Below are 72,089 nucleotides of genomic sequence, written 5' to 3'. Positions count from 1 at the left end.
GACAGAGATAATGTTTTTTAAACAAACTCTGTTTCCAAAGTTTCCTCAAATTCCCCTTCAGATGGTGTTCATTGAGCTGCTGGTGATATTTGGGTTGAACTGTCTTTGGGGAAAGAGGAGTTGGGCTGATTATATGATCATGATTCAATAGAAGTCTTCAGAGCATTGGTCCATCTACATTGGCAGATTTATGGAAAGAGCTGGATGAAAAGGCATGGAGAGAGATGTCACGATCTGCATCAAAAGTGGGAGAAGGGTCCACCCTAGTAAATGTGTTCTTCTGAACACATGTGCTGTCACCTTCACTTGAGTTGCAAATGCAGTAACTAGGAGGAAATTTGACTCATTTTGAACCCACACAAGAAACTCTCTCCTAAGTTTCTAGTTGCATCTGTTATTTGTCCCCAAAATAGCATACCTTGGGTTGGTCACTCCCTTTTGTCACCAGACTTGACTCTGAGGGACTTCTTGGAGGAGCTTCAATAATGAAATCTACAATCATTGGATGAGAATTTACCACTATTAAAAGAAGAATGTCCAAAAAATGTGAAGTTAATTGACTTGCCAAGAGTCATAATGGTAACAAACAGAATGCAGGGCTGGGGAGTTTTCAGAAAGTGTTCCTTCCCCATCACTGCAGCATAGAGACCATGTCTAAGGCTCTTCCCAGGGCTAAATGCTCTAATCCTATTAATGACTTTTCTGATCTCAGTGAGCTCTGAAGTAGGCAAAACAAATTTCTTTCTTTCTTCCCACCATCTAGTCTTCCTGGTATTCTCCCATCTCACCCCCCCACTCCTCACTTGTGTAGCTCTAGTTGGGCTGTTTCAAAAAATAAAAAGTTAGTAAGCCCTTCAGCTCCTCTAGGAGGAGGATCTCCACTCTAAATGTGACTCCTTTACAGGACAGCGACCAGGGGGAGACAATGGTGGAGAGAGACAAAGCTGTAAGGGGGAGCCCTCCCTGGCTGATATCTGGTTTTTCAAAATTTTTTATTCATTTTGAACTTGAATGCAAAAAGAAAAAAACCATTTCCATGTACATAGTACAATATAAAAAGACTCAATATAAAACCATGAATTTCAATTTCATACTGTTTACTTTTTAAAAAGTATATAATAAACACTACACATGTTTTCAAAGTTACCCTGCTTTTCTCTGCTTCCAAGCTTTCTTTTATTCTTTTCATTTTTTTCTCCCTCCCTGCCCACCCCGCACTAGAGAGAGCTACTATTAGACACAAATATGTACATATATGTAAAATCATACTGAACATCTATTTTTGCCTCTGGATGTGGATAGCACCTTCCTTCATTGGTCCTCTGTAGTTGATTTGAGTATTTATAATATTCAAAATGACTTAGTTGTTTAAAGTTATTCTTAGAACAACATTGCTGTTACTGTGTATAACCTTCTCTTGGTTCTGCTCATCTCACCCTGTGGTTGGGGGTTTTTGCGTCACATTTGTTCTTTCATTCTAGGTGAAACAGATTAATCAGGAAGGTTTGACCTTGTGAGTTTTTAAAGCACAAAGATTGACCTTCCTTAGTGATCTTTGGGACCCAGCCCATTGATAGGCTGGGACAAGGACTCATCAGACAGTGATACCAACTTGGCTTGTGAACTTGACAGATCAATGCTAAATGCTATGTAGAAACTATGTCAAGTCTGAGGCCATTCTCCTCAAAGATCAAAGGGCAAATGTGTTCCTGAGATGTTGGGAAAAATGTTGGTACTGTTACTTTTTTTTTTTTTACCATGAAAGTAGATATTCCTTTGTAAAGGCTAAAAAAACTTTTTTTGACGTTATTGAGTATATAGTATATAGACTAGGCAAGTGTATCAATCAGGACTTGAACTTGTCTATATGACTTCAAGTATAGCATTCAGTACAGTGAGCCACCTAGCTGCTTCTCCTAATTACTTATTTTCTTAGTGTCCTATTGGCTAAGTGTTCTGTGACATTAGCCTTACTAAACACATTAAGGTGTCAATGGATGAAAATGGCTCAATTATGGATGCCAGATTTAGAGCTGGAGAGGATCTGTCAGGTTTTCTAGTCCAACTTTCTCATATTTATATTAGAAACAAGGGCACAGATTTCGCAAAGTCCACTGGGCAGATGTTTTGGAGTTCAGTGCAGATTTGATTGAACAACAGAAAATGGCATTTCTGGAATGTCTGGCCTTTGTCCTCCCTCTGGGTACTGTTTGGAATGGGGACAGGGCATTTGGATGAGTGAGTGAGTTCCAGTGGGCTTGTTTAGAAACCTCAGTCCCTACTGCCCCACCTTCTCTAGTACCTCCTCAGTCCCCCTTGCAATGATTCCCTTTCCAATTAGAAAGAAGGGATTTTCCTCAACCTGATCTGCCCATGGAAGCTGGAAACTGACATAAAGGGCACGTTGAAGTGAGCACACAATGGATGCCTTGACGGATCTCTTCTAGCTTCCCCTGCAGTTTTCCAGCCTGACTTCCAACACAGCTTCACTTCATTAAAGGCCTCCACCTCCCTTATTCCCAACTTTTAAAAACACATTTAGAACAAATAATACCCAGCTTTCCAACAGACACAAAGCACTTTTTCCATAGCATAAAATACCTTGTAAATAGCATTATGACTCTCATGATATATGATGGACCTCAAATCGATCTATCTCTCCGTCATCTACCTATATCCTCTCTCTCTCTCTCTCTCTCTCTCTCTCTCTCTCTCTCTCTCTCTCTCTCTTCCTCTCTCTCTCATCTCTTTCTCTCTTTCTATGTTTATCTATCCATGTTCATCTGTCTAACCATCTGTCTGCCTTTTTGTCTATCTATCTATCTGTCTCTCTATATTATCTGTCCACACACACATATACGGATGTATACGTGCATATATGGATATAAACACACACACACACACACACACACACACACACACATATATATATATACATATGAAATATTATTTATTCTTACTTCTTGACCCCTTGGTCACCACGTCATTTCTCTGGATCCTGATTTCCTTTTTTACACAATGTGGGGAGGGTGGCAGCACAGGGTAGTAGAATGCCTGCCCAATTTAGAATCAGAGGCCCTGGGGTTGAATCCAGGCTCTGCCATTTACCATGGAGGGCAGTATGGTGAAGAGAATAATGCCCTGATTGCATCAGAGGATCTAGGCTAAAATCTCAGCTCTGCCACTCATTCTATGGGTGAATTTGGGCAACTCATATAACCTCATGAGTCTCAGTTGCCTCATCTGTAAAATAAAGGGGTAGGATGGTTTGAAATACATGCATCTGAAGTCCTTTCTACTCTGCAGCTGTGACCTTTGTATATCCTTGGGCAGATCACTTAACCTCTTCAGGCCTCAACTATCCCTATTTGTAAAATGCATGTGTTGCCAAAGGAAGTCAACAACAGAGGGGAAGGAGCTTTGTATATTGTTAAAAAATTATAGCTCTTTTTGAGATAGCAAAGAACTAGAAACAAAGCAGGGGCCCATGGACTGTGAAATGCATGAGATAAATCGTGGTGTTTTGGATCATCGCATTTGTACATGTACATAGAAAACTGACATTTTATACTTTACCATGCAGGTTTCAAATTTGGACACTTTGGCTAAGGACTTTCTGTTCAGTCATTTTTTAGTCAAGTCTGACCCTTTGTGACCCCATTTGGGATTTTCTCAGCAAAGATACTGGAGTGGTTTGTCATTTCCTCCTCCAGCTTATTTTATAGATGAGAAAACTGAGGCAAACAGGATTAAGTGACTTGCCCAGGGTGACACAGCTAGTAAGTGTCTAAGGCTGGATTTGAACTGAATCTTCTTGACTCCAGGCCTAGCACTCTGTGCATTATGACATTTCCTAGCTGTTCCCAAGGACTTACATTACAATAATTCTAGGGAATTCACTGAGCATCTACTAAGTGCAGAGTATGATGTGGAACACAGAAGAGTAACAGCATTAAAGAAAGTTAAAAGCAATCTGTTTTACTTGTACCAAATAAACAAAACTATGCCATCACTACTGAATGGTGACTGGTTGAGTCACAGGAATTTGAACAAAGGCGAAAGTGGTGGGGGCTAAATATGAAATGTCCAAGGCTGCTTATTTGGGGTTTCTGTTCCCTCAGGTCAGCCCCTCTCTGTGCATCCCTGATTTTATCCCCTTTTGTCTCTTCCATCAGACTGCCCCTACAGTTTCTCCCTATCTGCTGCCTAGATGGTGGATAGAGCACCAGACCTGGAATTAGAAAGACCTGAGTTCAAATCTGACCTCAGACACTAGCCCTGTGACCCTGAGCAAGTCACTTTAACTCAGTTTCATCATCTGTAAAAGGAAGACAATACTAGCTCCTACATCTCAGAGTCATGCAGATCAAATGAGATAAAGATTGTAAAGGGCTTAATCCAACGCCTGGCACATAGTAAGGGCTTTATAAATGCAACCACCTCAGTTCTCCTCCATCGTTGACCCTACTGTCCTCTCAGGTTATTTTCCTACATCTCTGCTCCTTCCATAACCAAACTCCTAGAAAAAGTACAAGCGTGCACTAGTTGCTTCTGCTCTTCTCCCTTATTTCTCAGCCTCTTAAAATCTGGCTTCCAACCTCATCAGCTAACCAAAATAGGTCTCTTCAAAATTACCAATGGTCTCTTAAGAGCCAGGTCTGATGACCTTTTTTAATCTTCATCCTTCTGGACCTCTGACCTCTCTGCAGCAAGTGATGCTGTTGACTGCCCTCTCCTCCTGGATCCTCTTTTTTCTCTGGGGTTTCCTTACAGTTGCTCTCTCTGTGTTTGTTCTCCCCCTACCTGTGTGGCCATTCCTCTTCAGCCTTTACTGTATCATTATCCATATCCCAACTCCTAATTCTGGGTGTACCCTAAGGCTCTGCCCCCATTTCTCTTTTATGACGGGGGATCTAAATATTCCTGTATGTCAGTTTACTCTCTAATTTTTTTAATGTTGTGGACAGATTACATAAGCAACCATGAAGACAGAACAAACATGGCCAAGTGGTAATTTAAAGTCCAAATAGCAGAGCTACTCTAAGTATCTAATGATATGCATAATCACCTCATCTAATCAGCTCCCATAGGTTTAATTATCATTTTGATGCAGATGATTCCCAGATCTCTCAGCCTCTGGCAGAGACCCAGCTTCTCCCCTGACCTCTAGCCCTGTGTCACCAACTGCCTAATAGACATCGTAGACTCAATATCCTAGAGGCATCTTGAATTCAACATGTCCATCCAAACCTCCTCGTCCTCTGAACTTCCCATTTTCAGTTGAGGGTATCACCATTCTTCAGTCATCCCCAGGCTCATAACCTTGGAGTTATTTTCAATTCCTCTTAATAATAATAATAGCTAGCATCTATACATCATTTTAAGGTTCGTAAAGTACTTTACAAACATCTTATTTAATCCTCAAAACAACCCTAGGAGGTAGGTGTCATTATTATAATATTCATTTTACAGATGAGGGAACTGAGGCAGAGGAGCTTGCTCAAGTCACATAGCTAAGAAGTGTCTGAGACAGGATTTGAACTCATGTCTTCCCAATTTCACATTAAATACTCTATCTGCTGTGTCGCCTAGCTGCCTCCTATCAAACTCTCACCTCTCTGTATCTAATCAGTTGCCAAGTCTAGTCAGTTCTACCTCCATATCTCTCCCTTCTGTCCCCTTCTCACCACTCAAGTGGCCACCACTCTAACTCAGGTTCTTATAAATTCTTGCTGGGATTGTTGCAATAGCTTCCTAATTGGTTTTCTCAACTCAAGTCTCTCCTCTCTCCAATCTCTCTCCTCCTCACAATGAGCAAAGGGATATTCCTAAAGCAAAGCTCTGATCATGTGACTTCTTTGCTCAATAAACTTCAGGGGCTCACTATTATACACATAGGTTCTTAGCTTCTTAGCATATTGATTTATTAAGCAATGCGTATTTATTAAGCAATTGCATAGGAAATCAGGACCAGGTCTTCTCGGCTTGGCATTGGACCCTGAATATAGGGGAGACAGTTTTTTATTCATTAAAACCAAACAATTAACAGAATATAAACCAGGATACAAAATTAGGTAATCTGATTGTGAAGGAGAAATTAGGGGTTTTCTGAGTTGGGATGGGGAGAGTGAACAGGTACAATTCCCTGAAATCAGAAGAAGGGGGTCCCACTCCTTCCCATTGTCTGCATTCAGTCAAAGGAACAAGGAGACAGTAACTGATTAACTAGTATGGGACCAGTTTTCACTTAAGACATATGGGTTGCTTCAGATGTAGAATTCTGAGAAACTCCTTGCATCAGTCTTAGGATTTGACTGGGTTTCTAGTCAGTATAACCTTGGTCCTTAGTTAAGTCTCTAAGCAGCAGGTAAAGGTGGTCCAGCTTCCTAGCCATGCAGGGCTAGGTTCAAAGAATGCAAAAAAAGTTTTCTCAGAATTCCCATAATTGAATAAAGTTTTCTTACAAGACAGAAATTGAACCATAATTGAATAGAAAGGGAACTCAGCTAGATCTAGAATTGAATCACAAAATGGAGTCAGTGTGGTTCATTCAATTCCCACAGGCATCAATGAAGCCTATTGGAAAAAAAAAATGTAAGTGAGATGTGATACATGCTTTTTGAATGTCCTCACTTTTCCGGTATGTTGGCATACCCTATAACTTTAATAGTTGTACATAGATGACAATGTTACATGAGCATCTATGAAGACAGAGCAAACACAGCCAGGTTCTCATTTAAAGCATGAATAGCAGTGGTACTCTAAGTATGTAATAATCTGCATAATCATTGTGTTAATTAGCCATGAATGGAAAGTCATCCAGTTAAGGTATACTCATAAGTAGGACATTTAAAAACATAACAAAACTAAGTATTTTAAGGCTACTAGAGTGTATGGAGAGAAGGGAAGGATGATCCCAGGAAGTTAACAAGAAGAGTGTTTGGCTCCCAGCCCTCTTCCCTTTTCTCCAGAAGAGTCGATCATTGCTCTTCCTGTAATCCAATGTGGGAGGGCAAATCTTGATCTAGCCTTCAATTAGTACTAGAGTTATGGGGAATTTCATGGGAAAAGGTACTGCCTTTCTAACAGCCCCAAAGGAGATCACCAACTAGATTAGTATTATAAGTCTGGAAGACTATAGAGATCCCTAGAAAAGATGAGGCTTACAAAAGGAGTTCCTTGGCTATCTAGCAACCTTGGAGGCCTGCTGGGGAGAGGAGGAAAGCTGTCTTGACTGTCATGGACTTGGGTGTGAGTGTGCTTTTCATTTTGTGTCAGCTGGGGGGAAAAGTTTCTCCTTTATATGGTGTATTGTTAGCTTGAATTCTAGACATGCCACTGCATTTCTTTTCTGGAGAGACCTACAGTCATTTAATATGAGTTGAATTCAGTGGTTCCAGAGGGAGAGTCTAGGTGAGAGCATAAGCAGAAAATAATTTGATCATAGATGTGACCCTAGGCAAGTCACAGTTCTTTATCTGTAAAATGAGCTAGAGAAGGAAATGGCAAACTGTTCCAGGATCTTTGCCAAGAAAACCCCAAAGGGGGTCGGGTCATGAGGATTTGGATGCAAATGAAGAGCAACAAAATTTCTTCATGATTAAACCTGAGTTTTCAGTGCAGGCCCATTCGAGAAACACAAATGCCCAGGGGAAGCTGGAATTCTAGAATTTTTGAATTCTTTGGGAGGCTAAAGTGACAAGTAAATGTTTCCTTCCTCTGATAAAACAAATGGCAAGAGAAAAGCTGGATTTTTCACACTCAGAAGTTGCTGTAATGGCAGCTGGACAGGAACCAAAAAGCAGGGTGGCCAAGAACAGGAGTTTAAGCAGTGGAGTAGAAATGTAGTCTTTTTGAGTTCAGTGAAATAATGTGGTTTGTCAGCTTGCTTACCTAATAATACTCAACCTACAAGCAAGGGGAATTGGTGGTGGGGGAGAGGGAGTGGGGAAAAATGTGGGGCAGAGAAGTAATTTTGGAACATAGGGCACTAACTCAGGGATGTTTGCCAAGCACAGGGCAGCAGTCTACCACCATTCAGATGGCTTCCCCCACTCTCCCCTCTCTCACTCCAAGAAGTGGCCCTTCTCCTCCTCACCAAGGCAAACCCCTCTCTCTACATATACCCTTGATCCCATTCTATCCTCTCTTCTGCAGAAGATCACCCCCTCTATTATCCTCACTCCTTAATCTTCAGCATAAACCTCCTGGATCCCTTCCCCCACCAGCAAACACACCCATCATTTCTCAATTCCTAAAAAACCAAAAACCAACCCTCTCACTTGGTCTGCCCATATTGTCCTATAGCTCTCCTCCCTCTTATAGCTAAATGCCTTGAGAAAACCACCCAGGCATGGTGCCTTCATCTTTTTTCCTATAACACTCTTCTTGATCTCTGCAGTCTGGCTTCCTAATCATTCAAATGAAATTGCTCCCTGCAAAATTACCAATGATGTCTCAATCACCAAATCGAATGGACTCTTCTTGACTTGCTTCCTTCTTTACTCCTCTCTAACTGTGAGTGTTCTTCAAAGACTCTGTCCTGGACCTTCTTCTCTTCTCCCTCTCTACGCTCTTACTTGGTGATCTCATCAACTGCCATGCGTTCAATGATCATCTCTAAACAGACAATTCTCAGATCATCTCACATCAGCCCTAACCTCTCTCTTAACCCCCAGTCCTGCATCAGTAACTGCCTATTGGACATCTTGAACTGGATTTCCCACAGACATCTTAAAGGCCACATGACCAAAATAGAACTGATTAGCTGCTTATCTTCTCTCCCCACCCCCACCCTAACTTCCCTATTACTATCAAAGGCACCACCATTCTCAGTCCCGGTCACTGAGGCTTTATAACCTCTCATCCTTCATGCCTCATTTTCACTCACCCCATACATCTAATCTGTTGCTAAATCTAGTTTCTCTCTCCATGTCTCTTGTATGTGTCTCTTTCTTTCTATGCAAGTGGCCAACTCCTCATGCCCAGACTACTGCAATAGCCTTCTATGGGGCCTCCCTAACTCAAATCTCTTCCCACTCTAGTCCCTCCTCTACTCATCTGCCAAATGAATCTTCCCAAAGCACAGGTCTGACTAATGTCATTCTCCTCTTTGATAGATTCTAGTTTCTTACCTCCAGGATCATATGTAAAATCCTCTGTTTGGCTTTTAAAGTCGTTCCCAGCCTGGCCCCTTCCTTCCTTTCCAGTCTTCCAGCATCTTACTCTCCTCCATATATTCTTTAATCTAGGGACATGGGTCTCCTTGCTGGGATGTTGGACTCTCACAAGACACTCTGTCTCCTGATTCTCAGTACTTTCACTGACTGTCCCTCATTCTTGGAAGGCTCTCCCTCCTTATCTCTTCCTCCTGCCTTCACTAAACTCCTTCAGGTCTAAAATCCCACCTTCTACAGAAAATCTCTTCTGATCCCCCTTCAGGCTAATCTAAGATTACCTTGATTTTTTCCCTCTCTATAACTTGTTTCTACATGGTTGTTTACATGTTGGATCCCCCACTGAACTAAGAGCTCCTTGGGCACAGGGACTGGTTTTTGATTTTTGTGTATCCAGGGTGCTCAGTATAATGCTGGGTATACACAGAATGGGTGCTTAATAAATGCTTGTTGACTTGGACACCGTACTGCCATCTCAAAAAGTGACAATTTCTTGCTTTCTTTTTTCAACATTCTAAGGAACATTGACTTAGCCCTTGGAAGGGATGAGCCTCTTCCAACCTAGCTGAGTTGGTCAGGGACATCCTAAGAATCCTGAATTCCATACTTTTCAGTTTGGTGACACCTGCCAGAGCTTACACTGATATAGCCTTCAGGAATTCAGACTCACCCCCACACCACCATGAAGCATCACAAGAGGACTTCAGTATTTGTACAAAGAGACAGAAGTATGGTCATTGAATACACTGTCTTCAAAGATGTCACCATGGTTGACCAGGATACCTATAATGAACTCCTAGTTTTAATTTTTAGTGACTTATGCTTTTCAATGTGATTCACAGACATGATCTCATGTCATCCTTCCAACCACTCCATGACGAAGACAGGGTTTAGAGGGTCGACCCTATTTTGCAGATGAGGAAACAGAAGCATAGAGAGAGCGAGGTGATTTGCCCAAGAGTCTTATAGATAGTAAAAAGTAGAGTGAACATTAGAACCCAGGTGTTCTGATCCTAAATTCTGGCATTTTATGTATATGTATGAACACAAACACTCCCACACTCACACACACACACTCACACACACACACACACACACATACATACACCTTGTTATGCTTGGAAGACCCAGTGCTGAATTAACTGTAAATACTATATTTGGTAATAGCATCTTTTGAAAAGGTTGCAGGTTGCATGCACATTGTGGTTGCAAGATGACTGGGTAAATTTCCATTATCGTGAGGTATTACCGTCTACATAGGGATGGGGCGTGGCAGTGCAGTATGGAGGAAAAGCACTGGAACGGTTCCTACACCTGTCCTAATTCATATCACCATACCCAAAGCTGCTGCTTTTGCACCAGTTCATATTTTGAGGAAGTGAAAATCTCAGGGGTCAGGGAGGGAAGCAAGGGGAAATAGGGTGCTAGGAGAAAAGGGAAGGAAGGAATGAAAAAAAAAAAACTGCCTAGAGGTCAACTGAGACACCTCTCTCTTCTTCCCACCCTCCCCCACCCCCTTCTCTATGATGAAGACAGTTCTAGCCATTTTCCAGCAGCAAATTGTTGACTACTCCTGGAAATGAATTTATTTGTATCCATGTCCATTTTATGCCTCTGGTCACACCTCAGTGTGGCATAGATGGGGTTTGCTTGCTGCTAATATGTTTAATTGCCCTTGTGACTAACTGCTGGGCAGTTGGCAGTCTGCACAGAGCTTTGGGCTGAAAAAAATATGTGTTGGAAAGGGCTTTGGGATCAAAGTAATACTGCCAGAGATTAATATGACACTTTTCTATGGAATCTCAAGGTTCACTATAGTATTTATCTGATTTGTCTTCCAAACATTACCAACTGATCAGTCCAGAAAGGTGTTATTGGCTTTCCTAGACAAAGATGGCCCCTGAGAAGGTGATTCATCCAACTTAAAGCTCAGCTGCCACCAGCCAGCTGAGGACTTTGGGAAAATCACCTTGTGTCACTGGGCTCTGCGGTTTCCTCATAATAATAGTTGACACTTCAATACTAAAAGTGTTCGTAAAGCACAGTATACACCCTATCTCATTGAACCCACACAACAACCCCCCCATCATGCACCCCAACTACAGCTCTTATTATCTTTATATTTTAGAGTTGAGGAAGCTGAAACAAAGTGGTTTGCCCAGAGCCATGAAGCTAATAAGTGTCAGGCAGGATTTCAACTGGTCATTTCTGGCTCTGTCTGGTGCATTTTTCAATACATTCAGTTTCTGTCTCATCTGTACAAAGAAGATGCAATTCAATTGACCAAGCATTTCCTAACTATATACTATGTGCCTAGCTTATATTCTGAGGGGTAAGGTGAGGAGGAACATGTGTTTATAAATTTAAAAATATATTTACAAATTACATCATGGGCAGGCATATGCACACATGTATAAGCTGTAATTTCTGAAAGGAGGACACTACAAGTTTAACATGAAGCTGGTGTATTAAGAATAGAAGAGGTCCCAGAGGATATAATGGAAGGGTAGGAGAGACCAGGAGAGAGATACTCTGGGAATGGAGCTGATGTAGATGGGAATGAAGGAGTAGGGAGGAGGAGTCAGGCAAGGAAACATCTCCCTGGGCAGACTACAAATTAGAGGCACTGGGATTCTGAGTGAGTCATGCTGGGGAAGGTTGTCAGTGGGTTTAGAGCTGCAAAAGTAATGTTGATTTCATTATCAACCCCTGAGCAACTCAGTCAATAAATATTTATTAAGCACCTACTATGTGCCAAGCATTGTGCTAAGTTCTTGGGCTACAAGGAAAGCTAAAAGTCAGTCCCTGCTCTCAAAGAGCTCAGTCTAATGAGGGAGACAATATAGGCAAATGGAGTACAAATAAGCTATACGTAGGATATAGTGGAAATAATGCAAGTGAGAGGCAGTGTGGGGGTGAGTGGACAGAGAGCTGGCCTTGAAGTAGGTTCAAGTCTTGCTGTCTCTGTCCTGTACTGGCTGTGTCACCCTGTGCACAAACCCTCAACTTCTCAGTGCCTCAGGCAGATCTCTGAGCCTAGAAGGTACGTTGACAGAGGGAACTCCCTTATGTGGGAGATCCCCAGACCAGTGAAATCACAGGCCTAGTCTCTAGTCCTGTTAATGAGCAAGGTGTGGATGGAGGGGTGGAGGTGAAGGTGTGTTGCTCATATAGGGGTCAGACAGGCTGGGCCTCTCTGATGGTCAAGGCAGGTGTGGGTGGAGTTAGAGTGAGCTGTTCCTTCCCCTTCAAATTGTCTGTGGTTCTATAAGGACTTGGAAAATGGGGCAAAAAGGAGGGGTCTTGGCTTTCCTCCCCTGATACACGTTCTTTGTCAAGTCTTCATTACATAAAAGATGGGAACTGGAACTGGACCTATGATATTATAGGGAAACCACAGTAGAAGAAACTGCCTTGATCGCAGAAAAACTAGTCTATTTTATAGCGATTCCTGTTCCAAAGCAGTGCCAAAGTCTCTGGGGGAAGATCTCAGAAGACAATAAGATCATAGATCTAGACTGGGAAGTGACATCTAGCCAAACCCCTTCATTTTACAGATGTGGAAACTGAGGCTCAGAGAGGCTGCCTGACTTTTCTAAGGACAGAGAGGCAGAAGGTGTTGAGGTGGGATTTCAGCCCAGCTCCTCTGACTCCAGAGCCAATATTCTTTCTGTTTTGCCATGCTAATAGTATGCATCATTCCTTTTGTAGGCTGATCTAACCCTGTGAGGATTAGATCCAATTCTGTATAGATGGTTGAGCCATTGATTTTATTTCCTCAGGTAAATAACGTCTTAGTACCTTTTTGTGAAAACTTGATGGAACCCCAAAGGTTTATCACGTGTCAGCTTGATCAAAGGATGAGCCCCCCATGAGCCTAGCAGACAGAGCTCTGTCCCTCCCTACTCTTAATTCCTCTGACTCCATCATTTGATTGTATTTCTAATGAACTCTTACACAGAAGCCAGTCTATATAGTGGTGTGTTTGACAGAGGCCTGGAAAATCTAACTTCCTCAGTGCTTTGCTGAACTCATGGGTTCTTTCTGGAGGGGGTCTCCAGCAGTATGATGGAGTGGAAAAAAGTCAGAGGACTTGAGTTCCAATCATGCCTCTCTCTGTACTAGCTGGGTGACCTTAAGCAAATCACTTTATGTCTCTAGACCTTGATTTCTTTTTCTTTTTTTTTTTTGGAGGGGGGAGAGCAGGGCAATTGGGGTTAAGTGACTTGCCCAAGGTCATATAGCTAGTAAGTGTGTCAAGTGCCTGAGGCAGGACTTGAACTCAGGCTCTCCTGTCTGCAGGGCTGGTGCTCTACTCACTGCACCACCTAGCTGCCCCTCAGACCTTGATTTCTTTATCTACAAAATGAGGGAGAGGGACTGGATCAGAGGTTTGTAACCTGGGATCCATGAACTTGGTTTTATTCATATTCTGGTAACTGCATTCCAATATAATTGATTTCCTTTGTAATCCTATGTATTTTGTTTTATTTATTTAAAAACATGGTTCTGAGAATGGATCCATGGGCTTCACCAGACCACCAAAGGTGTCCATGATACAAACAAGGAGAAGAACCCCAAGATTAACTGTTCTCTAAGGTCACAGATGGGCTCAAAGGGATTCTAGGAATGAGGCTTTGGATATCTCCAAGTAAATGTCCTTGCTGTGAAAAGGAAAACAAAGAAGCAATGAGGACAAGGGAATCAGGCCAAACAGAGATCGTTTGCATTCTTATCTGTCCCTACTTCAGAACGATTGTTCTCTTTGCCATGTTAAAGTTTAGCCTCCACTCCCAACCTGAGAGCTCCTAGAATAAGCTAGAGTAGGGGGGAGACAATTTTCTTGGGCACCCACCCAAAACTTTTTTGCTCTCTGATGTGGAAAAGGATTGTCAAGTTTCACAGGCTGAATATCTGTCTCTGTTTCTCACTGAGGAAGAGCTTCCTCAGGCTTATAATAGCAGCCCTCCTTCTTTCCTTGTTGACAGGTAAACATTAGGAAGGGTTAGGTTGCATTTCTGTCCTTCCCTTGGAAGGCCCACCCCCCCAAAAAGGCTGTGACTATAAGCCAGATGAGTGACCCAGAGGTCACAAGACACACTCTCTATGGGGTTGGGGGGCTTTATGCCAACTTTCTTGGGTTTTTAGACATTCATTAATGTACATGTTATGGGGAGGGTACTGATGGACTGGGATAGGCCCAATGATTCTGACCTGGTCCTGGGCTGCCCTCAGATTGCCTAGAGAATCCTTAGTTGAGCTGTCTACTCCCCGCTACGATATTCCCTCTTATTCATATTTCAAACCCTGTAAGTTGATCTAAGGCCTAGAATAATACCTTTTATATAGTAGGTGCTTAGAGAATGACATTTATGCAGTACTAAGAGTTATATTACACATACTTTGGCCCCATTTCATCCCTCCCACACTTCTGTTTAGTAAGTAGTTCAGATATCATTGTGCCCATGTCCCCGACATGAAGAACTTAGGTTTGGAGAGATACAATAAATATGTCAAGGGTAGTCAAAGCCAGTCCCTGGTCACTCCAAATCTAGTGCAATTCGCCATCATACTGCACTGCCTCTAAAGCCCAATGTGAAATCGAGCACAGTTCAGCAGCCAGCTTTTGTCTTTAGCTTACTATATAATATATAATATTAGCTTATATGTATACATTATATATAGCATGTTTTTATATTAATGTATAAATTATATATAAATTAATTTATAGTATATAATATAAGAGTGTATAGCATAATTTTTTTGAAAATTTAGGAGGTGGCATTTCTATTGTCAATACCAATGTCATGACTTGAACTGACTGACTTGACCACCTCTAAGGTCCTTTCTAGCTTTAACTCGATGATCCTATAATCCTGGGAACTAAAGACAAGAGAAAAGCAGGATGCCAAGAAACAGAAAGTTTCGAATCAGCAGGTGAGCCATGTGCACTTAAGATGATGGAGAGAGTAGATCCCAATCCCAGGACTCATGAGTAGGCATCTTTCTCAACCTCCCCCCAGGTGAATGAGAAAGGTCAAAGCCTTAGGCCAACCAAGTCAGACAGATTACAAAGTGAACCTGCCTTTTATCCTGGGCACCACTCCCAGCTTTGAACTGTGGGAATCTGAAGTCCAAACTAGTGGTGACTCACCTCCCAAGCCTTGACTAAGACAGATTTATTGTCCTGCAGTTCCCAAAGATCTGTCACGCACAGTCCAAAAGAGAATCGTGTAACCTGAGTGTGAAAAACAGAAAAATCATTAGTTGTTTTTTAGAGAATCCTGGTCCACCACAGAAACAGTAGAAAAAGAAATGTAACTTTAATTTAAAAGCTTGGTGGCACGGTGAGTAGAGCACCAGCCCTGGAGTCAGGAGGACTTGAGTTCAAATCTGACCTCACACACTTGACACACTTACTAGCTGTGTGACCTTGGGCAAGTCACTTAACCCCCATTGCCCTGCCTTCCCCCCTCAAAAAAAAAAAAAGAAAGAAATGTAACAGAGTGAGGCAAGCAAGGAAGTCAATCACTGTATGTGGGAGCTACAAGGACCCTTTAGAGACTCTTGCTTTCTACCTGAAAGGCTTAGAAAGGTTGAGTTACTTACCCAAGGTCATCACCAGGACTCATTATTTTGTAAATTTAACTTTAATTTAAAAGCTTCACATACTTATTCTCAAAATGTTCATTTTCTAGATGCATTCTAGATTTTCTAGAGTGAATCTGTTTTTTCTCTGGTGGTGGATTTGCTCCATTTTTCTGACCTGGTCTGGTTCACCCTTCTTTAACCTGACCATAGACTCTGGAACTTAAGCAATCCCCCATCCTCACATTACCCAACAATGGGGACTCCAGGTGTGGCCCATTATACCTGGCTAGAAGATAACTTTAAAAAAAAGTATTTAAAGTTTAATGAGGAGGTATATATAGAACGTATATTGGATTCCATGCCATCTTGGGGGGAAGGGAGGAAGTGGAAGAAAATTTGGAACTCAAAACTTGTGGAACTGAGTGTTGTAAACTAAAAATAAAAATATCTTAAAAAAATTAAAAAAACTATTCATTTTTAGTTTTCAACACTCAGCTTTATAAGATTTTGAGTTCTAAATTTTTTCCCTTTCCTCCCCTCCCCCATCCCCAATATGGCATACAATCTGATATAGCCTATACATATACAATCATATTAAACAGATTTCTACATTAGTCATGTTGTGAAAGAAGAATCAGAACAAAAGGGAAAAACCATAAGAAAGGAAAAAAAAAACAGAAAATAGTGTGCTTTGCTCTGCATTCAGACTCCATAGTTCTTTCTCTGGATTTGGATAATATTTTTCATCATGAATCTTCTGGAATTGCCTTAGATTTAGCTCTTCTCAGCAGTACAATGATCTATCAAAGTTGGTCATTGGAACTTTACTTTCTAAAGCCCAGTCCACAAGAGTAAGAGCCAGACCCAGTGGTTCATCTCAGACCTTTTCCTGCCAGGGCTCTGAGCTAAGATGCTGTGAATGTCTGTGGGGATGGGGACCAACGTCAACAATGGAAATTTCTCCCATGCTTTCCTGATCCTTGTCAATACCCTACTGTCATCATGTCAAGGCTTATGGGAAATGAGATGTAGCCCTCCTTAAAAACAAGGGCTTTGAGAGCATGGCCCTCTTGTTTTTGTCAGAGGGTGTAGGTATGGCTCTATCAGAAGACAGCAGCATGGCCTCAGAGCAATGCTGTCAAACTCAAGTAGAAAATGCCACTAATCCATACATAGGGATCCCTGTGGGCCACTATCAAGGTAGAAGACCATATCAACATTATCTGCGTTCTATTCTGTTATGTTCTATTGTATTATGTTCAGTTCTATTCTATCCTATTCTATTCTATTGCATTTTATCATATTCTATTACATCATATCATATCATATCATATACGATTTGGCAGTTCTTGGGAGTATCATAGGCTGCATGCAGCCTTGGGCTGAGTGTTTGACACCTTTGGTCCAGAGAGCTTCTGAAAATCTCTGCAAATTTTACCATTCCAGAGTTTTTTTTTTCTTCCAGGTATGGAGTAGATAGTCTTTTTCCCATATAGAGACTTTTACTGCTAAGTAGCAATCACAAAATGGTTAGAATAGAATCCAGCTTTCACATTTCTCTGCTGGTATCACCAGTTGAGGGGCTAATATTTTAGCCTCATTGGGACATTTCTAACAGTTTCTTGGTGAAAGCTGTTAATTATTTGACATTTCACCTCTAATGGACAATGATCAACACCAAGCAACTTCTTTCCTTCTGGTGGTCTCTCTGCTTGTTGACTGACTGAAGGAAGGTACAAAGAGGAGGTGTCCTGTACACGGGCTTATGTAGGAATTCATGAGCTCACAGCTTGCAGAACACTGGAGGGGTGGGGGAAGGAAGTACATCTTCCAGTCTTCTCTCCACTCCACCCTCCTGACCCTCCAATACAGCTCAGAGACATCCTTGCATTTGGAAGTTGGCAGGACGGCCCACAGTATTTCTTGATACATGTGATTTTTATTTAATTACAACCTTGAACTAAGCCAGGGAAGAGAAAAATAAAAGCTGAACATCTCTGGCATCTTCAAAACTATTTTTAACTTGATATGTATAGCAATGAGCCTCATTCTGTGGTCTATGTTCCCTTAAAATGAGGAATCACAGAGTTCTTTTAGGTGTAAACTAAGTGGTTTAGGATAATCAGATAGTAACATGGATGCAATGTTATAAGGTTTGGAAAGAGTTTCACATATATTATCTCATTTGAGCCTCACGACCCCACTATGAGGTATTCCCTGCATTCCCTGTGCCACCTAGTTGCTTCTGTGTGCCACTGTACACACTGCCTTCAGAAGATAACCTTGACATAAGAAATCCTTGTGGAAGTAATTTAACAGGGGTGGGGAACCTGCAGCCTTGAGGCCACAAGTGGCCCTCTAGGTCCTCCAGTGCAGCCCTTTGACAGAATCCAAACTTCACAGAACAAATCCTTTTATTAAGGGATTATAAGATTTTATAAGATTGCCCACCCTTGGAACTTTAACCTATAAAGAAGTGCCCTCTGTGGAATAGGCACTCAATTAAGCATTTGAATCAATCAGGACCATGAGTCCTGCTGCAAAATCATTGTAGAGAATACATGAATATCAATGCCACATCAAAGTTCCAAGAATTGAGATTAGAGCCTGTTGCATAGTTCTGATATTACAGAAGGGATCAGGTAGCAATACCCAATATACGTCTGTCTAAAGAATGGGTTTCATATATGAAATCTGTGGGCATAAACACAACCATAGGCTTTGAGACTGGAAATTTCTCATCCCAGAAAAACTGGCATCTTATGAGATAGGTAAAGCAGGCCCAGATTGGTCATTGTTCTAAAAACAATGGCCCCCAAATGGGGAGCCAATCATTGACTTTGACTATTGGAAATGGAAGTCAGGGGGGCCTGAGTTCTGGTCCAGGCTCAACCACTTCCCCTCACAGGGCATTGTTTCCTCCTTTATTAATGGAAGGAGTCAGCTTTCTAGGACTTGCTGAATTATACCACTCCAGATTCCAGTTATGGGCACTATAGGATCATAGACTTAAAACTAGAAAGGATCATAGAGGTGATCTGCTTCAACCTCTCATTTTACAGGTAAGAAAACTGAGTCTCATAGAGGGAAGTGACTTGCCCAAGGTCATATGTAGGAAGTGGCAGCCCCAGGATTTGAAATTTCAATTCCAAGTCTACAGATGGGAAAACCATCACACTCTGCTGCCTCTCTGATTCTTCTCCAAGAGGAGTCTTGAGGGAGAGGACCTAAATGTATTTCTTTGCCAATTCAAAACCTGCAGGAGGTAATGGAACAGAAAGCATCCTTAGCGGTGGAGGCAGGAAGACCCTTCCTAGCTCCTAGGTTCTAATTTCACCTCAGAAACTTCATTATCTGAGGGCAAGGTACTCAACCAACTTGGTTTCCTCATCTTTAAAATGGGGGTTGTTGTGAGGATCAAATGAGATAATAATTGTAAAGCACTTAGCAAATGGTCTGGCACATAGCAATCACTATATGAATATTGTTGTTGGACAGCTGGGTGGCACAGTGGATAGAGTACTCTAGACATAGTGAGAAGAGCACTCGGCTTGGGACAAGGAAGACTCAGCTTCCTGAGTCTCAGACCCTTACTAGCTGTGTGACCTCGGTCAAGTCACTTAACTCTGCCTCAGTTTCCCCACCTGTTAAATGAGCTAGAGAAGGACATGGCAAACCACTCCAGTATATTTGTCAAGAAAACCCCAAATGGGGTCACAAAGAGTTGGATATGACTAAAATGATCGAACAACATTATTATTATTGTTACAGTGGAACCAGAGGATCTGAGTCTAGGTTCAAGCTCTGCCATCGACTACCTGAGTGATCTTGGGCATATTCAATTAACCTCCTTGGGCCTGTTTTCTCATCTGTAAAGTGAGGGGAGGGGTATAGTAGATGATCTCGAAGGAGGTGTTCTCCAGACCTTTTTGATCATATTCACTTCTATCAAGAAAACACTTTTGAGCATGTGCCCCTAATGTGTATACTTATAAATTACATATCTATATCTGTATCATACATCGTTATTCACAGATGTGTGTGTATTGTTTGTCACATGAAGTCTGGATTCAAAGGGCTGTACTTGAGGACCTAGAAGGCCATTTGTAGCCTCAAGGTTACAGGTTCCCCATCCCTGTTAAACTACTTCCACAGGTATTTCTTATGTATAGGTTATCTTCTGAAGGCCGTGTGTACAGTGGCACACAGAAGCAACTAGGTGGCATAGGGAACAGAATGCTGGGCCTGGAGCCAGGAAGATCTGAGTTCAAATCCAGCTTCAGACCTACTTGGGTGACCCAGGGCAAGTCACAACAATTTATATGTGTGTGTGTGTGTACATACACATACACATATCTGTGAATAATGATGCATATTACAATGCTTACCCCAAAACTGAAACTTAAAAGGGGGGAGATAAACATGAAATAGTTATTTGATGTTGGTTAGCAAGGAGCCGCTGGAGTTTCCTGAACAAGGCACTGACGTGGTCAGGCTTGTACTTTGGGGATCTCTCAAAGCAACAGGGTATGGAGAATGGAATGGAGGGGAGAGCCTGGAGACAGGAAGACCAAGAGGCTGAACTACTCACTAGTCCAGGACAAAGGCTCCAGATGGGGTGACAGACAAATGAGACGTGGGAGAAGGAGAACAAAGATTTGGCAACTGATCAGATGCATCGGGTGTGAGAGGATGAGGAGAGGACAATGGTGCAGACTATGGGCTGAAATTGAGCACCTAGGAGGCTCACAAGATGGTGGTGCCTTGAACTGAGATAGAACAGTTCAGAAGAGGAACAGGTTTGAGGAGATACACTGTGACAAGAGCAAAGATACATATTGCAATCTACCCACCCTGGCTTATCCTATGTACTATACTCTGTAGCAGTCAAAATGAAAGGGTAGGGTAGGGAGTGGGACTCCTACAGACTGATTATCGCCTGGAATGACAGTCAACCTTCCTTCAAGGGGGTGCCTGCAGTGGCCGTGGGGATCTGAGAAGGGAATTGGGATTTTTATATTAATCAATTATGATACGTGTACTGAATATAATAATTAAGTTTCTCAAGAACTGCCTCTCTGGTTGGGGAGTCAGAGCTCACAATGCAGCTTCAACTGATCAATCAAACTTTGACAATCTCACAATCACTGGACCTTAAATGAAATAAATCAAAGATTATAGAACCTGTTCCCATCACAGAACTCTGGTTCTGTACTTTAGGGGATGTGATCACGACAACCCCCAAAGACTTGACTCCAGAATTGTATTGTGGGATTTGTGGTTTCTCGTGGGAAACCATGAAATGATTATCCACCTTCCTCCCTCCTTTCCTCCCTGTGATTTCAGTAAGTTACCTGTGCTTTTACTTCAGCTATGAGAGCATTTCTCACCCTGAAATTGGTTGATTAAACCACTTGGTTACTGGCACTCCTGTCTCTAAGCCTGATTTGAGCATTCTCAGGTTAGAGATTGGCTCAGTGTAAGTCTGTTAACAGACACTCCTCTAGGGATCACACAGACCCATTGTCCTGGGGCTGAGAGAGACCCTAAACCTCATCTAGTCCAACGTCTCATTTTACAGAGGAAGAAACTGAGACTCACAAAGGTGAAGTCACTTGCTCAAGGTCACTGAGATAGCCAGAAGTAGAACAAGGTCTTGGACTTGCTCCCTCTGCTTCCCAACCCAGTGTTCTCCAACCTCAGAAGAAAAGAGCCCCCAGGAAAGGAGAAACCCACAACAGTGAGAAACTAAGTATTTAAAATGAGAAAAAGACATCTGGCATAGCAGCTTCTGCAAAACATTTATTAGAAAACTAAAGTGAATATGGCAACAAAACTCAAATAGCAAGAAACGATTACAACCCCAAATCGAGTTTGTCTCCAAGGCAAGGAAGCCATGTGGAAGGTGTCTAGACTAGGGTGTGATCAACAGCTAATTCTGAGCCAAGGAAAATTAGTGCTAGGCCTTCCTGCTTCCTAGGGCAGCTACCTCACAGCACCCAGGGGTTCAAAGCTTCCTTGTGCAATTTTTTTTTTAAACTTGGGGAATAAAACAACTCAGCCAAGGGTCAATTGAAGCAGGTTGAAAAACTCTGATCCCTTTACATGATTAAAACATGAAATGATTTCCCCTCCTCCCCTCAAGGACAAATGGAGAGCAAATTGGAGGGAATCCCCTGAGAACAGCTCTTGGCTCCAGTTAAAACTGATAAACACTCTAGGAGGAGAGGCAAGGGATTCTCCTATACCTAGGGGAGGAGGGGGAGATGGAGAGGGAGAGAAAGGGAAGCAAGAGAGAAGCTGGGGGAAGGAAGGAAGAGAAAGGAAAGGGAGAAGAGAAAAAAGAGAAGTGAAAGAGAAAGGAAGAAAGGAGAAGAGGAAGAGAGAAGAAAGGAGAGAGAAATGAGAGAGGAAGAGAGAAGGGGAAAAAGAAAGAGAGGATGGGAGGGGAGAAAGAAGAGGGGATGGGAGAGGAAGAGGAAAAAGGAGAGAAGAGAGAGTGAAGGAGGAGAGATGAAAAAAGAGAGAGGAGAAAGAGAACAGAAGAGCAAGGGAGAGGAGGTGAGATAGGAAAGCAAAGACAGAAGGAGAGAGAGATGGAAGGATAAGCAGAGGCAAATAAGAACCAAAGACTTGTCAAAAAGTTGTTTGAGAATCAAATTAATCCAAATTAATTCATTCTTTTTTGTGGTAATAGAGCCTCAGGCGTTAAAAGTTTTCTTCAAACTATGTACAGGTTAGACCCATGTGTCTCAATTTTCTTAAGTTAAGTGTTCGGGTTGACTCATAAGAGAGTATAAAGTGGGGGAACGGACAGAAAAACAAGGAGAGCAGGAGCTGGGCGGTTAAGAGGCAATGGTATAAAACATCAGTTAATCTTAGCTTCTGACACATGAAGACATATTTAAGTACAATTTTAAAAACGACAATATTTTATTAAAGTGTAAAAGTACGATGCCCTGACAACTCTACAGCTTTCTAATGCTACAAAAACACGTCACGGACAACATGTTGAAATGGTCACATTGATTCCAAGGTTTCCATTGTCAGCAAAGAGATGTGCTATGGCTGTATCAAAAACAAGGCAGTCGCTGTTCAAGATGGCGGCAGCCACCCCATCATGGATGGAACGGGGTGTGGCTTCCCAGGTCAGTCTCCGCCGGTTGCCGTTCAGTTCCAGCCGATAAGCAAAGTTCTCTGCTTGCTTCCGGGTCCCAATGAGTAGCACAATGGCAAAGAACTGTTGGTGGCCTTCATACTTCTCTTGTTTCTCCAGCACCAGCATGAAGTGATGGCCAAAGCACGACTGCATCATCACCCAATCGACGGCCCCTGGCAAGTTAATGTCTGTAGCAAGAAAGACGATGTCTTCCCCTTGAAGGGTGGTGATGCTCTTGTGAGCATGCATGAGGTGGGACATCACGGCTTCCAGGGAGCCCTGCCATTTACAAGAGGCACCAGGGCAAGGACAGGAGTATGGACGGTATTCGCAGATGTCTTCATGTTCCGGCTTTTCCGTATGGTGAAGAGTCAGGGAGCATCCCGTGGTGGCGTACTAGAAAGAGAAGGACACATACCCATGAGACATTTGGCATTCTCCAAATTTCTACTTTGGCATTTCTATGTGAGAGTTGGGAATGTGATAGAGAACAAGGAGGACTAGCCCTAGAGTCAGGAGGACCTGGATTCAAGTGTTACCCAGACAGAAGGGCTGGGTGGTCATGAACAAGCCAGTAAGCCACCTAGCACCCCCAGGCAACTTGCAAAGCTCACTGCCAATAGGGACTGTCTTATTCTTTTTTACTTGTATTCCCAGCATCTATCAGAGGACCTAGCACACAGCAGGTGCTTAATACCTATTGGATGGTTGATATAAGGTCATCCCTGTGGTGTAGTAGAAAGAGCACTGGATTTGTAATAAGAAAGCTTGAGGTCAAATCCTAACTTCACTCCTTACTATTTATGTGAAGGAGGGAAAAGAAGGGAGAGAAAAAGATCTTCATTATCCCAAACTGTGACCAAATGATACCAGTAGTTCCTGCTCCTGAAAGTCTTAAATTAATGGTGAATGCTAGAAAAATGAATTTGGATAGCAGTATCAAGCACAGAGGATCAAAAAAATGTGTTAATGAATATCAGATATTGAAAGAGGATACTAGGCTCGATGGAAACCAGAGGAACATAACTGATCTTGGCTTCAGGAGAACAGAGATGAAAACAATCCTTCCTCTTGTTGGAAAGGTGGTGGTGTCCAGTTTTTTTTTAACTCCTCTTTTTTTGCTCTAAGTGATGATAGTGATAAATGAAGCAATGTGTTTTTTGAAGCATCAATATGTTTTTGAAATACGGCCATGCTATAAGTTGTCCATTACCAAAATCTAACCCCATATAAGAATGCCACCATTAATCCTTGTTATTAACAAATACTAAGCAAATATAGACTTAAAAAGTTCAATTGAAAAAACACTTATCAGTCATGCAATGTACTGTTAGAAGCAAAGGACAAAGACAAATAAGAAGGTATCTGTCCTTAAACTCATACTGATGGCAGTTGTGGTGGATAATACACACTCATAAACAACCCCAACATCAAACAGATGTGCTAAGTGCAAAGGAAGGGGGGGTTCCAAACAGTTAGGAGAAATCTGAGGTGGGGATATTACAAGAGTCATTCTGAGTCCTTGGTGATCACCAGAAAGCTAGGAACCTGGGTCCCTTCTCATTTAAAAGTAGGTTTTGGGGGCAGCTAGGTGGCACTGGCCCTGAAGTGGGGAAGACCTGAGTTCACATCTGGCCTCAGACACTTGACACACTTACTAGATGTGTGACCTTGGGCAAGTCACTTAACCCCAATTACCCTGCCTTCCCCCCTGCAAAAAAAAATTTTTAAAAAAGTAGGTTTTGAGCACTTAGCCCCTTGGGCATGAGGAAGAAAAGATGACTTGATGCCCCTTCCTGGACATATGTCTCTCCTGTAGCCTAACGGTCAGACCCCAAGCACACCTTAGAATACTCATTCTTCTCTATTTTTCACAGTCCTCCAGCTATTCACCAAGATCCTCCTCAAGGGAAAAGGGTAGAGTTGCTTTGAGAATCATTCTGCTGCCAAGAGGAGAAATGAGCTTGATTTCATCCCCACACATCCACTGAGTGCCTCTGGTGTACATTTGTTCAGTTCAGTAGTTTTTTCAGTGATGTCCAACTCTTTTTGACCCCCTTTGGGTCTTTCTTGGCCAAGATATTGGAGTAGTTTGTCATTTCTTTCTCCAGTTCATTTGACAGATGAGGAAGCTGAGGTAAACAGGGTTAAATGACTTGCCTAGGGTCACACAGTAAGTATCTAAGGCCAGATCTGAGCTCAAGTTTCCCTGACTCCAGACCTTGCACCACTCTATCCTCTGTTCTACCTAGCTGCCCATCTGATGGTACACGCACACACACAAATAACCAATTAGCAAACATTTATTAAGCACCTACTACTTGAGACAGAGAGGCACTGTTTTAAGGAACAGGAATGCAAAGAGGAAATGGAATTGGTCCTGATCCTCAGAGGTTATATCCTAATGGGAGAGGAAGAGAGACATAGATAAGGTGATTAGCTAGTTGGCAGGGAGGGGGCAGGGAATAAAAATATTCACATAGAAGGTGGCACTTGAACTGAGTGATTAAGCCATGTATGGATCCTCAGAGGCAGAGATGAAGAGGGAATATATCCAGGCCATGGGGAAAGGCTAGTCCAAAGGCAGTGAAGTAAGAGCTGGAGTCTGGCTGACCTTGTCTAATGCCCAGAACTACTTAATCCAGCTCATGTACAAGTCCAGACATCAGCCCACGATATCATTGGTCCTCTTTGAAAATGAAAGATGAACACCCAACCAACCAACCAGGACTACAGTCAATCAGTGCAACCAGCATTAGTGAAGTGCCCACTATGTGCCAGGCACCACACTGGCAATACAAAGAAGGGCAAAACCAACCCCTGACCTTAAGGAGCTTCCATTCTACTGGGAGACATGTAATTAGCTAGGTTAATATATACATACACCATAGAAACAATAGATGGAAGACATTAGGGGCTGGGAGGGACCAATGAAAGGTCCTACCAGCTGAAGGGAGGATCTGAGCCAAGTCTTAAAGGAAGCTAGGGAAAATAAAAGGCAGAAGAAAGGCATTCCAGGCATGGAGGGCAGCCTGGCATGGAGCTGTCATATGGAGGACATGGAGACAAGAAAGTGGGATATAGAAGGCATGGAGATAAGATGTGGAGGGTGGTGTTTAAGGAATTCCAAATGTGCCAATGTGGCTGGGTTGAAGAGTGTCTAGAGTATAAGATGACCAGAAAAGAAGAAAAGGGCCAGGCTACAAGGAGTTTTAAGTGTCCAACAATGGACTTTGTATGTGATCCTGGAGATAGTATGGACTCTGTGGAATTTGGGGCCATATAGACACACCTATGCTTTAAGAAAACCACTTTGGCAGCTGAGTGGAGGACAAACTGGAGTGGGAAGAGACTCAAAGCAGAGAGACTAGTGCAAACTATTGCAACAGTCCAGGTGAAAGGCAATGAGGACCTGAAGCAGGGCAGTGGTTGTAGGAATAGAGAGAAAGGAACATCTCAGAGACAGATATTGTGAAAGTACGAATGGACAAGTATTGGATAAGTGGAGCTGAGTGGGAGTCAGGAGCTGAGGATGCCACTGTGGCTGGGAACCTGAGTGAGTGAGAGGATGAGGGTGCCATTGACTGCAATGGGGGAGTTTGGAAGAGAGGAAGGGCTTTGGAGGAATGACTGCAGGAAACAGAGACATGTCTCATCCTCAAGGAGTTCAAATCCTCAGGCAGAGTGGGATGGCTTACACAATACACACCTTCCCCCCCAATTCCTATTTCTCCTAATCACAAAATTGATTATAATCTTCAGAAGAACTTTCCAAAAACCACTCCCTTCCCTAGAAAATATTTTGTGACTCCTACATTCATTTTCCAGGCCTGTTCTTTAAAAAGCTGGGTAAGAGAAACAAAGGCCATGATATATCTGTCCCCTAGTCAGTCAAACTTGTAATCACATCAAGATATTCAGAGAGAGAGAGAGAGAGAGAGAGAGAGAGAGAGAGAGAGAGAAAGTATGTGCATGTCTGTCTGTGTTGTGTAGGGCATCTTTTTCTCTACAACATTCAAACAGTTAAAAAAACAAAACCCAACTAGACACCACCACCTGGTTAAGAAGGGCACATGATTCAGGACATTTCCTGGCAGGTTCTTTGGCTGACATAATCACTCCAATTTAATTGGAAAGATTTTTCTAAATAGGCTGTTTATTCCCAACCAACCAGGAAGAACCATGGGAAGGAGTTGTCTTTTGGCTGATCTAGAAAGAATGTTGTTGGTTTTTTTTTTTCCTTTTTCTGTTCCCTGCCTCAAACCTGCAAACTAATCTGTAATTTGTTTTTAAAAACACGTATTAACACCCAACCTGGAGTCTCCTCTTGTGCAAGCCTGTATGAGTACCTATACATAGATCATGCCTCCCTCTTAAAAAAAAATCAAAGGAAAGCAGCCTACTATGTCTTCTCCCACCCCAACAACCCTGGAAACAAAACAGAAAAAAGCCTGTCACCCAAATAGAAAAATCATCACCTAACTTGGGCTAAATAGCTCCTCCCATGGAGCTTTCATGAATAGAAAAATCATCACCTAACTTGGGCTAAACAGCTCCTCCCATGGAGCTTTCATGAATTTAAGCACCACAGCTGTACCTTTGGGCGTCCACCTTTCCCTTTTCTGGTTTGCTCCGACATATTTTGGGGGTGAGAGCGCGTAGCTATCCTTTCCTCTAGTTAAGGTCACCATTTTATGGTTTAAGTTCCTTCTACCTTTTAACACAAAACAGCTGGGAATAGTTTGCCCTTAACAATGACCTACAGGCTGCTGCATAACACTAAAGGTGCTGGGTAGGAGAAAGATGCTGTTAAGTTGAAGCATGAGGAGACTGATGAAGGTACTAGAGAGAAGCCCCAGCATCTCAGGAACTATAAAGTGGGGGAATAATGACAGCACCCACCTCCTTAGGGTTGTTGTGAAGATCAAATGAGATAAGAATTGTCAAACTCTTAGCACAGTGCTTGGCACACAGTGACCAATCAATACTTATTTGCTTCCTTTCTTCAGCACTAGAGGCTGAGGGGTGGCTTTGCACAGCAGATGAAGAGCAGCCTTGATGTCAGGAAAACCTGAGTTCAAGTACTGCCTTTGGCCCATGCTGGCAGTGTGACCCTGGGCCAGTCACTTAAACCTTCACAGTCATAGGCAATTTTCTAAGACAAGTCTTAGAAAGTCAGCAGGGAAAGGGCCAACCTATATTGGTAGAGGGGCCTCCCTAGATCAGTTAAATCATGGGGCTCCAGCCTGTCATGATCAGATCTGTCCCTGAAGGGGAGCAGGGCAGGAACTACAAGGCAACCACTTGTTAAGGATGCTCATGATTTGAGTGGAGATTGGGCCTGGTGGCCTCTAATTCCTTCCAGCTCTAAATCTATGAACCAAATTTGGCGTCACACACCTATGTTCAAATCCTGACTCTGCCACTTGCTACTTATGTGACTTTGGTCAAGTTACAAACCTCCCTGAGACTCAGCCTCCTCATCTGTAAAGGGGGGTTAAACCACATGGCCATTCAGGTTTCTTCTATGAGCCTATGAACTGCTCCCAGGGATCCCATTGTAACAGGCTTCAGATTCTTACTACTGTTAACAGTATTTCAGGAGCCCATTAAAAAAGACAGGGAGTATTTTTATACTCCACTACAAAAACTCTTGGTTCTCTCCTTGAGCTAACAGTTCACAAGGGCTCCTAATTGTCTAGGTCTTTCCTTTCTTCTCATTGTCCAGGTTAGAGGATTTAATTAGATATGGAGGTTAGGAGAACCTGGCTTCCATGCAGCCTTGAAGACAGAACAATGGAAGGGGCCTTCCTTTACCACACAGATCAGGCACAACGCAACACAAGTTGTTTGGCAGGCTCCGTGAATTGCTGTTTGCAGGGAAGGCACTTCCAGAGCCTCGTGGCCTAACCGGAGCTCTCTGGCCCAGGCTTTCTGGTGTTGCTGGAGCATCTTTTAATTGGCCGGCATTGAGAATAATATGAAGCATCTGGGTGGCAACAACAATCTGTAAAATGCTCTCATATCTAGTAGGTCATTTCATCCTCCCTAGAGGAGGCAGGGCTGATATTATGGACCTAGTCTTATGTGTGCACAAGTTCAGGCTGAGGCAGAGGTTAAGTGCTTAGGCCCAAGTACATACCTATCAAGGGGCAGAACCCAGATCTTCTGACCTGCTCCAGTGCTCCCCCCCAGCCCCATCCCTCTTGTGCCTCCCCAATCACAGTAATAAAGTCTTTGAAATATTTTAAATTTGGGAGAAAGTTTTTAAAAAAAAATTTGGTTTTCATTCTGATTGAGAGTTCTAGCTCAAAATTAAACATAACCACTCCCTACCCCCACCCCTTTAGCTTGTAAAAACTAAAAGAACAGCTCTCATTTTTTTTTCTTGTTGGCTTAAAATGGGAGTTGGTGAAGATTCAGGTCAAAGTAGCTAGGATTTTTCTTCAAGAGAGGAGCTCCATCTACCAAGGCCAATCAGCACCTCTCCTGCAATTTCAATTTAGTCTTGAGGAGTTGCCTAGTGCACTAGGCTAAAGTTAGGAGGGGACTTGGCTAGTATCACCCAAGTCAGTATGCATCTCTGGTAAGAGAGGAAACCAGATCAACCTGATTCTGAGGTCAGCTTCCTCTCCACTAAACAACACAACCTCTAGCAGTCAGGTCACTGGCACAAAACCAATATACTTAAATCAATCAACAAGCATTTATGAAGGACCTACTCAGTGTTAGACAGTGGATACAGATTCAAAAGAAGGAAACCATGTCTACTACGGAGGAACAAGGTACATTCACTTATTAATGTTCAAAGAGTATAAGAGTTGGCCTCAGGGAGTTTGTACTCTACCTCTGATGGTTCTTAGTTGTGTGACCTTGGACATGTCACTTGCCCATTCTGTGCCTCAGTTTCCTCATAGGTGCAATGGAGATGCTAATATCTCTCAGGTTTGTTGTGTGACTCAAATGAATTATAAAGTACTTTGTAAACCCTGAAGTGACATATAAATCTGGTGTCAAATCTGGGTTCAGACATGTATATTCTAGGCAGTCACTTCTCTTCTGGACTAAATGTCCTTGTCTATAAAATGAGGGGGTTGTTCTAGATCCGAGATGGCCACATGCCGCCCACCCCCGCCCATATACCTCACAGTGTTGCTTGAACCAGATTAAAATGTAAATTCTGTACGTTTAGTGGCCCTGTTTCTAATTGAGTTGGACCTTACTAGTCTAGATGATTTTCCAAGATCCCTTCATGTGCTAACTCCATCATCCTAAATCCTTGAGGTCTGGATAAAACACAGCTTAAAACAATGTTTTTTAAGAAAAAAATTAAGTTTAACCTGACTCCTCCATTCTCCTCTCATATCCCATTACCCTTGTCCTAAGCAAGACTATTTCATATTAACAGCATGGCATCCTGGAAAGAACCCTGGGATATGGACATGAGAGGACCTGTATTCATACCCTAGCACTATTACCCATGTGTCCCTGGGCAAGTCTCTTCACCTGTCTGAGTCTCAGTTCCTCATCTGTAAAGTGAGAGCAGTTGGGCTAGGTTAGTGCTTCTTAAACTGTGGGTCACACCCCTATATGGAGTCAAGTAACTGAATGTGGAAGCTGCAAAAAATTTGGCAATAGTAAAAGGGTTCTGAACATGCAATGACCAAAAATTAATTCAAAATCAAACAAAGTAAAGTGAACTTGAGGTATTTCTGGCAGCACTTGCCCATGTCGCATCACGTGATTTCACTGAAGCCTTGGTTCCGAACACACAACACGTACACTTTTCAGTACTCATGCTGTCATTCCACTCAACAACCCACAAAGGCTTCCAGAAACACCTTGGCTCAGATTCGAGACTATTGTCTTTAAAAATGGTAAAATTATATGTATACCAAAGAATTGTTTTAAAATAAATTTCCTTATGATTTATTATCTGTAAATGTTTAATTTGCATACCTAATTTATATATATGCCTATATACCAGGAGTCACACAAAAATTTCTCAGGGTTGTGAGCAGAAAAAGTTTAAGAAGCATTGGTCTAGATAGCCTCAAAGGCCCCTTTCCAGCTCAAGACCAATGTGAGCTTATGATTTCTTCCCTTAGTATATGGAGCTGTCACATATGGAGCTTCCTATATCATGTATATGGAACTTCCTTCTGAGCAGATGACTCTCCTCTTCTGCCCAGATGGAAGAGAAAAACCAGGTTTCTAAGAGTCTGTCTTATTTTGCTCACTGTTGCCCAACCTCTTGGACACCATGAAGCAAGGCCTGTTTGTTTGTTTTAAAGGAACCTCTGCTGAGGTTTTGGGATAGCTTCAGGAGAACACCTGAGAAGTGTTATTAAAAGATAAATACAGATGACCATTGTAGAAGACAAAGGAGACCAGGGAGGAGGGGGAAGCTGTAACTGGATTCAAATCACTTACTGGCCCACACCTGATTGTATACTTCACAAAGTTAGTTTATAGGTTTTGGGAGGTAGAAAGAACCTTAGACATCATCCAATCCAATCCCTTTCATTTTCCAGATAAAGAAAATGAAGCCAAGAAAAACTAAGTGACTTATCCAAGGTCACATGGGTATGTGGGGGAGCCTGGAGTCAAACCCTGGCTTCCTTCAGGTCCTGGCTAAAATCCCACTTTCTTCAAAAAGCTTTCCCCAACCTCCCCTTAATGCTAGTCCTTTCCCTCTGTTACTCCTAATTTCTTCTGTCCATATCTTATTTGTAAACAGGTATTTTGGATGTTGTCTCCTTCATCAGATTATAAGCTCCTTGAGAGCAGGGACTGATGTTTTCCTCCCCTAACTTTCCTTTTCATGATGATAAACCAGGTGCCCATGATGAAAAAGCCTGGAGAAACAGAGGGCTAGAGGATGTGTCAAGAAGCCACCTTTCTCTCCTCTTTAGAAAGTCTGCATGTAGCAATGGCACAGTGAGTTTTGCACGAACACGTCATACTTCCTCGAAAATAGATCATGCCCTAATGCTGAGTACATTTCAAGGCCTTTGCCCAATGTAAGAATTGACCTAGTTTCATTCACTACTGTACGTTGAAATCTAAGCTTTGAAGCTACTGCAGGACTCTGTTGTATGTGGACAGAAAGTCAACTGTAAATTGTAAACATCCTGGTAAACACACCTGTTACCTACCTGGTAAACAGAAGCACTTCTCACTGTCCATTAATTAACTAGAGAGGAGAATATTTTAAGAGAACTTTTTGTGTAGGATGCCAAGGGGGAGAAATACTGACAATGCAGTCAGAGGATTTGGGTTCAGATCCCAGCTGACTTGGGACAAGTCACTTAACCTCCTCAGTGTTATCATTTCTATAACAGTGAGCATTTATATATCACCTACTATGTTCTGGGCACTATGCTAAATACCTTTTATAGTTAGGACCTCATTTGATTCTGATAACAACTTTGGGAAGTAAGTGCAGTTATTATCCCCCATTTTACAGTTAAAGAAACTGAGGCAGACAGAGGTTAAGTGACTTGTCCTGGGTTGTATAGCTAAGGAGTGTCTGAAGCCGGATTTGAAATTTTGAGCCCAGTCCTAATGCTCAATCCACTATACTCCTTGGCTGCCTGTAATGAGGGCACCAGATGAGATAGCCTCTGAGGACCTTTGCATCACTACTCTCAACTGAAACTGGGAGCCAGGGATGCTGTGATGGACTGTGGACCACTCATATCCTCTCCCTTTCCATCAGTTTCTCTGCTTGCAATAAAGAAACTTACTTTTCTTACTGCTTATTTACAAGAAAAAGAAGAAGAAAAGATACCATCTGCTCATTTGTAAGAAAATAAATTAGGTTTAGCAACTCACTGTTTATAAAGTAGCTGTGTGAAATCCTCAAATGAAAAGGGCTTCTGAAATACAAAGTAAAATCATCATTTCTGCATTGGCATTTGGTAATTTATTTTAAATAGCAAAAAAAGAGAGAAATGAATACATCCCCTGTTCAGTGCCACTCTCAATCAGACAAAACACACCAAAGAATCCAATGGCTGGCTCAACCTGGATTTTCTCCCTCACTCCCCTCCAAATGTCTACAGGATAAAGTCCAAATTCAGTGACTTGGTATTCAAGGCACACCCCCTGCCTCAATAGCACCCCTCCTCCTATATGATCCTCTACTACTTGATACCAAAATCCCAAACCCTCAAGCAGCAATTCCTGTTCATACTGTTCACTGGCTTAGCTAGACCCTAGCTATCTGCCATAAATGGTGAAGCAAGGAGGGCCAATTTCAATCTCAATCTAGGCAGTTCTAGAACAGATTTCTTCTTGTGGGATTAGATTTTTCATAGCTATTTAGGTATTGCCTTTGCAGAACTTTTGAGGAAGGCTTTAAGAAAGTTATCAAAGGATTTTATAATCTTGGATTAAGATTTTTCCTATCACTTTCCTGGTGAGAAAGTTTCCTCTCCCAAGACATACCTGCCACTGCTCTGACAGTTACAGCTTTAGAGAGCTGCTGGTTGGCAGAGTGCAGAAGCAGCTGCCCGGGGTCCCACAGCCAGAACTAACAAAGGCTCCACTTCAACCCACATCTCCTTAGGAAACTCTAAGGCAGGCTCTCAATCTACCATACCAGGCTGCCTCTGGTCATTTATTTACCAGGGGGCAAATAAACAAATGAAATTACATATAGTTCCCACTTGTCTGAAACCTTTTACTAGCTCTAAAGAAAAACAAACCTGTTATCCCTCTGGGAAGGACAATGGATCTGCAGTGTAAAAAGTGACCTCGGTATGAAATACTGAAGTTGCAAGCGCTCTCTCACTTCTTCTGATCAGCTACCGCACTCTGGGCAAACCATTTAAAGTTGGAGTCTTCTAGTCACCTTCTCTGAGCCTGTAACATTGATTTGTAGCTCACTGTTGGCTTATGAATACGGAAGGGGCTTGGCTGTAGCTACCCTTTCACCCTGACTGCCTCCAGACTCCCAGAAAGCCAGAACTCTCTGATGGGACAAATGTAACAAGGAGTATTTCATTTATCTTGTACGCTTCCTCTCAGGAATACAAAGTATTTTTAAACATCTTGATAATGGGAGGTCCAACTGGTAACTTCTCCATCCCTTGGCTTTCAGAAGCTGGGTGAGAACACATGTGAGATAAGTCAACAAAAAAGTAACACTTTTACAGATGGTGAACTAACAATGTTGCTGAAGAAATCGGAATGTTCTTCCAACAGGGAGGATAAGCAAGGGAAACCCAAGTTGCTACGTGACTGCCACTCTCCTCCAGGTCCCTCAGCATCTTTCCTCTGAACCACTGTTTCCCTTTTTCTAGTCTCCCCCTTCTCCAAGCCATCTACCAGGATGCCAAGATAATCTTCCAAAGCTGTAAGGATGACTTGCCTGCTCAAGGATCATCCATGGCTCTCTACTGCCTCTAGGATAAACCACAAATTCCTTCAGCTTGGCATTTACAGCCCTTCACAGTCTAACTCCAGCCTATTTTACCTTATTCACCTTCACACATTCTGCATTCTACCAAAATGACCTACTAGTTGGTCTCCTCAAATTCTGCATTCCTTCTCCCATATCTGTATCTTTATAGATTACAACCAAAATTCACTCCCTCCAATTTCATCTCTTAGAAGCCTCTGATTTTCTCAAGGGTCACCTCCTATAGGAGTCTTGATCCCCTGCCTTATTTGTTGAAATGTCACATTTCATTATTTGTTGATAAATTGTGCCCACAATAGAATGGAAGCTCCTTAAGAGCAGATACTGGTTTTCATGCTTTTCCTTTGTATCCTGGACATCTTGAACAATATAGCTTGTTCACAGCAGGCATTTAGGGAAGGGAAGGGGAATCCAGCACCTACGATGTGCTGCATCATGCTAAGTGCTCTACAGATATTACCTCTTTTGAACCTTTAATAAAAGTTTGTTAAATTGCACTGAACCGAACTGGACTTTTTCAGGACAATTCCTTTTAAGAGCTCCAGGTAGACTGTGACTGTGAATGCTGGGAAAGCCATTCCCTCCTCGTCTTTGCCCAACTGGCCAGAGCCAGAGAGAAAGCTGAAAAGCAGTGCATTACAGATGGTTTTCTTAGGGAAGGAAGGTTGCTTTGGCTGGAGAGATTGGGGAGCAATGGCATTATCACAGAAACCTGAGAACGCACAGCTAGGAGGAAAACAATGCCTGGCTTCCCAAAGCACGACTGGCCCTGCTGCTGTGCTTTATTGCCAAAGCTCACAAAAGAGGTTGCCTTCTGACTGGGCCCCCAGGGAGAGGAGCAAGTGATGGAGCAGACTATCCCACATCAGCCTGAAGAACCAGTTCTGGAAGATCCCTTCTGAGTAATGTTTAAGACAACAAAACCACCTGGAAAAAGCTAGCATGAATAATGGCTCTTGGAGGCAGGGCCAAACCACCTTAACCTCTCCATTTCCCACAGCATATAAGAGATAGGGAGGAAGGAGAGCTGGAACATATTGGTGAGGAAACTCTCTCTCCCAATGCAGATGGGAATCTTCTCTGCAATTTATTGGCTCAGTTGCCTGGAGCAAGCAGACTTGCCCAGGGTCAGACAGCCAGTACCTACCCATCAGAGGCAAGGCTTGAACTCAGGTCTTCCTGGCTTCAAGGCCAACTCTCTATCCATCGTGCAACACTGCCTCTTAACAGAATAAAAGCTGACATTCACATATGATTTTAAAGTGGTAAGTGCCATTATTTCCATTTTATAGGTAAAAAAAACTGAGGTACAAAGCGATCAAATGCCTTCCCAAAGGTCATGTAATATATAGTCCCTGTGTAAAGAAGGACTCAGTCTGGGGCACCACAGAAAATGTCCATGGATCAAATAATGCCATGCTATCATCTTATTTCAGATGATACCAGTATTTCTCCTCTACTGTGTAAGTGAGTTGACTTTCATTATGTCAGGCCATCACCTACATAACAAATCAAATATCCTATTTCGCTCCAAAGGCTTCATTCCCATTTCCACCCTTCTGGCACGTTTAATTCAGGATGGTGGCACCAGAAGTCATCACTACAGCCACCTCCAGACCCCAAAATGTTACACACATATACAAGATGCCTTCTTGTTTGTTTTTTAAAGCCTACTGAAGGAATTACAAAGAAGCAGGAAAATAAAGGACGTCAAAAAAGGAATGTACATTGAAAAAGGAAATGGCTGGGACGGAAGGAGTAAAGAAACGATGGATAACCAATGGGCATCCTACATGTTCCACTGGTATTCTTGCAATGTCAGCAGAAGTGGAAGAAGATTCCCAACACACATCATGTGTCAGATGCATAGCAAAACATAGACAAGTGTCCTAGAGTTTGAGCAGGTGTAGATGGGTTCTTCCTTGGAGGGAATGTCTATACCCATGAAATTGAAGGTCCATATGTGGCTAGCATGTTTTAAGCTGTCAGTCAGTCTTCGGTTAGAACAAAATTGTCTCTCTGGTACTGTCATTTTGTTCCATAATACCCTGGTCTCCCCAGATCATCCAGATAGTGGACTGACTTGCCTTGTACTCACACCAGTGGGTGGCATTCAGGCCCCTTCAGTTACTTTACATTGTGTCCAACTCTCTTCCATTCTGTACATGCCTGTGTACGTACGTGTACACACACACAGAGCTATCTCTGTGTCTCTCTCTCTCCCTCCCTGTCTCTTTCTCTGTCTCTCTCCTGTCCTCTCCTAGAACATAAGCTACTTGAGGGCAGGGGCTTAACTCTTTTCATTACTATGTCCCCAGTACCTAGCATGGGGTCTGTCATGCAATTGGTGCTTAAAGAACATGTGTTGGCTGATATGAATTCCCCAAATTCTCTAATTATATCAGGCAGTCTAGCCAGTAAAAACTGAACAAAATAAACACCCCAGAATCCACGCAGGAATTACTAAGACAGCAAGCTCTTAGGAGGTCCATGGGGTATCTGGGCAGAACTCTCAAGAACCTAGGGTCCGAATGTTCAGTGGCAATGGCAAAAGGGCAGGACAGGCCCAAGTGCCACCCTGGGGCAGAAGGCAAGGGACAGGGGGAGGAAGGAGTGAGACTAGGCTGAGTAAACCAGGGCAGTGAAGTGAGAGGTTGGACAGGGCAGGTATGTAGGTAGGGATAGCTGCAAGATGAGGAGGGGAGAGAGCCTCCAACCAGTCCAGAGGAGACTGACAGGGCCAGAGAAGGAAGGCAGTTAAGATCAAAGCAATAAGGAAGCAATCAGACTAGGGATGGTGTTTACTATTCTTTTTTTGAAGGATTAATAAAATATGAGACAAAGAGGAGTTAGATATGAGAAAAATGGATGGAGAGTTAAGATGAGAGGCTATTTTTCTTGAAGTCGATGTCTGGGTCTTGACAGAGACCTGTCCTCTTACTTTCTGGCTCACAACTTCCCCTCCCTGCCCCCCAATCCTTCTTTTTAGAGCATGGGCCAGAGTTAAGATATGAAAACTAACAACTTCCTCCTCCTCCTCCCAATCTGAAAATAGGAATGCTATGCATTCAGTTTAAATACTGTTCAAGTCTCAAAATATAAGGCAGGGCAACAAGCATTTATAAAGTGTTTACTATGTGTTAGGCACTGTGCTAAGTATAACAGAAGCAAACCTATATATGGTGAATACATATGGAATTCTCTCCCATCTTTGGCTCAAGGCCAGCTCCTGGGACGGGGGTACAGCCTTTTATCCCATAAATGAATGATTCCTGGCTTAGAGATCACTTGACACACTCTTCATTAGTAGGGAGTCACAGATACTATGGCTGCCCAGTGGGGAAGGGAGTTGATGTTGGGGAGGTGAGGAGGGAAGGGCAGTGAGGACAATGAGAACAAAGCTGATGGAATTTTGCCAGTGGATTTCCAGCCACTCCCTCCCATACTTCCAAGAAGTACATTCTGATCTCCTCAAAGAGATACATGTGGGTGGGGGGAAATGTCTTAGATTTATTCTCACACCAGTCTTAAAGGTGGAACCACATTATGAAGGCTGGTGTCAGGGGGTAGGAGAGTGAGAAAAGACACTATTATTAACTAGGCAAATAGATCTGATCAATTCTAAGTACCCAGGCATTTTACAGTGCAAGGAGCTGTATTTATAAGCACATATTTCTGTTGTACATAATAATGATAGTTAAGATTTATACAGCACCTACTGTGTGCCAGGCACTGTGCTCAGCACTTGACAATTATCATCTCATTTTATCCTCACAACCACCTTGGGAAGTAGGTGCTTTTATTATCTCCATTTTAAAGATGAGGAAACTGAGGCAGCACACATGAAGTGACTTTCCCAGGGTCACACAGCTAGGGAGGGTCTGAATGACTAGATTTTTATTTGTATAGTGCTTTTTAAGGAGCTTCTCCTTCCCATTTCCAGCCTCATTACACATCATTCCCCTCCATGCACCTCTGCATTCTATAGTCTAGTCAAACCAGCCCTCCTGCTGTTCCTCACTCCAGCCTCCATCCCCTTGCACTGGGGCTGTCCCCCAAGCCTAGTATGACTCCCACCCTCACCTTTGTCTCTTGTCGGTCTTTGGCTTCTTGCAGACTCAGCTCATATCTCATTTTCTGCAGGAGACTTTTCTGCCACACTTCCAAAAGTTAGCCTATATGTTTTGTACGTCCCTATATATGAACATATGGGGGATCCAGATGGCACAATCCAGGACTGAGTCAGGAAGATTCATCTTCATGAGTTCAAATCGGGCCTGAAACACTTACTTGCTGTGTGACCTTAGGCAAGTCACTTAACTCTATTTGACTCAGTTTCCTCAACTGTAAAATGAACTAGATAAGGAAATTGCAAACCACTCCAGTATCTCTGCCAAGAAAACCCCAAATGGCGTTACAAAGAGTTGGACATGCCTGAAGATCACAGAACTCAACATACATGTACATGTTTCTGTACCTCTACCAAAAAAACTCTTTGAATGAATAGAACACTGACACTGTAAAACAAAAACCAAAAACCCCAAACAATTCTGAAAGACTTAAGAACTCCAATGAAAGCAATTGAATCTCTGTGAATCACAATTCCAGAAAAGAGTCTTTTGCCTAGGGGGTAGGAGGTAGTTGAGGGGGAAGTGGGAGGGAGGAAATATATATATATATACTTATATATATATATAATATATTATATATATAATATATATATAATATATATATATAATATATATATATATTAAAAAAAAACATGAGGCAAAGAAAGAATGGAAGCTCATTGAGGTCAGGAATGACCTTACTTTTAGTCTTGGGACCTGGTAGATGCTTAATAACAGCTTGTTGAATTGGCTTGGATTCTTATTTCTAATACTGGGAGAGCACCAGATTTAGGGCTGGAAGGGACCTTAGATATCATCTAGTACTAACCCCATATTTTGCAGATGATAAAACTGAGGCCAAGAGAAAAAGTGACTTACTGAAGATTGTACAGGGAGTGAGCAGCTGAAGTGGGATGTGAACACAGATACTCAGGAATCCCAATCCAGTGTTCTTTGAACTGTACCAAAATCAAGTCCGGGGACACCCAGACTAATCTCTACTGGTCATAGATAAACTACTGCCTGCAGATTCTGGGAGGTTTTAATGCTGGTTGTACCCAGAATTTTTTTTTTCCCGCTGAGATTAGTTATCTTGCCCACTAACTCTAAAATAACAAATGTTTCCTTTGGTTCCGGATCACCAGGAGCTATGGCCAACTAGTTACAAATAGGACTTTATTCAAGGCTTGCCCTTGGACCTCTGATTGCTGGGGAACAGAACCCAATGCCAATCAAAAAACCTGACTGCTTGGGGAGTTCAAGGGAGATGACCCTCTCTCCCTTCTGACAGAGGAGAGAGGGAAAGAAATGGGTTGATAGGAAGAGAGGGGGAGAGAAAGGAAGAGAAAAGGAAAGGAATGGAGAGGAGAGAAGAGAAGAGGGGAGGAAAGGGAGAAAGGGGGAAGAGAAAAGAGTTTCCAGCTGGGTAAAATTCCATCCCATTTCTTGCCTTTTAAGCCTTTATACTCTAAATTTTGACTGCCCAGGGAAACCATCTTGAATTTCTAACATTGTTCCCTCTGAACTAATACCACAGTATTGTCCAACTTCATGTTTTTGTGGAACCAGTTGGCAAGGCTAGGCAAGTCTCTAGACTTTCAAATTTCAATTAACTCTACTAACCAGAAACCCCAATAAATATGATCAACCTCTGTTTCACCTTTTTTCTTTTGAAAAGATAAATCACAGAGCTATTATTTCAGATTTTCTAGTCCAACTTGACCCTGAGACCCAAAGTAACTTGCTCAAGGACACACAGGTAAGAAGGAACAAAGTTGGGAATTGGAAAAGCATCCACTCAACTGGTAATCAATTATCCATTAATATTTGAACTTTCTCAAATATTTCAAAACAGCCACAGTACTTAACTGACTTTTCCAGCATCATATCACCCTTCTCACACTTCGTACCACCCTCATTTGATTCCCCCCCCCCAATATCCACAAAATACTATAAATTGTTCTGCAATTCACATCTTAGATGAAGAGTTTGGCTGTGACACCCAGTTAGTGTGTCTGCAGTCTTGTGCAGTCCCTTGTGAAAGAATTAGAAATGTCTCAACTAAGCAGAAATCAAGAGTTCAGAGTTATTTCTTAGCACCTATACATGGGAAAGCATATTGCACATCCCTAGCACATGGCACTCCATTTCCCACCTCTGTGGTTTAACTGGTTGGCCCTCATGCCTAAGACGGTTTCCCTCTTCACCTTTCCATTCCTGGCTTCTTGCATGCCTTACTTGGCCACCTTCTACAGGCCAGTCCTCCCAGCTGCTATACTCTAGTAGCCAGAACTCTCTCTTCAAAGCTTATCTTTCTATCTCCTTTGTATCTTTTATACATCTTTTGTGTACCTGGGCCAAGGGACGGGGAGAAGCCATGTTGTCCCCTTCTCAGTTAAGTTCCTGGAGGGGCAGAATTGTTTGTGGCTTTCTTTTGTTCCCCAGAGATTTGTCCAGTGTTTTCAACTAGTACCAAGTGCTTAGTAAATTCGTGTTGATTGACTGATGACCCTGAAACACTGCAATTTACATGGTTATCTGATCACTCATAATGTCCTATTTAGTATATTCACTGTACTTACAAAGGAAGAGAAATGTCTTCAAAAGATTTTCAGCAATAAAGCTGAACCAAAGGGTTTGAAGGTCAGAAATAACTGCAAAACCTAATTCCTCAAGCACTCTCTAGTTGACTGATCTTTCCACTTTAACGGGGTAGAAACTAGAAACCTTGGTGTTGCTTCCCCCCCCCCACCCCCTTTCAAAAAAAGTACCCTCTGTGAAAGAAGTGACCTTGGCCAAGTGACCGGATAACTCTAGGATTCAGCTGTAAAACACAGGGTTTGGATGATAGGATTTTCAAGGTGCCTTCCTACTTGAAAGTGATTTAGGGATTAATCTATTCCATTTAATCCAATCTGCATTTATTAAGCCACCACTACACAAGGTACCATCTAAGACAAAACAATATCGTCCCTGCCCTACAGAAGCTTACATTCTACTGGGGAAAGGGAAGTTATGGGGGAGGAGAGGGAGGTGGAGAGAGGAGAGACTGTTTTAGATACCACCACAGAGAAAGCTACTTTTCTTTTTTTAATCCATGCTTTCTTTTGGGTCAGAATTCTCCTAACGTGAGAAATTACAAGCCAGTTGTGTTGACAACTCATACAGTGTGCTTCACTTCATTAAGTCCCGAGGCACATTATGCTGTGAAGGGGAAAAAAAAAAGTTTGAGAACTACTAGGCTAAATATTCCTTTTTAACCTGGCTTCAGTTTTTAAAAGCTGATTGTAAAAATTGTTATATTATTGTTCCTAAGTCAGTAGGTATTTTCATGCCATTATGCCATTAAGATACTTTAATACTGGGAATATTTTTAGTGTAATTATATTAGTCTAAACTGTAAATGATATTTTGTTCTACTCAATTCAACCCTGTAAACATACATTAGGCACCTATGTGCCAGGTGTGAAGTATTCAGCCCAGGGTACACAAAAATAAAAAGCAGTCCTGGTCCTCAAGAAGCTAAGTTAGGAGGCCTGTGGCTCTCTATGAAAGCCCTCTCCTTTTCATTAATACTTTGTACTTTAACAAATGTACCTTTCCCCAGGAAACAGCTTTGACCGTTGGAATGATCAGCCACAGCCATACCTGCCTTAGAGCCAAACTCTTTTTAGGGCTCAGGAACAGAGATTTTTGTTCTTCAAGGAGGGTTTGGAGGATAGACTGTTCAAGTCCACATAATAATAAGCCCTGCTCTAGTGGGATTCTACTCTATTTTATTGGAGAGGGGAAAGCAAGGCAATTGGAGTTAAGTGACTTGTCCAAGGTCACACAGCTAGTAAGTGCCAAGTGTCTGAGGCCATATTTGAACTCAGGTCCTCCTGACTCCAGGGCCAGTGCTCTATTCATCTAGGCCACCTAGCTGCCCCTACTTTGTTTTATAAACATGAATGCATTTACCCCTTAGAAGGGCTACACATCTCCGCCTTCCCTCAACCAAGGAAAAAACCTAAACCTAAAAACTGGTGTAGAGGACATACCCAGAGATTCAGATGAAGAGAGGCTTATCAAGCAAGGTCCATGGGATCTTGTCTCCTTAGGGTAGAGGCTTCCTAACCTTGGGCCTGAGAATATGTTTTGTAAATATATCTTGAGAACTTTTACTTCAGTAGAATTTGCTTCCTTTGTTACAAAGGAATGTGCTTTATTTTATGCTATTAAAAAGCTTGTTCTGATAAGGAGTCTATAACTGGCATCAACAAACCCAAGGCATCCATGACACCAAAAAAGTGACGATCCATTAAGGTTATGATGTTCAATTCCTTGCCAGGGTGTGGTCTCCCTCCTGATAGCTGGGTGGCTGGCTAGTCAGTCCTTTGCCACAAATCATGTCTTGTCACATGTGTTTGTATAGAGATCACAAACTCAAGAGCAAGGAAAGTTGTTTTTCACCAGTAAAGTGCAAACTCCTTGAGGTCTTGGGCCGTTATTTTATTTCTGACTTTGTACAATATCCCCAACACCTGAGTACCACAGCAGCACACAGAATGGGCTTAATAATGCCCAAGAAATCAAATATTTGAATGCTAGGAATGCACCGGACACATCCTAAAATAGAAAAGAAAAAAAAAACCCGACACCAAGATGACCTGACAGAATAATCTGTAATTATGTGATACAATCCTCTTTTACGTTTTACAAAGGCTTCCAGTTTCTAAAATGCTTTTAGCCCAGATCTTATTTGATAGGTTAAATGTTTGCTGAAATGAACATGTCAATTCAACTTCTGGCAGTACTTCAACTGCTCTCTATTACCAATTTAGCTCTTTAACATTCACTTCATATTATTTTCCCTCTGGTCACAGCCTGACCGATTAATCATTCAGTGAATTTATTAGATGTCTATCTCCCAGGCCCCCCCATGCCTGGAATGTGCTCCTTCTTTACTCCAGTCAACTAGAATTAATTCCTAGCTTCTTTGGAGGCTTAGCTAAGGCACCCCGACTTGATCAGGTCATTCCCAGTTGTTTGTTCATCCTCTCCTCAAATTATGTTGTACTTCCTTATCTGGATGCTTGTTATACACATTCCTTTCTGATCCCTCCCCTAGCAGAATGGAAGTTCTTGGAAGGCAAGAACCATGTCCCTTTATTGATCTCTATGTCCTCAGTACTTTGTAGAGAGGAGCTTAATAAATGTATGATAAATTGAAATGTGTCCTACCTTCAGCAGTCAGTCAGATTTCAGTAACTTCTACCCATTACTCCTATTTCTATCCTGAGGCCGAACAGAAAAAGTTCCCAAGACAGCCAGATCTTTTCACCAGGTTAACAACATATCCAAAACTCAACTCACTTTCCCCCCAAAACCTGCTTCTCCAACCTCCTCTACCAAAAAAACTAGCAGGTCTTCTTTCACTTCTTCTCCAGAGGTCCACAGTTAATTAATCTTGTCATTTCTACTTTGGTCCTCATGTTGGCACACAAGTCTCCACTGGGTCATTTTCACCGGGTGTCTCTCATGCCTAGAACCCTCCCCCACTTTGTCTTTACTTCCTGGCTTCCCTCCAGTCTCAGCTAAAATCTCAAGGAGCCTTTTTCGGCGGCTAGTACCTTCTCCTTTAAGTCCACAACGGCCTTGTGTATATCTTGTTGTTTGTATATTGTTTCCTCGTTAGAATGTTAACTCCTTGAGGACAGCCTTCTTTTGTATCCTCGGTGCCCGGCACATAGTAGGCTCTTAACAAATGCTTGCTGACTTTCACACCTATACTCTTGTTTTCATTCCTATGGTTGCTACTCTGGCTAAGGCTCCCATTGCTTCTTGCCTAGATTATTGCAATCACCTCCATACTGATATCTTAACTTCTTCTAGTCCAGGAGTTCTTAAAGCAGAGTGTGTGTGTGTGTGTGTGTGTGTGTGTGTGTGTGTGTGTGTGTGTATGATGCAAGGAGGGAAAACGAAATGAATAAGTACTTATACAATGCCTACTAAGCGCCAGGCACTGTGCTAAACATTTTAAAGCATTTTTACAAATATCTCATTGGATCCTCACAACAGCCCTGGGAGATGGGTGCTATTGCTAGTCCCATTTTTCAACTGAGGAAACTGAGGAAAACAGATTAAGTGACTTGCCCAGGGTCACAAAGCTAGCAAGTGTGAGGATCTAGGGTCACATTTGAACTCAAGTCTTCCTGACTTCAGGCCCAGCATTCTATCTCCATTGTGCCACCAGCTGCCTATAACCCTAGATGGACTCATCTGTAGCCTGGTGAAGCCGGTGGACCCTTTCCCAGAATAATGTTTTAAAATGACTTAAATAAAATGCACAGGATTACAAAGGAAATCAATTCTATTCAAACACATGTATCAAATATATTTTATATATATGTTAAATATCATATATTTAACAACAACATCATGGGTCCCCATTGAAAACCCTTGCTCTCATCTCTCCCCACCTCCAGTCCAGCCTACACATGGTTCCCAGATGAATCATCATGATAGACAGCTCCCATACACTTGCTCAAAAACTTTTAATGACTTGACACCCAGCCCTGATCACCAGTCCCTAGGTGGGATGGATCCTTCACCCACCTTTCTGCTCTCCACAGGTAGAAAGCACTGCTTGGGGCTCTAGTATGGCCTTATCTCTTCTGCCATACCAAAAAGAACAGCACTCATTCGAGCTGGGCATTCAATTCCCATCATGCTTTGGCTCCAACTTACCTGTCCGGCTCACACATCCTATACTCCAGCCAACCTATGTTATTTGTTGTTCCCCATACTTTCCCAACTCCTTGAATGTGTTGATACTTGCCTGGCATGCCCTCCCTCCCCTCACTGCTCCAACCTGTCCATTCACCTTCACTGTGGCTAATATGGCCTATCTTGGACTCTTCTCTCTCAAAGTCAATCAGTTACAACATCCCATTGATTGTACCTCTGTACTAGCTTTTCTGTATTTCTCCTCAACACCACCCTTATTATCATTTGCCTGAAATATTTCAATAGCCTCGTAAATGGTTTCTCTGACTCCATCCTACTCCCTCCCTCTTCCAAGCCATTCTTCATAATCTTAGGCATGGACATGGTCATGTCACTACTTAAAAAAAAAAAAAAGAAAAAGAAAAAAAAAAGAAATCTTGAGTAGCCTCCTACTCCTTATTGAGTCAAGTTCAAACTCCCATGCCTGGCCTTCAAGGCCCTATATAATCTGGCACGTACCTACCACCATCCAGTATATTTCATATTACTCTCACTGTGTATTCTATGCTCCTGACAAATTGAACTCTTCTCTGCTTCCAACATACACATGGTATCTTTATAGTTCTATGTGCCTTTATTCATGCTTTCCTCTTAGGTCTGAAATTCTCTCCACTCTCCCTACCCTTCCAACTTCCACTTGCTAAATTCTTCTCATCCTATAAAAGCCCAACTCAAATGGCATCTCTTTCAAGAAGCCTTCTCTGTTTCTGCCTCAGACTTTACTTCACATCTCTCTAATTTCCTTAACCATATGCTAGTGTGTATCAGGTATTTGCTTTGTATCTCCCCCAGCAGTGCATAAAGTGCTGGGCTTAGAATCAGGAAGACTCCTCTTCCTGAGTTCAAAATCTAGCCTCAGACACTAGCTGTGTGACTCCAGGCAATTCACTTAACCCTGTTTGCCTCAGTTTCCTCATCTGTAAAAAAAAAAGCTGAAGAAGGAAATAACGAACCACTCCAGTATCTTCACTGAAAAGGATAAACAACAATAAAGACAACAGCGCTTAGTAGGCCATAAATATCTGTTGAGGATGGAAGTCGGTCCCTGATGAAAAGTCATCTACCCTGTAAAGGCTACCCAGATTCCCCCCAGCTGGAAGGTGATCCCTCCCTCAGTTCCAAACAAAGTGCTTGGTCATAACCGTTGTAGCAGACTTTCACATTGTTAATAATAATATCTAGCATTTATACCTCTTCAAGCTTTGCAAAGCATTTCATAAATAGAGGGCATCTCCCGAGTCCCCCAAATAGTTTAAAACTAAACTAAGGCTTTGCGGATTCCCTTTATTCTTTCATTGTTGCTTATTTGTGTATATAGTGTATCACAGACCAAACACCAAAGGGCTATCTGTACAGCTTACACCCTCGAGCTCAAATGTAAGGAACCCTGTGGGCTCATACACATTAACATTATCTAAGTTTTACTGTATTTTTAAATTTATTTTGTTAAATATTTCCCAATTAATAAGACATACAGGCAATGGGGTATAGAAATCTGTCTTTCTCTACAAGAAAACAGAGGGGAAGGGGATAAGAGAAAGGTGGAGGGTAATAGAAGGGAGGGCAGATTGGGGGAAGGGGTAATCAGAATACACACTATCTTGGGGTTTGGGGAGGGGAGAGATGGGGAGAAAATTTGGAACTCAAAATCTTGTGGAAGTGAATGTTGAAAACTAAAAATAAATAAATTAATAGGAAAAAAACCCAACAAAATCAGTACATTTGCCCTCTCCCATCCTTTGGGGCCTCTGCCATTCTTCCTGAACTTTAAGAGATCACTAATACTGGCTCAGCAATCACATTTGTTAGTTCCTTGAGTATCTCATGATGTATTTTGTTCAGACCTGGTAACTTGAATTCACTGAGAACAGAAGGGTAATGTCAGTCAAAAAACAACTTATTAAGTGTCTACAAGGAAAAAAAAAGTATGAGGAGGAGTTGAGTCCAATGATAAGTAAGGAGATAACAAACTAGTATTGCTACTTAATAAATATTTCCCAATTAATTACATTTTAATCTGGTTCAGCCTTGAAAGTGCCAGGGGCTGCATGGAGCCATCAGGCCTGTCTTTGACACATCTGCCCTACAAAACCTTGCACATAGTAGGTACTCAATCAATATTTGTCGAAATAAAACTGCTAGCCCAATTCCCTCTGGAGGTAGAAACTTCAGTTTCAAAGCATGACTTGCCCAGTGGCACACAACTAAGTCATGGCAGGGTCTGAATTAGAACTCAGGACTCCACAATCCATTTCGAGGGCTCTTTCTACTGTACTCTAATAGAACTTCCAACCAAATAAAAATAATTTCACTGCAAAATTATCTGACAGAAAGGAGGTGGCTAGCCAGGCCGAGAATCCAGTTGTCAACTTAAGGGCCCCTGCTCTTTTCCAAACATGTGCCTAAAACATGTTTTCAGGCACTACTAGCTCTGTGACCCTGGGCAAGTCACTTAACATCTGTATGCCTCAGTTTCCTTATCTGTAAAATAGGGATAATAATAGACCCTCCCTCCAAGGGTTGTTGTGAGGATCAAATGAGATAATATTGGTATAATTGTTTAGTAGAGGGCCTGGTATCTAGCAGGAGCTACATAAATGTTAGCTATTATCATAATCATTACTGATGAGGACGACGATGATGATGTGCTAATGCACTGCCATATTCTGGGGCAAATGCACATGAGAACTTGAAAGTTATGGAAAAAATAATTCTAAACTTCTTCTGGTGTAGTGGGAGGGACTCTGGCTTTTGAGTCAGAAGATCTAGGTTATACTCCTGGAGATCTCGATTAAGTAAGTCACTTTGTTTCTCTGGGCCTCAGTTTCCAGATCTGTAAAGTGAGGGTGTTGGGTTAGATGGTCACTAAGGTCTCTTTTGTTTCTCCTAATATCCAAAGTCCAGGAGTCAGCTCTTGAATTTTCTTTCATTCAGGTGGCAGTAGAGTCTAATGGTTGGAGCACTCAATTTGAGGGAAGAAAAGAGCTGGTTGTGTGTCCCTGGGCAAGTCGATTAACCTATCTAATGAGAGAGTTAGAGTAACTGGCCTGAAAGGTCTCCTTCAGCACCAGGTCTGTTGTCTTGTGTTATCCCCCAAGATCTGGGTTGAATTTGGCTTTTCCTAATGAACATAAATAACAACTCCATAAATAGCAACTACTGGTCACACAAGCTGTGGGCTCCCAGGGATTTTTAACCCACAGTGATTTGGAGATGTTACAAACTCGAACCCATAACAAATACAAACATGAGGGGAAAGTCCTCAGGAAAAACTATCACTGACAACATAGGGGCGCTAATGTCTCCAAAATAACCCCCACCCAATTGTGTGACAGTCAAATTGTCCATGGCTGATCTAAATTAAACGCAGCACAGGATAGAGACAATTAATTCTCCTTTTTCTGGCCTACTCCAACACACACACACACATACAATCACACATGCTGGCAGAAGATATAACAACCATCTCAAAACTTTTCAACCACAGAGCAACTCCTGGATTTACTAAAAATCCCTTTACAAAACGCACTGTTTTCTAGCAAAGATCTCTCTTTGAACTTGCTGTGAATAATGCCACTTCTCCACTGTCCTCAATCACTTTAACCATTCTGTAAATAATCAAACACCCAGGTCAGATGGTGATTTGTCAATAAGTCTGTTTGACACCAAGATTTAACCGAGAGAAATGATGAGAGCCTAGAGGAGGCCACAGAAAACTTCTGACACTGAGTGATTTTTTAACACCCCTCTACAAAATTCTTCCCAACTAATTTTCTAGAAAATGATTTTCAACAACTTAGTGAAATTCTCTAATCATTCAAAGGTACATTTCAGACATAGTTTTCTCCATTCTACTAATTAATAGATGCTTTCGGGAGGCTAGCACCAAATTCTTGCTTTATCTCCCTCCTTTTCCAAGATCAGAGATTAAGAGACTTTTGTGGCCATCTTGTCTAGTGCCCCATTTCACAGATGGAGGATATTATGCTCAAACTTTCAGACTCCCATAGTCCAAACTCCAAGCCAGATCTGATTGAGAAGGTGAGAAGGGTGCTACCATTTAGGATAATATGACTCAAGATTCTTAGTGCTAAGAACAGTACCTGGCACACATTAAGGCACTTAATTAAATGCCTATCGATTGATTTCTCCAGGCCACACAGGAAGTAAATGATGTAGCCTGAAGTCAAACCCAGGTTTTATTTTTTTACTCCAAATCCACTATTTCTTTACACACACACACACACACACACACACACACACACACACACACTCTTTTTTGGAAACTGATGTCAAGAGAGATGAATTGACTGGGTCAAGGTCACAGAGTTAATGGCACAATTAGGACCAGAGCTCAGTCCTGGAGTAAAGCATGCTTTTTCCTCTGTAAGTTCACACAAGTATCTAGAGTCTTTTCCTCTTTTTCCTTGCCCCACTCTGGCCAAGCAGAGAGATATTTAGAAATAACTGCAAGGCAGTTCCCTGACCACTCATGCCCTTTGAGCAATAACTAACTTCATTAAGGGCTTGGAAGGAAGAGGAGGAAGCTTTAGTTTGGACCTCAAGATAACCAAAGGTGGGAGAAAATGATACCGATTGCATAAATCATTTCCAGAAGAAACAATGATGCCAAGCCAGATTCTACTAAAGCTTGGTACAAGTACACCGAGGTAAGCGGTGAGTGTCTCTTTTATTTTAAACAGCATTTTATTTTAGTTTGCAAAATGATACATCTGCTCATTGCACGCCTCCCTGCAACTTGTATCAAGAGACTGCCAAATCCCTAAACTTAAAGTCGATTGCCTCCATTTCTACCCTTATCCATTTTTTCAAAGACAACTTCACCTTGAAGAACTTCTTTTGGCTGAACAGGTACTAGCCAGCTTAACCTATTCTGAAAGTGAAACTTATGATATTAATTACACTACGCCAGAAATTTCACGTCTTTACCCTCTATTCCTCTTTGGTGCAATCACAATAGTTTTTTGAAACCAAAGGAAATGTTTTTTTTTGGGGGGTGGGGGAAGGGGAAGAGAAGTAGTGACTCTACACTGATAGGCAGGTCTCATAACTAGAGAATATTAAATTGAGATTTGGCAATTGAAATTCATTCCAGTCTAATTCACATCTTTTCCATTTGCCGTTTCAATGAGAAGATAAGATCCACCCCACACTCTTTTCCATCCCAAATGGAGTTTCACTGTATTTCTAATAGGGCAAGAGTTTTCCATCATAAATTTATCTCTACCTTCTATATAGCCACAATCATTCTCATGGGTTTCATGGCTCTAAAAAAACTCCAGAAAATGTTTTTCCCCTCAAAATGTAATTTGTAAGAGAAATTCCCAGAGTAAATTGCTAGAATTAAAAAGTGAAGGTTTAGTGGCTAAGTTGAGCTTCTGACGATGTAAAGAAGTGATATAATACTTACAAAGTAAAAAAGGTAGTCTCTGAAGCCTTATGTGGGATTGTGAAATGGACAAAAAGCAGTTTATTGTAGTGAATTAGATTTCACAATTCAAGTGATGCTGATTTACTTCAAACCCTTACATAACACTTTATTTTAAGCTTGCTCTGTGACAATGTAATACCAAATTAAGTCATTCGTTTTCACCCGACTATAATTCCCCAGCTCTAATTCCCCAGTAGATTTTCAATTTAAAAGAAGCACTTGTCCTACAAAATAAGAAACACCAAGGGACAAATGACTCCTGAACTGGCCCATGAGGATGCCTAGTCTCTCCACTCCCGACATTCAAACGCCTGTTTACATTAGTTCTAAGTTCGGCTTCATTGTCGCTTTCTGAGCTGAGTTTCCCATTCTGTAAAATGGGAGTAACACCATCGCTAGTACCTACATCTTAGGGTTGCTGTGGGCTCAAAGGAGATAATTTATAGAAAGCCCTTTGCTAACCTGAAAGTGCTAGGTGTCATTTTTTTATTACTCTGATGATGGAATAAATGTAGCAAAGCAACAAGGCCTGGGGACTAACGGGTTAATTTAGAGGTAATTTTGAAAATGTCAAAGTTATACCAAAAAGCACTCTCTTGGCTCCTCTTTCCACAATAAATAACTGCATGAAAATTTAATTTCCAAGCACTTCACCTAAGATATGTAACAACTTTTCCCTGACGGCCTCATCGTATAGTTCCAGGAAGGGATAAAACTCTCAGTGAATGCACTTGATTCTGGGGGTGTTAAGGATGCCCTTAGAGAAGCTCTCCACAAACTACTAAGCAGGACTCTCCCAAGAGTCATGAGTGAGGGAACAGGAGATATTTTCAGGCCTATGAAGTGGACTCCAGATCCAGGAAGGAGAATTAACCAACTCCTGTCAAGCCAAGGCACCAGGGACTGTCTTTCCTTCCTCCTAAGCATCTCTGAACATCTTCTCAAACCAAATTTTTAGTAGCAGCCTCCAGAGTGCAACAAGAGGGTTTGTATCACCATGTAGATGCCCCAAAAGAATGCAGGAGGGAACAGGAGTGGGGTGTGAGGGTAGAGAGAGGAAGAGAAGTTATAAGTTTGTCCAGTATTTTGTGTTGCAATGGAGAATAAGGCAGGTAAAGGAAGAATGCAGGGAATCCAATCAACGTGCCCTGGTTTAGAGGTTGGGGGAGGGGGACCCAGGTCCTCGTGATACAAAGTTTTAGGAGAAAGGTATAAAAACAGGAAGAGGGTACCTCAGATCCTAGATCTCCAATTGGAAGGGAATTTAGAGGTCGTCAGGTTCTACCACCCCATTTTACTGACGAGAAAACTGGCTCCGGGAGATTAATCGACTTGCAGAGGGTCACACAGCTATTGGTGACATTTGAACCCAGGGCTTCCAGACTCCAATTCCAGTGCTCTATCTCCTCCGCTCCCCCCAGGTGACGGTAGTCATTCGCCTGCCTCTCCTCAACAGTCATCTGGAGCAACCACGCGACCCTAGATACCCGGCAGCGGAAGGGCAGTAAGATTCTCCACGTTGCACCTGGGGCTTACTTACCTTGCAGGGAAATAGCACAGCAGAGGCCACTTTTTCCATGGCCAGGTTCCTGATGCTAGGGGTCAGGGATCCCCGGCACGTCGGGCAGCAGCTCAGCTTCTGGCGGCATGGGTTACAGACCAAGTGCCCGGCCTGGCACTGCAGGATCGGGGGCAGGACATAGTCAAAACAGACCGGGCACTCGAAGAGCGAAGTCAGCTCGTGGTGCTGGGGAGAGACCGGCCCGCCGCCGCCGCCGCCTCCGCCAGGGCCCGAGATCACTGCGGCCGCGGCGGCCACCGCGGACGAGCCAGGTCCGGCAGCCGAGATGGTGGCGGCGGCCGGGGGCGCAGCCTGGGACTGGGCGTGCTGCTGCGGCTGCGGCTGTTGTTGCTGCGGAGGCTGCTGCTGCTTGCCACAGGGTTTGTTAGCACCGGGTCCGGTGGAGGACGGGCGGCTCATCGCGTTCCGAACCAACCATCGAACTGTGGGCGCCGATCGGCCGGGGCACAGAAATCAACCCACTCCCTTCCCGCTGGGGTGTTTCGGTGTGAAGCTGCAACCGCGGCCGCCCCGGGACCGCCCACTGCTCGGGGAAAGCAAGCCGGGGCGAGCCAAGAGGCGGGGAACTCCGGGGAGCCGTCTCTGCCAGCCGCCGCCGCCGCCGATTGGACGCCTCCAGCGTTCCAACGATATCTCAGGGTCCCTGCGACGTCTCGGGGTCCTAGCTATGTTTCAGCTCTCCAAAGGCGTCTCCAAACGCAGCTGGCTCCCACCGGCCCAAGCTGCCTGGGGCGCGTCTTCCTGTCTCTCCGGCCAACCAGCGCCCCGCCTATCCACCCCTGCCACGACGAGTACCACCTGCCTGCCCCCTTCCAGTCTGACCGAGAGCCGAAGCCGTGCGTGGAGCCTCAGCCCACCCGCTTCTGGAACATTATCTGACGCAAGAGACCGAGGCGACGTGACGCCTCGGACACGTGTGTGATTCCGCCCAGCCGCTTCGCTGCGGGGACTGGCAGGGGCAGGTTGCCCACAGAGCTTGACTCCGCCCAGCTTCGCGGCGGGGCGTGGACGGAGGCGTTCCCCGCCTTGACGAGGAGGGAGGGGGCTTGGTTGTTGTGCTGGCCAAGTTTCCTGGCTGCCCGTGGAAGCTGCTCTGGGCATTGAGCAGCTTCCCTGCTTGGAGCCCGCGGGGCGTCGGTTGCCAGAGTGGGGATTTCGCGTCTCCGGGTTTTAGCTGCTTCTGAGCTCGACAGGGAGGGGGCGAACGCCCTGACATAGCCCAGCGCAAGACTGGGCCCCCTGGGATTCAGCCTTCCAAGACGGCTGGTCTTGTTTTCAGCCACGCCCGAACACACTGGGTAGGAATCTGGGCAGCGTCATTCAGAAACCAGAAAGACCGCTGTATGCTCTGCCAATAGACATTTTTTTGTATCCCCATCGCTTGGCATAATACGTGTCTAATCATGTATATCGATTGACTGTGCCTTGTGTGCTCCGTGAGGGCAAGGAAGGTGGGTACTGGAAGCCCTAACGTTCGGTCCTCTGTCAAGGAGGATGGAGGTTTTCCTTGACAGCAGTCAGAAGGCTGGGCTGCCCTGTGGAAGGTTTGTTGGAGGGGAGTCGCCTTTCTAAACGATCATTACAGACGGGGTACCTTGTTTTGGCGGCCAAGGGGCAGATGAGCTTGCAGCTGGCAAGCAAAACAGGGCATGTATAAGTAACAAGGTCATGAAGCTCCCTGACCCTGGTGCACGTGCCCATCCAGTGTGGACTGGCTGTGCTCTTTGAAATTTGTTCTGAGCAATGTTACTTTTGCTAGGATGGGGCCAGAGAAAGGAGCTGAAACAGCAGCCCCACCCTCCACTTTTTGAACCAGCTGGTCAATCAACCTGGTAAAGGCTACTTATGTTCAATATTAACCAATCCTTTTTGAGTGCTACTGGAGAGAGTTCAGGGACCCATGGGGAAAAAAGGCTCGCATTCAGGGCTGAGCTGCTAAATATTTAACAACCAGCTCTTCAAAAAACAAAGAAAAGTACAACACACTTCTGAAACTTTAATCTGCCTTAAGATTTTCTCGTGCTTTTCAGTATAGACAATCAAAACAATAAATCAAGTTATTGATACACATCAATCATTTGTAGCATTTTCTGCTTTCAGAGGTGTAAATGCTCAGTGCTGTCAGAGCCAGGGTCTAGCAAACCCCTGCTTGCATTCAGACCCCACCCCTGACGTTTAGAAGCTGTGTGACCATAGTCAAGTTCCTTAACTCCTGTGAGCCTCAGTTTCTTCATCTGTGAAAAGGAGACAATATTGCCTGTGGTTCTCACCACCCAGTGGTGGTGAGGATCAGGTGGGATTATGGATCTAGAATGCTCTGAAAATGTTACATCACAATTAAAGTTACCATTAGTGTATCACTGAGTGATATTTCTAAAGCACAGATCTGCCACTGTGTCACCTCCTCGTTCAGTAAATTTCTGTGGCTGTTAGTTCTGGGATCTAAAACAAACCCTTCTGCTAGGCATTGATTTCAAGTATTTCCAAACCTGATTCTGAGCTTCCTTTGCAGCCTTATTCTACATTATTACCCTTCACACCATGCAATTCAGCTAAAGAGGCCTTGATGTTTATCACCTGACATTGTATCTCCCAGTCTCCTGCCTTTGCAATGGCTGCCCCACTCCCAGTCCCCCATGCGTGGAATGAGCTCCCCTCCTGGCCTCTGCCTCATAGAATCCCTACCTTCCTTCCAAGTTCAGTTCATGGCTTGCATTCTAAATGGGGCCTTTCCTGATTCCTCCCATGCTAGTGCTCCTCACCCCCTCCCCAAATGCTTATATATTTATTACATATGTATCCCTTCTCCTTTCTTCTCCCCCATCTCAACAGAGGGGGAGTTCTTAACCTTTTTTTGTGTCATAGATTTCTTTGACAGTCTGGTGAACCCTATGGACCCCTTCTCAGAAGAATGTTTTTAAATGCATAAAATAAAAGACATGGGAATAAAAAGGAAACCAATTCTATTGAAATATTGTCTGTAGACAGGAAGCCTGCAGTTGTGTGTTACCCAGTAGGGGGGTTTAATAACAAAAGCCACCTCAGAGTAATGAGGAGCATAAATGATACTATGAGACAACTGTAGTATCTGTAATATGATAAGACAATATCTGTGATTTCTTATGGTGACCAAGTCACAGGTCCTGCTACCATTCCTGTAGTTTGTTGCCTACATTGGTTATTGAAGGAAATGCTAAAATTTAGGTCAAAGTTAGTGAAAATAATGATGTAATTTTTTTCCCATTCAGGTTCATGGACCGCCTGAAATCTGTCCACGATGCTTCAGGGTCTATGGACCCAGGTTCAGAACCCCCTGCCATAGAATGGCAGCTCCTCCAGGGCAAGGATGCCTTGAACTTAGGGTGGCCCATAATAGGCACTTGATTGGTTGGCTGAATACTATGCACTACTAAGGAACAAAGAGTTGAAACTTTGGATTAATAACTCATATTAATATAGTGTTTACTAGGTGCCTGGCACTGTGCTAAGTACTTTACAATTATAATTTCATTTAATCCTCACGACAGCTTTGGCAGGTATTTGCTATTGTTACCCCATATTACAGATGAGGAAACTAAGGCAGCTAGAGGTTAAAGCAACTTGCCCAAGGTCATAAAGCTAGTAAGTGTCTGAGGCTGGATTCAAACTCTGGTCCTCTTAGTCTATACACTGTGCCTCCTAGCCTACCCAGCTGACTAAAAGGAGATAGGGTAGTCTCAACATTCTCTGTACAGTATTCATGACATCATTCTTGAAGATCTCAAAAGTTTGAGGGAAGGCTGCTGGGAAAACATCAAGGGGTCTTGCCTCTGAGAATATGCTGGGGTGGTGATATCTCTTCATCAGAGTTTCTAAGGATTCTCATGGTCTTGGGGCTCTGATGAAGAGATGCCAGTGGTTCGAAAAGGGTGCTCTCTCAATTAGCTGCATGAGTCAGGAGAAGACATGGGGAACATATCACACAGTCAAGGAACTGGAAGCATGGTGTGCAAAGAAAATGGTGTACTCCACTAGGAGCCAGGATACCTGAGTTCTAGTCTGGCTTTGCTAGTAACTAGAATACAACTGAGACCCCAGGAGTCAGGGCTGTCTTATCTAAACTCAAACCTCAGTGTATACAGTAGGAGCTTCATAAGTGTTTCCTGGTTGGGACCCAGGACCTGGGTGGGGCCCTGTACAACCAAGGCCTTGTTACTCTGGCATTACTGATACAACTCAGAGGGGATTGATTGTTTTGGCTTTCTCATTCAGAGGAAGCACTCAGGGTTTGTAGATTTTTACATACTGGGTGCTGGGTTATGGTAATCCAAAGATAATAGTGAAGCAATCTCCCCTCAAAGAGCTTACCTTCTATTGGGGAAAATATAAACAAAAATCCAAGAGAGGGAGCACTCAGATAAAGAGCTAATAAAGAAGCACACATTAAGTGCTTTTTATATACATTTGCTGGGCCGCTAGGGCAATCCAAAGATGAAGGCAGCAATCTCTGCCTTCAGGGAGTTTACATTCTATTGGGGAAAAATTTCAAGAGGAGCCCAAGAGAAAGAGCAACAATTGTCCTAAGTGCAGAGGTGGAGTCTCCCCAGCAGTGGCCACAGGACTGAATTTGGCTGGGCAGGCAGGCAATGACCCACTGTGCAATAAACATTCATCAAGCACGTCCTGGAGGAAGTGCTGACCCTGAGAGTTTGGACAAGTCATATTCTTTGCCCTCAGGGAGTTTACAATCTATTATGGGGAAGCTTACATAGACAACTGTCATACACGGAGACCTAGACAGATGAGGAACAGCTAATAAATCCAGTTGGACTGGTAGGTTGTAGCAAAGAAGGCATTAAAGGTAGGTTGGAACTAGATTGTGGAGGTCTGTAAATGCCAAGCTGAGAGTTTATATTGTATTGTATCCTGTTGGTAATAGGGAGCTACCAAAGATTTTTGAGGAGGGGAGGGACCTCATCAGATTTATTATGTAACAGTGTGAAGAATGGTCTATGATGTGCCTTGTTAGTGAGGAACAAAACAAAATGGTATTGCAGAGGGGGGAGGGGGAGAAAAGCATCCTATGCCATGTAGATAAAAACAGGCTATATCCACACTATGCCTCTGCGTAGGACCCCAGACCTAGAGACTAGGTCACTTAGTCTAGTTCCCTCATTGTATTGATGAAGAAACTGAGACCCATGGGGGGGGGGTGGGGAGTAAAGTAACCCAAGGGTCTTAAGGGAGGCGGACTCGGTCCTCTGACTGCAGAGCCAGGATACTTTCCAGTGTCCCATGGTGCTTCCCATAAGCAGGTACATATTAGAGCTGGATGGGGCCTTAGCCTAGTCTAATGGATCATTTTTAGTCCCAATAAGGGACTGACTGTCCCCAGCTCACCCAGATGTTGTTGTTCACTCATTTCAGTCATGTCTGACTCTTCATGACTCCATTTGGGATTTTCTTGGCAAAGATCCTACAGTGGCTTGCCATTTCCTTCTGTAGCTCATTTCCAGATCAGGAATCTGAGGCCAACAGGGTTAAGTGATTTACCCAGGGTCACACAACTAGTAAGTGTCTGAGGTCAGATTTGAATTTAGGAAGATGAGTCTTCTATCCTCTATGCTCTATCCACCGTGCCACCTCAAAAAGGCTTGCAGTTAATAGCAGGGGCTAGACTATGACCCCAGCCAGTGTGCTTCTTATTAGTTCAACAAGGAATGCATCTTCTAAGGCTTCTCTTGAGCCATGGAAGTTCATAGTTAATAGCAATGATGACCCTTTGAAAGCCCCTGTGGTCCAGGGGACTGAGTATGGGATATTTGGAGTCATCTGGGAATGAATTTGGCTTTCCCACTTGTTACCGGCATGCATGGAAGTCACTACAATGGAATCCTTATAAAGCTGCTCCCAGCCCCAATATTCTTAGTTCCTTATGGGACCCACTGAACAGCAAGCATGCCCTGATTGGACCACACGATCTGGCTTTAACCACACCTCAGGCCCCCAGAGTCAATCGTAGGCCTCAGTGAATAGCAGGCGCACTGCCCCTACCTAGCTGCTACCCGCCCCACCAGTATCCTAACTTCCTCACACATGCCTCAGTGTCTCACCAGAACAGCAGGTGTGTCCATGTGATGAGCTCCCAGCTACTCCCTCCACCTAGCCACTGAGCGCAGACCCATTCCTCATATTTCCCATAGAAACAGCAGGCCTATCTATGTGATGGGATATCAGCCATTCCCTCTACCTAGCCACTGCCCCAGACCCATTCCTCACATTTCCCATAGAAACAGCAGGTGTGTCCATGCACTCAACCACAGCCACATCCATCTAGTCCCAGACAGGACCACAATAGCCAGCCGATCAGAAAGCAGCACCACCGGGATGCCCGAGCAGGATGTGGACCCAAAAACAATAGACGGGACTTTCCCTAAGTAGTCACCTGTGCAGTAATAGTAAAGAATTGACCTAGAGTAAACTTTATGATGTAGAGAGCCTTATTATAATATCATTATCATATATACAAGACCCACCAAATGTGTTTTTTTGTGTGCATTGTAAGTAACTACATGTATAGTTCCACTGAGGCTGGGACCCATCCTCTATTACCTAATCCCTTGACAAATCCCTCCTTCCTTTTTAATATTCATGATTTCTGTTGTGCAATCAGCGTCATTACACTATAAATTTGCCTGTGTTGCTTTATTAAGTTTCTGGTTTCTCTTGGAACTCAGTCCGTTGGAGGCATCATTCCCAATAAATGCCCATACTTGGATTGGAGGTGGTCTGACTGAATTCTTTGAGATGACAATCCCCACAATACGCCATGAAACCACAACCACTGGCCCTCTCTGGGCCTCAGTCTCCTCGTCTGTAAAATGAAGAGGTTATACTAAGGTCCCATCCAGCTCTGTCTAGAATCTCACTGCCCAAGAGACTTTATTTCCACATACTCTTCAGAACATGCTTAGAGAGCCCTTCTCCCTCTACCTATGGGTTTGTCTTCTTCCCCTTTCTTTCTCTTAGTGAAGCCATCTGATCCCATAGCTGCAACCTTCTCACAGATGCCTTCCCGATGGATACTCTGTATCTAGCCCTTTCTCTGCTCTGAGCTCAAGTTCTAAATCTCCAACTATTTGCTAAACTTCACCAGGATGTCCTGCTGGCACCTCCAACTCACTGTGCCCCAAATGGAACTCATTCACATCCCAAGTCTACCCCCAACCACTGCTTCTGTTGATGGAACCTCCTTCTTCCCAAGCACTGGGCTTCATGACCTCTTTTCTTCTTTCACTTTTTCATTCTCCCTTAGCAGTCTCCCCTCCTCCCCCAAAGCCTAGCCAGTTAGTTACTAAATTCCATTGATTCTAATCTGGAGCAGCTAGGTGGCACAGTGGATAGAGTGTCAGCTAGACCTGAGTTCAAATCTGGCCTTAGAAATTTCCTGGCTGTGTCATCCTGGGAAAGTCACTTAACCCAGTTTACCTCAGTTTCCTCATTTGTAAAAGGAGCTAGAGAAGGTAATGACAAACCACTGCAGTATCTTTGCCAAGAAAACCCCAAACTGGGCCATAGAGTCAGACACAACTGAAAAATGACTAAACAACCACTATAAAATTATTCTAACCACACAGTGCAGATTCTAATCAGCTCTCACCTGGATTATTGTAATAACCTCATGAATGATCCCTGCCTTTAGCCTCTCCTTTCCCCAAACCACCTTTACATATTTACATAATAAACCTGGTAAGGTCCCTCTCCTGCTCGAAAGTCTTTGTTGTTGTTCAGTTGTGCTCAACTCTTTGTGACTCCATTTGGGGTTTTCTTGGCAAACATAATGGAGTGGTTGGCTGTTTCCTTCTCTAGCTCATTTTACAGATGAGGAAACTGAGGCAAACAGGGTTCAGTTACTTGCCCAGGGTCACACAGCTAACAAGTAAGTGTCTGAGGTTGGATTTGAATTTAGGAAGATGAGTCTTCCTGACTCCAGGCCTAGCACTCTATCTACTGCAGCGCCACCTAGCTGCCTCCTAAGTCTTTGCTGGCTCCCCATGACCAAGAGGATAAAATACAGATTCTCACTTTTGTCTTTACAAACCTCTACAATTAATTCGAAACTACTTTTAGTACTGGACTTCTTTAAGTTTAGACTTTAGGACTTAGACTACCTTCTAGACCAACTGGATTTACTAGTTATTCCCCATCTCATCTTGCTCTCAGACCCCTCTGGGCATTTAAACAGGTCATTCTCCATTCTCTCCTTTTCTGCACCCATTGCAATTCTTCTCTTCAATGCTCTTCTAGAACCTCCCCTCCAGATCCAAGTGGCATCTTTCTCTTTTTTTGGATCTCTTTTTTGGATCTCTTTTTTGCTCTATCTTAAGCTCTTATCAATCTTATTTACATTCAAGGCATAATTTCCTAATGCCTACCCTAAATTAGATTGTAAGGTCCCTGAGGGCAGGAACACTGCCAATTTTCAACTTTGTATTCTCTAGCCCAGTTCTCCGAACACAGTATGCACCTAATTAATAAATGCTTGTTGAAGTATATTTCTGCTCACTTTTCTCTGAGGCAGCTAGGTGGTGCAGTGGACAGAACACTGGTCCTGGTCAGGAAGGCCTGAGTTCAAGTTTGACCTCAGATACCACTTTCGTGACCCTGGGCAAGTCACTTAACCTCTGTTTGCCTCAGTTTCTTCCACTGTAAAATAAGAACAAGAATACTCCCCTCAAAGGGGGGCTGTTAGGATTAAATGAGATAATGTTTGTAAAGTGGTTAGTATTGGACATGCTATATACATGCTCATTTCCTTCCCCCCATTCTCTGCATGTTTGTCCCTTTTTGTGGTCACCTTTCAGAAGAGATTTGCTCTCTTTTCTCCCCTTTTTCTCCTTTTCTTCTTTTTCTTCCCATTTTCCTTCCCTTCCCCGACCATGTGCAAATTAAAGTCTATTTTAAGATATTTGTTGTACTTATGGAAGATAATTTTATGTTCTCTGTTCTTAATTTAAAAACCAAACTGAGTGTTATATTTTCCTTTCTTAAATAAACAAACAAAAACACCCCCAAAACTAAATTTAGTTGTTGCTGTTGTTTTAACTTATGTGTGGTGGTGATTTTTCCTTGGCCCCAGAGCAATGATCAGGGATACGCTGTTAGTCCCTGTTTTATCTTTTGGCAAGGAAAACCAATCTATCCACTGTTTCCCTGGGAGACATCCCAGCCTAGTGAGAATATATTTTCTCTTGTTTCTGTCCCTCACTCCTTCATGCTGACCCAGGATGTGTGTCCACGAGGGTGTCTGATTTTGAGATACAGCTATTTCAGTGTGTAGGAGTGTAGCAAGAGGTAGTCAGGCTTAGAATCAGGGAATCCAGAAATGGAAGGGACCTTGGAGATCATCGTGCCCAAGCCATTTATTTTACAGATGAGGAAATGGGACAGCCTTCTCTGCTCTGCAGTCATGTGTCTTTAGTACCTCCTCCTTATCCCTGTAGGTTTTTGGTCTAGAGTAGGATTTTTTGTCGACACGAAAGTGTCTGACAGCTCCCTGTCTATTCCACATTGTTTCTTACTGCTCCCAACAGCCTCCATCTGGTTTAGCTAGGCTATCCTGGAAAAATAGTTTGCATATACCTATAAGTTTTTGCTTATGCAAGACCCAGAATCCTAACCACTTCCTCCCAACCCTGACCTTTGCCCATCCCCCCACCTCCACCCCAATCTCTACCAATGCAAAACCTATCCATCTAACTGAAATTCCATCTCCGGGGAACTTACCTTGTATCACCTGTTTCACACGATTTGTCACTTAAATAGCAAGTGCAAAACAGTATTTGATAAATTATTTTGGGTGTATATATCTTATCTCCCCAAATAGACTCTAAACTCAGAAAGTAGAAACCCTACTCCATCTCTCTTCTTGTGCCCCCACCCCCTTCCCTGTGAGAACCTACCATGGGGCTATAAGCACATGGTATGTACTAAACACATATTGGGGCATGAAATGTTCTAGAAATTCTAGAAAGCCCATGACATATCAGGCAGGATGTCATACAGACATTTCCAAATTCCCCAGGAGCTTTCCCCAGTCAGAAGTTTCACCAGACCAAGCTCTGCTGAGTTACTGAGTCATCTTTAAACCAAAAGAAGGAAAAGCACCGCATCTTGTTCTGCAAATGCACACAAGTTTGCCTGCCTAGTTTGGCAGTGTGCCATGGAGAGGACTTACTCATTACCAGAGGACAATAACAACATCATTACTATCATTGTCATTAATAAAGTTTCTTAAGAGATGGTGGCATTTCATTGTCTCTTCTATTAATGTACCATTAGGTATTCATCTGTGATCTTTTTAGAACCCATTCTGACATCTTAAGGAAGAAAAAAAAATACCCTTTCACTGTAATTTCCAAACCACCCTTTAAAGAATTAGTCTGGAGGGGAAGGCCCAGCTAAGGACAGCTAAGTGTGTCATAAAGGGCAGGGTGGGGGTGAGGGGAAAGAAGTTAACCTCTGATCTACTAGAATTGTAAAATAAGTCTCGTGACATAAAGGAACACAAAAGTGCTGCCCGCTCGAACTCCTCCAACCCCCAAGGAACATCTGAATTTGATCTTCAGTGAAACATTTTTACCACCTGTGGGAAAACAGCTCCTTGAAAGAAAACTTAACCAACCAAAGTGTGCTAGAACTTTATAGGTCAATGTTTTGACTTTTTAATGTGAAAATATTGGTGTGTTGGCAAAGACAGCTTTGTGCTAGCTAAATGCTAAGAAGATTAGACAGTGTGGCAAAATCAAGTCAAGAACTCAAGTATTTATTAAGCAAACACCTGTGATGTACCAGGCACTGTGCTCAATGCTGGAGATGCAAAGGCCAAAAACAACCCCTCCTCTCAAGGAGCTCACAGTCTAAAGGGGGAGACAACTTGCAAAGAGCCATGCACAAACAAGACATATACGGGGTAATCTTAGAGGAAAGGCACCAGTGAGAAGGAGGACCAAGTAAAGTTTCTTGGAGAAGGTGGGATTTTAGCTGGGACCTGAAAAAAAGAGCCAGAATGGCCAGGAGACACAGGAGAGGAGGAAGAACATTCTAGGCATGGAAGGCAGTCAATGAAAATGCCCTGACTCAGGAGGTGCAATGGCCTGTTCAAGTCACTGCAAGAAGGCTGTTGTCACTAGCATGTGGGGAGATGGAGGAGCCAGCTCAAAAACTATCCCTAGAACCGATTATTAAATTTTCATTGTGAGCATTTACACTTCGGACAGACACTACAACTCAAGCTTGATTATTTCTCAGACTTAAGAAAATGATGGGGAGAGTTAATAATTTAAATTAAACTTAAATGGATGTCATTGCATACATTTTTTCTTGATAGTCCTGATGAAGTTTGGGGTTACCGGGAAACCTGAAATGTCAGGGTACAGGGCAGCATCTGACTCAAGTGAATTCACACACTCAACCGTCTTCCAGAGTAGGAGCAAGGTTTATTGTAATGCCAATAGAAGCAGGCAGGGTTCCTAGTGAACCTGCAACTTAATAGGGGTGAGACTGATGCTCATATACAAAAGGGACAGTGAAAGGATCTGGATGGAATTAAGGAGAGGTAAGTAGTTTGGGGTGAACTAGGTGCAGTAGTGGAAGGACTGTCTAATAAGCCAATTAGATGATCTTGGTGGGCTGGGGTGGGCCAGTTGCCTTGGGTGGAGATTCCAGTGATCTGGGCTGCTGAAATATATGGGAAAATTCAGGGACTGGGTTGTTTTCAAAGACTTGGTGTTTTCCTTTTAGGGGTCCAGGTCTCATCACGTCATCAGTCCCTTGTTAAAGATTTACCAGCAGGGGGTAAGGAAGGGACTAAGGTATAAGAAGACTGGAAAGAGAGGAAGGGACTAGATAGTGAAGGGCTTTAAAAGCCAAACTGGGGATTTTATATTTAATTCCAGATACAGTAGGGAACCACTGGAATTGATTGAATAGGGAAGAGGGATAACATGCCCTTTAGGAAGATGAATGAAAAGTGCTAGATTTGGAGTCATGGGACCTGGGCTCTGATGCTTCCTGAGTTCTTTTGGGCAAATTACTTTACATTTTGGAACTCAGTTTTTTTTTCAGCAGTGATCTTTATGGTCCCTCTTATCTCTAATTTTATTGAATCAATAACAAAAATTAACCAGCACTTGTCACCAACTAAATATTCAGTTCAGAGGGTGATAAAGGCCAAACAGTGATCTGGGCAAAGGCTCCTAATGGATCTGGAAACTATGGAGGCCACACCGAAGAATTGCAGCCTATATTTACAAAAAGAAGCCATTGGAGGCATTTTCACCTAGAGAATAATATGACTAAATGAGTGGTAGAGAGTGGTGGACAGGGAGGAGTGTTTTGATTCAGAAAGTTTCAAGGATGCAGACTGACATACCCTTTCCAGGAGCAAAAACAGTTGATTTGATTATGGTTCTAAACCTGGAAAAGAGTGGAGATGGGGAGATGTGGAAGATGATAGTGGGTATTTGAGGAATGTAGTGATTGGAATGGAGGAAATTTGGAAACAAAGGATAGATAAAAAGAGAAAGATTGGTGGTAGCTGAAGGGAGATACCTAAAACCTAGATAATCTTCTCCTCCAACATAGATCATAGATCAAAATTCCTGCATCCAAAGCCTCAAAGAAAAATATGAATTAGTCTTAGGCCATGGTAGAGCTCAAAAAGGATTTTAAAAATCAAGTAAGAGCAATAGAGGAAAAACTGGGAGGAGAAATGAGAATGAAGCAAGAAACTAATGAAAAAAAACTCAACAGCTTGGTAAAGGAGGCACAAAAAATACTGAATAAAGTAACATCTTAAAAAACAGAATAGATCAAATGGTAAAAGAGGCATACAAATCCAATGAAGAGAAGCATACCTTGAAAAGCAGAATTGGCCGAATGGAAGAAGATGTACAAAAATTCACTGAAGAGAAGAACTTAAAAAGTAGATTTGGCCAAATAGAAAAGGAGGTATGAAAGTGCCCTGAAGAAAATACTTCCTTAAAAGTTAGAATTGGGCAAGTGGAAGCTAATGATTTTATGAGACACCAAGAAACAATTAAACAAAATCAAAAGAATGAAAAAAATAGAAGAAAATATGAAATATCTCATTGGAAAAACAACTGACCTGGGAAATAGATCCAGGAGAGATAAGTTAAGAATTATTGGACTACCTGAAAGTCATGACAAAAAAAAGGAGCCTAGACATCATCTTTCCAGAAATTATAAAGGAAAACTGCCCTGATATTCTAGAACTAGAGGGTGAAATAGAAATTGAAAGAATCCACCAATCACCTTCTGAACATGACCCCAAGATGAAACTCCCAGGAATATTATAGCCAAATTCCAGACCTCCTAGATCAAAGAGAAAATATTGGAAGCAGCCAAAAAGAAACACTTCAAACATCATGGAGCCAAAGTAATGATAACAATGGTTTAGCAGCTTCTACATTAAGGGACTGGAGGGCTTGGAACATGATATTCCAGAGGGCAAAAGAGCTAGGATTACAACCAAGAATAACCTACCCAGCAAAATGGAATGTAATCCTTCAGGGGAAAAAAATGGATATTCAGTGAAATAGAGGACTTTCCAACATTTCTGATGAAAAGACCAGAGCTGAATAGAAACTTTGACTTTCAAATACAAGATGCAAAAGAAGCATAAAAGGGTAAACAGGAAAAAGAAATCATCAGGGATTCAATATTAAATTGTTTATATTCCTACATGGGAAAATGTTAGTTAAAACTCAAAACTTTCTCATTATTAGGGCAGCTAGAAGGAGTATACATAGAAAAAAAGGAGAGGTGTGAGTTGAATGTGATGGTATGAAAAATAAAATTAAGAGATGAGAAAGAGGAATGCACTAGGGGAAGGGGGAAAGGGAGAGGTAGAATGGGATAAATTATCTGACATAAAAGAGGCCTGAAAGAGATTTTACAGTGAAAGGGAAAATTGGGGAAGTTGAGAGGAGAGCACATGAAACTTATTCTCATCTGACTTGGCTCAAAGAGAGAATAATAAATACACTCAGTGACTGTAGAAAAAATTAAATATTAAATAAGAAAAAAGAACACAAAAAATTTAGCATTTTCAGCATGCTTAGTAGAACAAAAAGGAGGAATGTCCATTAAATTGTGAATCTCTATTATGTACAACTTTTCTTTGTAAATACCTATCCAATTCAACATTTAACTTTCAAAGTTCTCATTCTTGTTTGATTCTTTCTAGACTTCTGTTTTCTTCTGTACCATAGAGAGAAGGAGGAAAGGAAGGGGATAAGAGAAGGGTGGGGGACAATGGGAGGGGAAGCTGATAAAACAGAGGGCAGTTTGGGGAGGTAAAAATCAGAAATAAAATACTTTAGAGAATGGCTAGGGTAAAAGGACAGAGAGAGCATGATAAACAGGGGGAAAATAAGATGGAGAGAAATACATAGTTGGCAATAGATATTGTGAAAAAAAATTTTACAGTGAGTTTCTCTGATTCATTTTTCAAACATATAGAAAACTGAGTCAAATTTGTAGAAATAAGAGCCATTACTCAATTGATAAATGGATAAAAGGTGAAAGGCAGTTTTCAGGCAAAGTAATCAAAGCTACTACAGTCATATAAAAATGCTCTAAGTCACTATTGATGAAAAAAATGCAAATTAAAACACCTCTGAGCTACTCCTCATACCTGTCAGATTGGCTAATATGACAGAAAAGGAAAATGACAAATGTTGGAGGTGATATGGGAAAATTAAAACACTAATGTACTATTGGTGAAGTGGTATACTGATTCATCCATTCTGGAGAGCAATTTGGAACTATGCCCAAAGAGCTATAAAACCATGCATACCTTTTGACCAAACAATACCACTACTAGGTCTATATCCCAAAGAGATAAAAAAAATATTTATAGCATCTCTTTTAGTGATGGCAAAGAATTGGAAATTGAGGGGATGCCCATCAGTTGGGGAATGGCTGAACAAGTTGTTGTATATGATTATGATGGAATGCCACTGTGCTTTAAGAAATGATAAGCAGGATACTCTCAGAAAAACCTGGAAAGACTTACATGAACTGATGCGAAATGAAATAAGCAGAATCAGGAGCCCACTGTACACAGTAATAGCAATATTGTATGATGGTCTGGCAGAATAACTTAGCTGTTTTTAGTAATACAATGATCTAAGACAATTCTATACAACTTATGATGAAAGGTACTGTCCATCTCCAGAGAAAGAACTAACTCATAGAGCCTAAATGCATATCAACGATATTTTTTCTTTACTTCCTTTATTTTTCTTGTTGTTTTTTTGTCTGTTTTCCTTCACATAATGACTTATGTGGAAATGTGTTTTGCATGACCTATGTCATGTATAACCTATATCATGTATAACCTATATCAAATTGCTTGCCTTCTCAATGGAGGCAGGGAGGGGAGAGAGAGTGAATTTTAAGAAACGTTAAAATTGTTTTTACATGTAATTGGGAAAAAATAAAATATTAAACAAGAAAAAAGAACTTAAACACCAAATAAAATGGGCATTTTCGATATGCTTGGTAGAATAAAAAAAAGAGGATTATTCATGAAATTGCGAACCTCTATGATGTGCAACTTTTCTTTTTAAATACATATCCAATTCAACATTTAACTTTCAAAGCTCTTATTCTTGTCTGATTCTTTCTTGACTTCTGTTTGCTTCTGTATATTTAAAAAATGTTTCCATGATACCTTCTTTTCTCTTTCCTTCTTTTCCTTTTTTTGACACAAATCTTACCCCTTCTTTTGCTCCCATCCTCTTCCCCAATGAAAAGAAAGAAAACAAAAAGAAAACCCTTGTAACTATGCATAGTGGAACGAAACAAATTCTCACATTAGCTATGTCTGAAAATGGGTATTTTATTCTGCAGCTTGATTCTACCACCTCCTGTCATGAGACAGGCAACAGGATTTATCATTGTTTCTCTGGAATCATGGTTGCCTATTGCTTTGAACAGGTTTCTTAAGTCATTCAGAATTTCTTCTTGTGAATAAATTATTCTCCTGGTTCTGCTCACTTTACTCTGCATCAATTTCTAAAAGTCTTCCCAAGTTTGTCTGAAATCATCCTTTTCAAAATTTCTTATGGTGTAATATTCCATGTTCAGAATTGTCATTCCTTTATTTACCAGATTTTTGCTATGCCAAAAGAAGAGAAGTTATAAATACTTTTCTACATATTTGTTCTTTTCTTCTCTGGCCTCTCATAGGATACAGGCCTAGTAGTGTTATCACTAAGCAAAAAGTATCTAAATTTATAACAACTTTGTGGTTATTGTTTCAAATTACTTTCCCAAATATCTGGATTAAATTCACAGCTCCACCAACAGTGCATTATTGTTATTCATTCATTTCATTTGTATCCAACTCTTCCTGACTCCATTTGGGGTTTTCTTGGCAAAGATACTGGAGTGGTTTGCCATTTTCTTTTCCAGCTGGCTTTACAGATGAGGAAACTGAGGCAGAAAGTAGTTAAGTGACTTGACCAGAGTCATGCAGATAGTTAAGTGCCTGAGGTCAGATTTGAACTCTGGAAAATGAGTTTTCCTGACTCCAGGTCCAGCACTCTATGCACTATGGTGGCACCTAGCTGCCCAACAGTGCATTAATGCACCTGTTTTCCCCATAGTTCCACCATCAATTTTCATGTTTGCTTTTTGTTCTTGTTTGTTGTTGTTGTCATTTTTATGTGTGATCATCTCTGTCAAATTGATGTGGAACCTCCACGTTCCTTTAATTTATAACAGGCAGGTGCTATAGTCAATTCTCTAAGACTGTCCCTTGCAGAGAAAGTGTCATCTGGTGCATTGGTTGGGTTACCTTTGCCAATGTAATTATAGGTCCAGTGCTGCCTCTATTATGATCAATAACTCAATCCTTTCACTCTTAGAAAAAATATGTATGAATAGAGAGACACTTCTTGAAAGTGACAGAAGGATGGCCTTGAAGTCAGGAAGACCGGAGTTCAAACCCTACCTCTGACACATCCCTTGGGTGATGCTAGGCAAATCATTTAACCTCTCAGGGCCTCAGGAAGGAACTCAAACTGTCTAAGTTACTGATCCTCATCCAGAATTTCACTTTGGGTTTGCTACACCAATGAAATCCTGGATGTGGACCCCCAAAATCCTGGGTGGACAGCCATACCCTACCCTCTCTTGGCTTAGTATTTTAAATGTGGGAATCTGAAAGGAAGTTGACCAAGACTTTCCTGATCAAAGACTGCTGTTTTTCCTTGATTTGCTGCTAGGAAGAGCCCCAGAGCTTATTCCCTGGCAAGGATTGCCCAACAGAGAGTAATTGAATGTAAGGGAAACTCAGATGGATTAAGTTTAGGATGCCTACATTTATACCAATCTCTTGTACCACAATGTCTTTATATCATACCTATGGATTTTCCTGCCCTATAGTATATACATAGGCACCAACAACTTTCCTAAAGTCATATAGTCTGTACGTGCTGGAGTTAGACTTTAAACACCTCGGGACCTGAATGACTTTGAGGCTAACCCTCTTATTAACTACACTACATTATCTCTCCAGTGCTACAATGTAGTTCTCAATAAACCTTGGTTAACTAAATGTGTCATTCCAAATATTTATTGGGTACATACTATCTGGTTTTAGAGGTAAAAGCAAGAAAGGGACAATGAGTACTTAAGAGATATAGGTTAGTTATAAGTCTTGTTCCAGGAGAAAGATCTTGGATTATTGGCTCAAGTGAAGAATCAAAGGTCATATAGAGGTGCTTATGTCCCACCCCACCATTAGGATTCTACATGTGAAATGCTAACTTAAATTTCATAAGGGAGGGAGAATAAACTTCTAATCTATTAAGGGGATAAAGGCCTTACTTATTAACATAGTGATGTATAAATATGTGTGAGTATATATTTTATGTCAAGCAATGTTGATTCATTTATATTCCCCAGAGGAAGGATAATCAATTAATAAATAAACATTTATTAAGTGCTTGCTATGCCCCAGGATGCACTTGCTGTTATAAGATACTAAGAAGCAAAACCATGTCCTTATGCATAATAAAAAAGGCACATAGAACTAGCAACTAGAACTGAAAAAGAATTTTTTTTTTAAAGAAAAGCTTTGCAGCAATTAAAGTTTTGTTGCCCCTGCCCCACCTATTCAGGCTGATTTTAGAAATTGTCTTTATTTGTATCTGTATTGCTTAGCACAGTGCCTGACACATAGTAGGTGCTTAATAAATGCCACTTGACTGACTTAATTTTTGATGACTCCTGATCATCTGATGTATCATTGTGGCCACCTGCACATGTCTTTTGATATTTTCTTTAGGTGCTAAATTTTTCTGACATAAGAGTATTTCAGAGTTTCTACCTTTTTCTTGTAGAATCTGTATCAATCCCTAAATGTTGGCTCTGAAACTTTCTGTGATTTCTAGTGGGAATGACCAGATTTTTTTTTTTTTAGCACTGTGGTAAACTCTGTTTCTATAAACAAATCCAAGTGAATCAGCCATTTGTTCACTTCTTTGTCAATGTTGTTAGTTGATTTCATGTGTATGTTGCCTGTGAAGGGTCTTTTGGTGCCATTTTGGGATCCCATCCATTTCAGTGACTCCATCTTATTATTGTCATCATAAAAGAACCAGAGGAAAACTTTGAGTTGGATGTTCTGTGGTAGATTTATAGGAAGAAATGAAGGGGAAGCTTGTCAATAAGAAGAACTTGGGATAACCTTTGGCTTAGGGAGCCTTAGAAAACTCAGGATGAGTTCCTAGGAACCTAGGATCATGGATCTGGATTTGGAGGGGACTTCTGCATTCTTATCAATCCTCTCATTTTTTTCAGATAAAGAAACAGGCTGGAGGGAGAGATGTGTAGTTTGCCGTAAGTCACATAGATAGCAAGTGTCAGAGGAGGGGCTTGATCCCAGGTCGTCTGACTCCATAAGCAGTGGCCTTTCTATTGTATCATGCTGCTGTCATGACAGTGTACTGTTACCATACTTAGCTATGATACAAGGAAGTAGAAATTAAAAGAAAAGGAAGAATAGATCTTGAAGAATACCTTGTATCTGGTAGGTAAGAGGATATCACCTACTTTCGTAAACATATATCAAGGGTCCGCCATGGCATTTCTCTCATATAATGTACTGAATCCTGTTTGGAAAAATGTTACCCTATAAGAAACATTGTAATATACTAGAGAATGTGGGTCATCTAGCTGCAGAGTGGTGGTTGTTATTTGTCCTTCCTTTCAAAGAGAACCAATGACATCTCAGGGTGATGTATTGACTTGCATAAGAATTGGACCTAAGTGAGACAGAGTGGCACAAAGTCATCAGCCTCTCTGTCTTCCTGAGTCATCGAAGTCCAGTGGCAAGACAAAAGTCAGGATGACTGGGGATGGCCTGGGATGCAGTGGATGACCTTGGTGTCTTTGGTGTCTGACTAAGTTTTAAGCATTCCATAGCGCCTGCTTCTGCCACCTTTGTGGCCATTGGGACAAATTGTTCTCATCCCCACCCATTCCACCAAGGGAAATCTTCACTTTTGGGGTAAACATCCCCCAACTTACCTATGGGTTTGGGCTGTCAGTTACCTTCAACCTGGTTTAGCCTGTTGGCCAAGATTGTTACTAGGGTGTGGCCACTGTACGTGCTATAGCTTCCTGGACACATAGGTGAGAGTTGGGTGACAAGTGGACACCACAGGTAGGAAGGAGTCCTCAAAAAGGGTTTGGCAAGCCCTCATGCCAGAGGTGCTAGTCCTTTTGAACACCCCACACACTGCTGCA

The 72,089-nt window shown here is 42.4% G+C and overlaps 1 protein-coding gene across 1 annotated transcript; it reads right to left on the bottom strand.

Annotated features, from left to right (window-relative positions):
• Positions 1 to 21,550: 21,550 nt before the first annotated feature.
• LOC118848595 (E3 ubiquitin-protein ligase SIAH2) lies at positions 21,551 to 53,151 on the bottom strand. The gene is made up of 2 exons (XM_036757553.1): positions 52,224 to 53,151; positions 21,551 to 23,322 (listed from the first exon to the last, which is right to left on the bottom strand). Exons 1-2 carry the CDS (start codon positions 52,662 to 52,664, stop codon positions 22,765 to 22,767), a joined length of 999 nt encoding a protein of 332 aa, XP_036613448.1. The 5' UTR covers positions 52,665 to 53,151; the 3' UTR covers positions 21,551 to 22,764.
• Positions 53,152 to 72,089: the final 18,938 nt, after the last annotated feature.

Source organism: Trichosurus vulpecula, chromosome 4, assembly GCF_011100635.1.
Source record: "Trichosurus vulpecula isolate mTriVul1 chromosome 4, mTriVul1.pri, whole genome shotgun sequence".
Lineage (NCBI taxonomy): Eukaryota > Metazoa > Chordata > Mammalia > Diprotodontia > Phalangeridae > Trichosurus > Trichosurus vulpecula.
Note: the sequence above shows the minus strand (reverse complement) of the source record. Positions and strands in the feature narration are given on the sequence as shown.

What these genes read in the sequence shown, in the direction of transcription:
- LOC118848595 (XM_036757553.1), bottom strand. Translation starts at nt 52,664, where the DNA reads ATGAGCCGCCCGTCCTCCACCGGACCCGGTGCTAACAAACCCTGTGGC. An exon ending in CTGTGCTATTTCCCTGCAAG is followed by an intron (nt 23,323 to 52,223) that starts GTAAGTAAGCCC and finishes TTCTCTTTCTAG; the next exon opens with TACGCCACCACGGGATGCTC.